The 61,090-nt window shown below is 27.0% G+C and overlaps 3 protein-coding genes across 3 annotated transcripts; 1 reads left to right on the top strand and 2 right to left on the bottom strand.

Annotated features, from left to right (window-relative positions):
- Window positions 1-4,526: 4,526 nt before the first annotated feature.
- On the bottom strand, window positions 4,527-14,908 carry LOC129980504 (M-phase inducer phosphatase-like). The gene is made up of 2 exons (XM_056090835.1): window positions 13,555-14,908; window positions 4,527-5,139 (listed from the first exon to the last, which is right to left on the bottom strand). The coding sequence occupies exons 1-2, from the start codon at window positions 14,673-14,675 to the stop codon at window positions 4,713-4,715; spliced, it is 1,548 nt and encodes a 515-aa protein (XP_055946810.1). The 5' UTR covers window positions 14,676-14,908; the 3' UTR covers window positions 4,527-4,712.
- A 277-nt stretch (window positions 14,909-15,185) lies between these two features.
- LOC129981747 (uncharacterized) lies at window positions 15,186-21,954 on the top strand. Its single transcript, XM_056092729.1, has 6 exons — window positions 15,186-15,326; window positions 15,755-16,726; window positions 17,916-18,091; window positions 20,677-20,760; window positions 20,863-20,939; window positions 21,133-21,954. Exons 2-6 carry the CDS (start codon window positions 15,808-15,810, stop codon window positions 21,188-21,190), a joined length of 1,314 nt encoding a protein of 437 aa, XP_055948704.1. The 5' UTR covers window positions 15,186-15,326; window positions 15,755-15,807; the 3' UTR covers window positions 21,191-21,954.
- Window positions 21,955-34,443: 12,489 nt separating this feature from the next.
- LOC129981712 (apoptosis inhibitor 5-like) lies at window positions 34,444-38,201 on the bottom strand. Its single transcript, XM_056092664.1, has one exon. It carries the CDS (start codon window positions 37,928-37,930, stop codon window positions 36,371-36,373), a length of 1,560 nt encoding a protein of 519 aa, XP_055948639.1. The 5' UTR covers window positions 37,931-38,201; the 3' UTR covers window positions 34,444-36,370.
- Between the last annotated feature and the right edge of the window lie 22,889 nt (window positions 38,202-61,090).

Here is a 61,090-nt window from a genome sequence, read left to right as displayed (position 1 = left end):
TTCCACATAACTCGTTGTTTTCAGATTTTCTAAAATTAAATGTAGAAGTGAAATGTGGTATTTGTCCCTAAGATGCAACATCTAATTTCAGGAATGTTTAAACAAAGATTTGATGGCAGCAAAAGCTGACAGATGGTATGTCAAGTTGCATCAAAAACTAAATTTTTTGGTAGTGCTATGTTGCTGCATTTAAATGATTTAATTTTTTATGTGTATGTAAATTAATGGATATATTAGGTATATTTCATGGATTCACTCAAAAGATGATACAATCAAAACTAATCTGTATAGTTAAAAAACATGTACAATTTTTTTTCAAAACTACGTAGGCAACAAATGTATATTTTAAAAAGTTTTAGATAACATTTCAATACATTTATTATTATTATTTATTAGATTCATTACTTATTTGAATACTTAAGGTATAAAAACAGAGTGGCTTCAATTAATTAATGATGTTTTTTTTTCGTAAATAATAATAATAATAAAAAATAATCATGTCTTTTTATTATTCAAAATATTTTTTAAAAAATATCTAGAATTAGAATACAATAATTTAGTTACAACACAAAAAAAATACAGTGCTTGTATCTCAGCATGGATTATATTTACAGTTTAGAGTATTCAAAAGTGTACAAGAATTCACTTAAGAAATAAATAATTTTCAATATTATATATCAAAATTCCCATTAAAGAAGCCAAATAACTAACATTAAAAAAAATTATATTGCAATAGTGTGAATTATTTGGGAAAACAACAACGAATTGGCCAACTAAGTTTTCTATCATTAAAATAATTCTAACATGAAAATTAGATCCAATTATTTCCATTTCAAAATATTTTACTATGCTTTCTAAGGCTGCAATTCCTTGAAAAATGGTCAGTAGCTCATTGTTCCTTTTGATTGTAAACATTAATTTAAAACAACAATCCTGTTTCTTTCCTTATAATCTTATCTTTAAACTTCTCATTCTTTTAAAATTGCAATATTTTAGCAAAATAATCAGGAATTCATTGTCCTTCATTCAGAATATTTATTCTGGAATTTATCTGTATACAATCCTAATTTTAATTGAGATTTAAAGATACAAGTCTTCTGCCAGATTATTCAGAACTAATTCTACCCATATATCCTTTAAATAAGAATTTCCAACTTTTTGAAGGGAATTTTTTGCTACTACATTGACCAAATCATTGTGTAGTTTACCAGCACTGATCTTTAACCAAGATGAGTTTGCATTAACAGTGATTAACAAATAAATATCTTTAGTAACCTATAAAAAAGAATTTTTCTCATTTGTTACTTTTATAAGTAGTATATAAATTTGAAAAGAATTGAGTAACATCACTCAAGTTTTATATACTGATGCAATCACTTTTTTTTTTCACATTTTTTTAAAAAATGATTTTAATATTGAAGAAGTACTGAAAGCAATCTATGTGCAGAAAATATGTCTACATTTCTTTTTAGTTTCTTGATATAAAGGAATTGCTCATTGAGCAATTATTTCTGGCTATCATTCAAATTATATAACAGGTACACTTTTTCTTTTATTTATTTACATACAGTGTCAATTTTATTTTCAGAAATGATACATCTATATAAAATTTTCTCTGCTTCTATCAATATGAATTCCTTTTTGTCATTTCCAATATTATAATCTATTAACCAGAATACATACATAGTCTTTTAATCTTTGGCTCATAATTATCATTTCATCTGATCTAGATACACTAGCTTTTCATTTATTCTCTCTTCCTTTGTAAACAATATAAGATACTTTTGAATTTCCATAAAAATATTAAATATTTTCTTTTTGTTTCTTTGCATGACATTTAAATTATGCATTCTCATTAGGCATATAATTTAACACTTAATCTGCTCATTTTATTTTTTCACATAACAATCAAAATTCTAATAAAAGTTTATTAGTACAGCCTTCTCAAAAACACACTATGTTATTAATATTAATACTACTTCACTTTTGACAAATGATTTTAGTTTTAATACAAACAGATTTTATTATGAAATAAGGTGGAAGTAAAGACACTTTTCAGAGGAATAATGAAGTCGAGTTTCTTATTAACTTTATAAAACAAAGATCCTGGAGTTTCTTAAACATAAACATTTTAAAATTAAAAAAAAAAATTAAAAATTAAAAATTTTGTTGAAAAATTTTCAATTCTTTCAAGAAAGCTCCAAAGGTTTTAATTTGATTACTGTCCTCATTTGGAAATAACTAAAACATTAAAAATAGAATTCTTTGCTAATATTACATTCTTTATTCCTGATATTTATGATATACTGAAAGGTTATTTCATTTTTCAATGATTATTATTCTATCAAAGAAGAAATATTGCATTTAGAAGCTACTGACAATTGTTAAGAGAAACTTTTCATAATAGGAGGTAAACAAACCACTTGATAAGAATACAAAAAGTAATTCACCAGGAAAAGGGGGGGGGTAATAATTTCATATTTTTAAACTATGGGCCTTACAATTTTTTAAATTTAAACAACTTCTTTAATCAAAAATGACTGCTCATACTTTAAAGTTTGATTACTCACATCATCCAAAAATAAATATTTTATTATAGTTCAATTTTCTTTGTTTGATACAAGTATTCAAACTATTAATAATACAACTCATTACATAATTACAATATAATATGAATATTTTGAATTTGCAAATTTGGAAGCTTTTGAAGATTTTCAAGGGAATTTTCCCAATTGTCAGCCAGTAAAACAAAATAACAATAAGAAAAAATAGTTAAAATAGAAAAAAAAAGTTCACAACCTTCTTCTATTTTTTTTTTTTTTTTAATAAAAAGATGTTTGAAGCATTACTTAAGCAATTAAAGATTTTAAAGCCACTGAATAAAATTCAAAATCAAAAGTTTCATTTCTTTAAAGCAATGAATCTTTGTTCAGCTATTTTCATTTTCAAATGGCTTTTATAAATTTGCTTACCGAAGTGTAAACATTTAAAGTTTTTGATTTATAGGAACTAATATATACAATAAAAAAGCTGTTTTTTATGTTAAAATAATCTAAAACAGCTATTCTTTCTAGATAATTTAGAAAATTTTGCTACTTAAATAATTATCATAACTAGATATTTCAATAAGACAAACATGATCATTCCAGAGCAGTCCCACAGAAAAACTTTTTACAGAAATGCATGAAAATGTATTTTATACAGAATGATGTTAGTTACACTTCAACACTTTTCTTACATCAAAACTGTTTAAGTGCTGTTCCATTCAAGTTTAAAATGTTATTATAGCCAATGTTTGTAACTAGTTTGAGGAGGAAAAACATTATACAACATCCCAAAACATTCTAAAACTATACAATAGAATTTGATTGTTTTTTTAAATATATTATTACAGCTAAGAATGGAATGCTCACATTATGCATTATAAACACAGAACAGTAATTTAATTTTGGAATCCATTATTCATTTTACAAAAAGACAAAAAACTTTATGACAAACCACACTATAAGACTACCTGTAGTTGGAAGTTGGATAACATGCACAATAAATCTTTTCTAAGTGATTGTGTTGTTACCCTAATTTAAACCATTTTTTTCAACAAAAGAAAGAAAAGCCTTGCTATTAATAATAAAAGGCTAGGTAATTTCTTTATCTATGTTAAACAAATTTTTATAATGGCATTATTATAAAAAATGTATTTGAAAATATCATAATATAGGAATATGACATGCTTCATGACAAGCAAATGATAATTAAATTAAAACACTTAGATATTTTACAGGAGATATATTGCCAAAGGAGGCCAAAAATTTTAAGCACTAAGATGTATATCAAATGCATAAATATTTTTAAAAAGAAAAATTAAATAAAATGAAACTAAAACAAAACTATATCAAAATAATAAATAAATTATAAAACATTTTGGTCTAAATCATAATTTTTTTCTACAAAAATATTCCAAACTACTTTACTATGAGATGAAGTATATATTATGAAAGTAAATTTCATGGGTATGTGCAAATTAAAGCAGATTATCTAGAGAATTTATTTTGTTCTCAATTAGTTTGATTCTTGGCAGCATGAAGTGATAATTTCAAAATTAACATTTCTATTAGTTTGACAGCAGTCATAGTATGCCCAAAAATAGATACCTTTCCAATGGTGAGAATTAATAAAATATTTTCCCTCTTAAAATATACCATGACTGCAGCATAAGGTTTTTCATTTTGTGTGTATGTCTATATTTTAGCAACTTATGTGTTTAAGGAAAAAATAACATTTATGCTTAGTAATAACTGCCAACAAGCTTACAAAAAAGTACCAAAAATTAAAATAGATACATAAAATCTTAAAGAAAAAGTAACATGAAATGTTGAATAGCTTTGAAAATTAAATAATAAATTCCATAAATTCTAGTAACAATTTTTAATAATTGAAATAAATTGCAATATTTTTTTTTCAAAATTAGTTAAATAAAATATAGTATTAAAAGCACAAAATTTTTTAAAGTATAATAAATTGTCAAAATAAAATGTGTCAAACAAATAAAATTTTTAAAAAAATAAATAACTTGCAAATAAATTTTAAACTAATACACCTATAATTAGTCTTGAAAATTTTCACATATCAATAAAATTAGCAGATATAAAGCAAATCACATTGAGGTAAATTTTCTGTGCATATTGAAATGCACCTAAAGAATTGAAGATTACCTAAAGAATTGAAGTTATTGAATTTGATCTGAGTTGCCCACGATTCTTTGAATCAGAGCCCCAGGATTTTGATTTAGCCCTGAAATGACGCATCTCGAATCCATGGTCTTTGTGATTCATAGGCTTATAATCTTGTGGTTCGCAAAACTCTTTATGATCTTTATAAAAGGCTTTATATCCTCCTTCCAAGATGTACAATTCTGGATACTCCAATCGGGGATAATTGCCTTGATTCATTTCACGATCTTTCTTTCTTAAAAATCGACACAAATTTGGTGCTCTTTCAGATGAAAATTCACAGTGGAAGATTACAATTGTATTTTTAGCACATTTACCAGAATTTTTTAATAAAGTCTCCAGAATATCCTCTTTAGTGTAAATATTTTTTGCACCTTGTATATGGCCACCTTCAAATTCGTATGGATACCTTTAAAAAGCAGAGAAGTAAAAAATTAAAAACCTCTTGGTTCAGTTTAAATTCTTAACGTAAATATTTGCACATTTTGATGAATTAAAAAAAAGTGATAATAAATAGCACAAGAATTTAAAGTAATTCAATGTTTCATTTTCACAAAGCACATCTTTACATTACAATAAGATTATGATAATTACTCATAAATTCAATATTATATGTGTTAATATATAAATCATATATGGCATTATATTTTTTATATATAAGGTATCAGAAGATTCTAAAACTTCAATCAAGGCTAATTTTTTCTCCCTTGAAAAAATCAAAAGTAAAATCAAGTGTGGAGAGGATAGTAAGAAACATAATTAAACAGTAATGAAATTATTAAATATAAATAAATAATTCATTTTATTCTTTTATAAATTTTTACATTAATATAACTTGCTTAGATTTTATTGAGCATTATAAAGCAAAAATAAGCAGTGACTTATTTGGCTTCATTATTATAATTCATACTACTATTTTAAAATAAAGTTCTTATTTAAATAATTCTAGGATAATGAAAATATTCTTTTCATAAGCAGTAAGAAAACAACATCAAAAAATTAATAAGTTACTTTACCATCAAAAGTCATTATTTAAAATATAAAAGTGGATTCATCATTGTACTCCCCCCCCCCATAAATCTGCTTTCTTTAAAACATCAAGCATATCAAAGCTTTGAAGTATTTACTGCCTATCAAAAATAGTACCAAGTTACTTCAGCAATACCTTTATTTCCATACCATTCCTTTATCAATAACATGTTTTAAATACAGTATAAATTTTTATATACAGTATAATTTTAATACATATAAATATATTTTAAATATATGTTTTAAATACAATAAATCATTTGATAGCAACAACACAGTTATTATTTAAATTATTCTTCAGTGCTCAGAAATAGGTGGTAAATAAAATGAATGAAATAAATTAAATTACATGACATAATTATGACTTTAAAAAACTGTCTCTATTAATTCAACAAATTAACTGAAATTATCAGCAGTTCACTAAAAATTACTTAATGTTCCCATATTTGCTATGTCTTGAAAGTATTCTCTCATTTTAAAGCTATAAAGAGGTATTTTTGTATAGATCTAATAATTTTCAGTCATGGTCAGATGATGAGATCATGGGTCTGCACCCACTTTCCAAAATCCCACAGTAATTCAGTAGACATATCTGAAGGAATAAGGCATTCTAGATACATTAGAATGAGATATATTTATTTTAAATGCTTCTAGATATGCAATCTGACAGGAACAAATTTTTTTCTGACTTATATTTGTTCTACAATAGAACATATTACTTAAGCTACTAAATTTATTAAAAATAGATATCATATAACATAGGCTGCCATAAAGTAGACACAATTTTTTTTTTCATGAATAATAAGTTTTTAAAAAAATGAAATTGAACTCTCACTTTTTCAACCTATATTAGGAAATAAAGTTTTCCTTTGAAGTGATAAAATCCTAACTAACAAAACAGTTCATATAAATTTAAAAAAATCAAACTATTTAATCTTATATTCCTTATTAATTCATTATTCTTCAATCTGCCTTATATAGAATACTAATACTTAAAAAAAATGGAAATACAACAAAATTAAGATGCCACAGAAACATCAAATAATCAGTCATACAAATAATCCTAAAAATTTGATCATGAAGCCAAAAACTCCAAATTATATTAAATGCGAACTCAAGAACGTTCCTTATGTAAAATCAATCTAAAGAAATTAAGAGAAAAGAATGTATTAATTTTAGAATTTTATATGTGATGGCTTGATTTTCTAATTATTATTATTTCTCATTAATTATAGTTTTCATAATATATTACATTTGAAGAGAATAAGATGCTGCACTTTTTTTTCTTTCTTATATGGACCATTTTCTGCTTTTTCAATTCCTACTATTAGTTCACACTCTCCCTTATATATTTATATATCTTGTTCAAATTTTTAATCGTTAATAAAATACTTTTTATTCATCCACACAAGTTCAAATACATTTTTTAAAACTTGTAGTGGATGACACTTGATGTTAATACAGTTTTTTCAAATATTAATTCATTAATTAAACTTAATTAATTTTGAATACTTTAAATAGTTTTAGCAGTTTGTAATGAAAATTGAAATCAACAGGCAGTAGCTCAATCGGTAAAACGCAAGGATTTCTGTATTTTCACATGAAAGTGAAGAATGCGAGCTCAATTCTAGCAAAAATCAATAATTTTTTGATACTTAATAATAAAAAAAAAAAAAAAAAAAAAAAAGAGAATTATTTAATAAAAAGTTGCTAAAATAAAATTCTTCTTTGTTGACCTAAATAGATATTGAATTAAAAAAAATTATATTACTTGTAACTAATTTAAATGATTAATGATTTTAAGTCTTAGAAAATTAGCATTATATAACTAATAGAATCATTAAGATGACAATCATTTTAAAATATCACATGCCATTTCATTAATCATTAGCAATCCAATTCACAAAATTAGAAAAAAGAAAATATGTTGTTTTGTCCATCAAATGAGTGATGATAAAAAATATTTCATTTCATTAAATAATTTTCAATTTCAGATTTTAAAAACTGTAATTTATAGAATACATGCACTTTTGATTGATCATATTTTAATAAACAGCCTTGATTAACAAAGGGACCACTTAATGTTTACATTAAAAACAGTTCGCATGAAAGTCTGTCAGCAAGTTGAAAAGTGCAAGTAGGTTGTATCCTATTGTTTGAAAACAGGAAAAAGAGCCACTTTAAATCATTTCCTCCTCTATATTCTTGAAGATTAAATCTATAAGGATAAAGGGAATGTGATTGATGCGAGTTTTCCATCAATTGTATTTTCTTTATCCTTATAGTAATTCTTATGAAATCCAACAAGATATTTACAAGTTTAGGTTGAAAAGGGGTAATTTAGAATTCTAGAGACTATGATTGAAGAAACTACAGATATTTGTCTAAAATTGTATCATGAGAATAATTGCAAAAGATAGTACCTATTCCCATACAGAATTTATTTAAAATTGCATCAATTAAGAGACCACAGCACATTTTGTAAAAGAAAAATCATAAATTACCATGCAGCTAGTTAGATTATATACAGAATTATTCCTGACAAGTGAATGACTTATTTCTATTTTTTTCTCTCAATTTTCTAAACATGAACTGTTTAGAGTTTAACCAATTGCTGAAATATCTCTGGTGAGATGTTTGTTTTTATCAAAATATGTCTCTTATAATATAACAAATCTAGAAGAATACAAGGTTATTTGAGACCAGAACATTCTAGATTTTAAGAAAGTAAACTGACTGATAATTGCACTAAAAGTTGCTAACATTTTTATGCATTTAAAATATTTTTCCCATTTGTAAATATTTTAAAATTAGGATCTTTAAAAAAACATTGTGCAACTATGCTTAATCTATTACTAATAATTTTTTCTCCCAATTTTACTAAGTACTAGGGAAAAAAATATATAACCCAAGAGAGAGTGTACTGGGCACAGAGTCACCTCATTCTTTGAAAAACATGTCTTAAGGAAAAAAATATTTGTTTGTAATCAATAATCCTTTAAATAATTTCTTATCTGATACTTGTCCTTGTCAGGTGTAGTATAATCTTTATTTCTTTCTTTGCAGATGACACATTGATTTTTGGAATCTTTGTGGTAACATGGTGATTCAATCTCGCCTTGAGATTTTCTTCTATGCAGCTTAGAACACCAGTTCTAGATGTTTATGTTATCTCTCTGTGAATTATTTAATAAATAACAATGTGGATGCAAAAATTGATAAACTATGCAAATGAAATGGAACATTCTATTAGATGAGGTGAAGAAGAAATTAATACTATTGGTGAGTATGTCATTATCGATAAAAAATTTAAGTTTCAAGGATGGTGTTTGTTTCATCAAAGTATAGAATCAAAATCTTTGCCTTTCTAGATTCTAAAGCCTTTTACAGCAACCTTAAGGTGATATATGAAGGACAACAAGTGAAGTCCTTCAGATTTAAAAGTTTCCCATTTGAAATTACAAAAAGTTTGTGAACTCTTAGAAATATGACAATGTATATTTGGTATAGGAGTTATCCTCCAGCTAAAGAATTTTTATCAAAGAGGCTAACCATTATAATAAATCTGTACACTTCACCATATATTGATTACTGAGTGTTAAAGTCAACACATAAATGCTTAAGTTACTCTAATGTTAACAAAGAATCCTTGTTGGCCCTTGAAGTATACAAGTAGGAGAAAAATTCCTGAAGCAGTTCTTTGTCTTTTATAAAGCTACAAAGATTAGGAAAAATGTACAAATGTTTCCTAATACCCTCCATGAAAGCATTTTGAAACCATTTCCAGTGCATCACAGAAGATCTCATCGAAATGACCAAAACAAGATAAAGACCAATGTTTTGTATGTCAAGAACTAAAGATAAGACTAAAATTTTTTGTATAATGATAATTTTGCCTGTTAAAATCATTTTTCTTACACTTGCCAGAGGTGTACATAAATTTAAAACCCCTGACAAAGATATGCAATTTTTTTGAATGGAAATTTTATTAAGTATTAAAAAAATTTCTTAACTAAAGAAATATGTCTTTTTAATGGAATAATATACTTATTGTTTATAATCAAATGATTTTTTTTCTAATTTAGAGTATATTTTTTCAATGAAACAGAATGGGATGATTTAGTTACCCTGCACAATTTCCAATGTTACTGCTAGTTGTGAACTAAACATTTGAAATTACTCAGTGAATGAATAAATTTGATAATTAAAAGTTTAGAAAATTAGAAAAGATATGATTTTCAAATTCAAAAAATAGAAGTAAAACTATCCACTAACATAAAAACATGTAATAATATAAGCAACCAAATCTTATGTATAAAAAAGGTTGGAATAGAAGTTTTAAAAAATTAAAAATGTTAATTTTTTGAAATACATTGAACAACAAAAATTAGTAGTGGCCAATAATTATTGTGACAATTGTTCCTGATGTTATTAACTGTTTTAGATACACCTTAAACCAGTGGTTCTAAACCTTTTTAAGCCACGACCCAAATTTGAGAAAAAGTCAAAATTTTTTCATTGCTTTATTTTAGATCGTATTTTTAAAAAATCTTCAATCCTACGATGATGATTTTTTTTAACTTACAAATTTTTTATTTATTTTTTTAATAATAAAGTTAAACAAAAGTACTTTTTGATCCAAGGAAAATTTAATTAATAATCAAGTGTTTTTAATAATTTTTATTGACCAAATTAAAATATATTTATAACTTTTTGAAAATAATTGACATTTTAACTTATTCCTAAAAAAAAAGAAATATCAATACATATGTTAAGTCTTTTAAATTTTAAATGCAAGTCATACAGTTTTAATGAGAAGCTTGTGCTTGAATACATTTTGAAAGATCTTCAAACCTTGGTTGAATGCTTGTCAAGGAGCACCTTATATCTATTTCAGGATTTAACTTGTTCCGGTTATTGTTTTTGATTACACACAGAGCCGAAAAACCAGCCTCACACATATATGTTGTTGAAAAGGGCAATAATACTTTTAGGGCTTCTTTAACAATTATTGGCTTTTCGGTTTTTAATTTTAACCAGAAAACACATAAAGATTCAGTGTTTTTGTAGAAATTGTATCGAAGTGCTTGGCCACTTTGTATTTCTATTAATTGTTCTTGAAATTGATTAATATTAACAAATTCCTTATGCAAATCACTTACATCAAAATTAAACGGCATTCGAACCCAATTATATTTGAAAACATCGCCTGCAGGGAAATATCAATCAAAGTCTGCTATTAGTTTTTCTAAATGATTAATAATAATTTTCTGTATTTCAAAATCTGTGATATCAATATTATTGTCTTTATTGTTATATTATTGTCTTGCCATTTTGACTTTAAAACAACTAAAATGTGCTGAAATTTATCAAATTATATCATAAATTACAGATATGGTTTTTTTTATCAGCATGTATTTAAAATTATTCTCAAGTTAGAAGTGCTTACCTGTTAAATATTTTGTAAATAAAGCGAACGAATAAAAAACCCCAAAAGATTGACATAATGAATTCCACTTTGTAGAACCGGTCTCCAAGGTCAAATATTGGGCGCGCTTCTCTTGTACGCCCTTGCCAGCTTTGCTCCATTTAGTTCTCACCGTTATTATCATCACACGTACATTTTTTGTTCTCGCTTTTTAATCAGTTGATATTTTTTGATCTTGTTAATCACATTCATTTTCGATTGTTGATATTTATTCAAGTCGTCATTTCTAAAATGTCTGAAATTTTGGTGTATTACTAACTTTTTTGGTTTGACTCAGCGCGACCCAAGAAATATGCTGGGTCGCGACCCATAGGTTAAGAACCGCTGCCTTAAACCATTAGTGCATAAAATTAATAACATACAGAATTTCTTATTTCAAAACATTTTATCATTAAAAAAGTTCATATATACTATCTAAATAATAACCAGTGAAATAGTTCATTGAAATTCAGAAATTACTTAAAATTGAAGCATTGCTTTCTTGCACTAAAATATGACACCCATATAAAAATTTGGTAACTGGTAAAATATTAAAATATACACTATTCAGAAATATTTAGCAATCAAAAGAAGCAATTTATTAGAATAATAAAGCAGAGCAAATAAATAGATGAAGATTTAAATATTCTACATGTTTTCTTTTCATATTAAAATATATAAATAGAAATACATTCGGTAAAATGAGATTTTTTTTTTTTTAATATCTTAACAATTTTTTCATTAATCTGAAAATTCCTTTCTTTTTTTTATAATTAATATCAATAAGTGTATCACTGATAAATAATATGTTCAGCTTGGAAAAAGACTTTTATAGCACTTTTAAAATTAAACGAGTGTGAAAGTTTATCTAAAATTAAATATTAAAAAGCAATTATTCCATCTAAATGAGCAAACCAAGAAATTTTTTGATATTATTTTTTAAGGAGGCTTCAAATAGTTTGAATGCCAGAGCTGTTTTGTTTGCACTAAAAAAAAGTTAAATGTTGCAGCTAAGATTTGATAGGTTTCTGTCTATAATCATGCTAAAAAACTGCATCAATTTTCCAATGTTTTAAAAAAAAATTAATATTTTATATAAGAAAATATTATGTACACATAATATAATATCCATGCATTTAAATGCATTAAAATATGACATCCATATAAAAATTTGGTAAGTGGTAAAATATTAAAATATATACTATTCAGAAATATTTAGCAATCAAAAGAAGCAATTTATTAGAATAATAAAGCAGAGCAAATAAATAGATGAAGATTTAAATAACAAATCTAGAATATTTTACATGAAGATGCATATTTTATGTTTTTAAAATAATATCATAAAAATAATTTAATTAATATTAAAAAAAATTATAACAATGGCTATAATTCAATCTTTTAAATTCTTGGAATAGTATAAAATTCTAATAATGTGAAATTGATACATCATATACTTTGAAAATATTAAATGGGTTTAACCTCTTATCTACTGATGGAATTTTATGCAGTTTAGTATTCATTATCACCTGATCCTAAGTGATATATTTTTATTACCATCTTTACAATTGCATTTCAATTCAAAAACCTTTATTCCAGGTCTATTTAATGCATTCTAATGCAGTGGGTATAATGATAGAGCTAGCAACAAATTATTTCATTCTGTTTTAATAATATAATGAGTTATATCATAAATATAATAGAGGTATGTTCAATTTGATAGCTTAAATATTTTTAATAAATTTCTAATCACAAGTAATAAAATAGCAACAACATCAGTTTCTCAGATCTGGTGTAATTATTGTTAAGGTTTGATAATCTTGCTCTAGGGGAGCTTTAGAGGGACAAGAAAAATAATTTGTTTCCTATAATCTGTTACAGAAATGCAAAATAATAATAACTTCTCTTTCAAGGAAGAAAGCCAGAGTTTTTATTTGAGGAATAAAAACAACTTAAAATAATCTAGAATAATTTTCAATAAAAACTTTCTACATATATAGAGTATAAAATTGAATAATTGAAAATTAGCATTACATTTAAAAATAGCAATATGAAATTGAAAAGCTCTTATCAGTTCATTATTAAATCAAAATTATTTTCAGTTCATTTTGTTTTAGCAATATAACTAACTATATAAAAAACATAATGCAAATATGTCAAACTAATGGTGAGCAGTAAGTAATCTTGCTAGTAGAGAAAATTTGATTATTATTTTTAATAAATTTCCTACTATAGATAATAAGATAACTATCATATTAGATGATCAATTATTATTTCTATCAAACTGAATATTATTTTTATAAACTAAACAATATATAATATTAAACTTACCGGCAATCAATAACAATGAAAGCATCAATTGCTTCCTTGAAATCTCCTTGTAAGAGACGAGCTAAGGTTTCAGGGGAAATACTTTTTAAATCTTGATGACGGCCTTTAACAAGAGGAAGAGCGTATATTCTACTACCATCTCCAATAAGTTCTGGCTGTAAGTCAGATTTAAGGATTGCATGCATAATTGTAGCAGCAGTTTCAGAATAAGATCTTTTGATTTTTGTATTTCTATTAGGTAAACCAAGAGGTAAATCAATACTTGGAGAGCTCTTTCTACGTTTGCATTCATTAAGATCTAAGTCATTTGGAGGCTCAGGTCTCTTAAAAGTAGACTTTCCATGTAAATCTGCATAAAAACAAGTATCATCAACTTTCAACGCAGTATCATTTGTGTCTTTATCTGTAAAAGGCTCAGACATATTCTCACAACCACAAACCAATTGATTAGCAACTGAATCCATTTCCACTGATAGGCAGCGTCGCATAGCAAGTTTTGATTTTTTATTTCCAGGTGTAAGTCGGCGAGATGCCTGGCTAACCAAAGGTTTTCGCAGTAAGCTTGACATATTATTAGGCAAAGGAAAATTTTGTTGAGAATTTTCACAGTTATCAAAGTCGAAAATAACATCCATGCTATCCTCGCCATCAACATCAAAGCTGCTGAAAAATGATTTTTCCCTCCACTGATGAGAAATGGAAGAACCTGAATAACCACTATCTTGCGAACATCTTTCCATAAAAGTTTCCGTTTCCACTTCATTTTTTTGAGAATTAGTGCTTTTCGATCCAGGGCATATATTTTCTTTTTCTTCAGCATATGAAAGTAATGCAATCTGGTTATTGATGACATCTTTATGTTTGGCTAATTTACTTTTTGGTAGGAGTTCAAGTGTTGGAGAATCTGTCATAGACGGAGAAATATCATCAAAATTTACACCAATTTTATCGCCACCTGGTACAGGATTGGACCACGAAATCCGTCGGATAGGTGTACCAGCTACAGATGTTGATAAGGTACTTAAATTAAGAGCTAAATTAGTTACTGGGGATAATTTATTTATATCGACTAAAACAGAGCTTTCTACAACTTCAGAGAAAGGACTCTGATTAAATTCCATTTTTGAAGCAAAAGCCAATATCAAGATAAAGAATACATAACTTACACAAGCACAAACATCGACATGAGATAAAGCAATCGTTTAAATGTATTTGTTCGTTAATTATTATTTACAATGAAAGAAGTATACAGATTTCACAATAATTTAACTTTCGGAATAATGCATAAATTTTTGTCTGATAAATATATTAGTTAAGATGTTATGTTGTTTAGATTTAAAATTACCGCCCCCACCCAAACACACAAAAAATTTTTTAAATAGCCTCGTTCAGCAAATCAAAAAGAGAAACAAGCGGTCAACTAAAATTGCCAGATTTAATTCATCACAAAACTGTTATGAAAAAAGATTTTAGGATATCATTCATGCAAAGAAAATTGAATGAAAGTAGATTTATTTTCATGCATTTCGATAATTAACTTATTCAAAAAATTATAAAATTAAAATATATCACTTTTATATTTTTAGCGCCCTCTGCTGAGAGGATGGCAACGACGCTATCGTGTTATTATCGTTTATCTTTGTTTTGAAAAAGTAAATGATATGCGGGCCCAGATATGTGGGTTGTGAATTTAAATGAAAGTGATACTAGTTATTAGATAATTATTTATTGAACGTAATCTGTGTTTCCGTATGCGGTAAAAAAGTTAAAGAGTAAAGATTTTTTATGTAGTCTTTTGCCAAGATGCATAATTTTTATTTTTTCGAACACAATTTATATAAATTGTGTTTTCTCATGAAAATCAAAAATTCATTTTTTTAAAAAGTTATATTTGCATTTTTTTGCAGTAACTAATATTTTAAAAACAATCACATATGCATTTGGTTAAGGAATTATGATTTGAACAGTTGCTGTATTGTAAAAATTGTTTTTTTGTACTGATGAATTGAACGTCGAGTCGATAATGATATGAATTAGAACAAATTTCATTTCAATTTTTAATACATATACCTGCAGAAATGCAATTAGTTTTCATTACTAAAAAATTGAAAATAAAATATCTTGTATTAAAGGGTTAAATTTGTTATTTACCTGCTTAGCATTTGTTTGTAAATTTTCTGACTCATATTTTCTTTTTCAGAAGCTGTTCATCAAAAAGAATTGCCTAGGGGATGGTGATAACTCAAATTCATCATGAGTGAGAAAGAATTATTGTGCACTGCATTAGATAACACATCAATAAAGAAAGATGAAGAAAATCTTGGGAATTCCAACCCAACATTTGGTGTATCAGAACAGTTTTGTGAGGCATATGATGTCAAAAATAGTGAAGAATCAACCATTGAAGGAGTTGACCAAGTTAATGCTGAAAAGGAAAGCTATCGAGTAAACAAAACACAAGGAACATATGGAGCTATATCACTAGATAGAGATCCTTTAAAAAATGATTCAAACAGTAGCAAAGATTGTGAATCAATTGGCTTAGTTGAAAGAGAGAATAAAGAAATCAATCCTATTAAAAGAATTGATTTACATTCATCTGAAGGAAGTCCAGAGAGGTTTGGCTCTGTAAAAAATGACTCTGAAAAAGTCGAGGTAAACCTTGAAGATTCTGAACAAGATGATTACGATGAAGATGTTATGACAGGCTCTTATGGAGAAATTTCCTTAGATAGAGAGTTGCTTAATTGTGATAAAAATAGTGATTCCCTTAGTAGTAGAGATGATGAGCACTGCTTTTTAGATGAAAATCGAGGTGATGCTTCTAATAGTGATATGAAGGAAAAAAAGAGACCTGACAGTTTAATTTTAATTCAGAATCCATCTTCTTCTAAAGGGGATGAATTAACTTGCTTGAGTCAAGAGCAGGTTCAGCAGGTCCATCAAAGTCAACAAACATCTGAGGGTCGAACAACCAGTGCTGAAGTTTCTCCTAGCTTTAGTTCTGAAGAATTTGCTATGTTTACACCAGATCGTGCAAGAACTGGAAGTGATACAAGTGGTCTCTCAGAGCTTCAGGGTACATTAACAGTGGATGGTGATCTTGTAACCTTTGTTGCAGAAGATTTACAAGAAAAAATAAAAATGAGTAGCCCAGTATCACGATGGACAGGTAAGACAAATTTTTATTTTTTAAATGTTAATATTTTTTTTAACATGAAAGCAGTCAAAATATGTAATAAATATGCCACTTTCCACTTCTACCATAATTTTCATTTAGAGAGAAATATTTCTAACATATTAACATATGTTAGAAATATTATTAACATAAGGTTTCAATTAAGGTAAAATTTAATTAACATAAGTATATTTTGTAACCAGCATGTTAACCGAAAAATGAGGTTTTTAGCCACTTCTATTCTTCTCTTAATTGATGCAAAAGTATTATTTTTGATCTGAAAAATTCAATTTTATTATGGCGTAATTTTCTGAAGTAATTTTATATTTTAGAGGGTTTATTTTTTTGTATGATGGGGTGCTTTAAAAGGATAAAACAGGAAATTAAATATTGCAGAAATTAAAAATTTTAGAAGTATTTTGTGTTTCTGAAAATAAATGTTTTTAAAAATAAAATTAGTACTTGCTTTTGTACATTACATGTTTTATAATATTTAATTTGAGTGAATAATCTGCCAACTTTTAGCATTTAATAAATTATATGTTGATGTAGCTGTGTTTATATATTTGTGAAATCCTTCTTAGTATTCAGTCTTTCTCCTGTATTTCAAATATATGTTACTATTATTTTTTTTGTTTAAGTTAGCATTGGAAATAGTTACTATAGAGCAGCAAATTGACTATACTTAGATTATTCGGACAAAAGCTGCTAATGTATTGCACTGTAACATAAAAAAAAATGTTTATATTAGTTATTCCTTTATATTATTTTATAAAATAACAAACTTGAGTTACTGTGATATAGTGTAGCTTTGACATGTTGACGATTGATCTGCAACCTCATGAGCATATTTGTTTAAAGAGAGGAAAGTATAAAGTGGGCGTAGAAAAATAATCGGATTGTAATAAAAAGAATTATATTGAATGCGATTATTTTTTGTCTTATTTTCTCTTTATAGATAAATGTTGAATCGAGTATTATGAAGGAGGTTAGTGTAACCATATCCGATAAAGTTTGATTCATGTTCATTTTTTTTTATTTAAATGTATTTATCTGAAATTGTGTAAATTTTAAGTCATGGCTATCAGAGTGTCACAACCAAGCTATTTAACAGCAATTTGTCTTTAATCATACATTAGGAAATTTAATTTTTCTGTATTTTATAACATTTATTTTTTTTCAGATTCCTCTTCATTTCCTGGCTCACGGTCTTCAACACCCAGTCTTTATAGACAAGCTTTACAACCTAATTTCCACATTATTGATCCAAATATTTTAACAGATTTAGAAAGTCATGCTAAAAAGGTTGCAACTTGTGTTGATACTATGTTAGAAAACTTAAGTGGGACTTTACAAAGTGTAAGCTTTTGATTTTCTCTTAATAACCTAATGAATACTTAATTAAAATTTTTCATTGTAATTTAATAGTACTTTAGACATTTTAAATAATAATTTACTCTACAAAGAAAATATAAGCACTGATAGTTTCCATTTAAGAATAAAATAAACCATCATTTAAAAATAAAGTTATTTGTTTTCCAGATAATCCTTTGGCTTCCAACAAATTGTTTTGTTTGTTAAATAATCCCTTCATTCTGCACTTTATATGTTACATTTATAAATTATGATGTTAAATCTTTTATATTTTCATTTTCTATAGTTTTAGTTCACTTTGCAAAAATAAGTGCATTATTTGAATTACTCATGTTTCAATTCAAGCTTATACATTAATCTTATGTATGAAACAGAGACAATTTTCTGATGACAATTTTTCCACTTTCAATTTTTCAAGTGATTTATTGACAACTGGCAATACTTGAAATTTTTAAATCTAAATTTTAAATTTTCCAGAATTCATGTTTTTAATGGTTTACTTATTGCTGTAATGATATATACATAAATCATGTATACAAAAACATATATATAATATGATAATATATTTTATACATGTTTTAATTGCATGATTGCATTTTAGTTTGTTAGAAAAGTAAGAAATCAGAGAGAATTGAGCTATACTACACAGCATATTTATTTGCATTTCAAGGCCATTGGCATATGAGCAGCAACTTATTCTTTTTGTTTGATAATAGATGTCTGAATTTTGAAGAGCCCTTATTTGGAGAACTTAATAAAAGTAGCAGCCAGTTTTATGAACTTATGATTGACATATGGGATCTATAGCTTTAAAAGTATAATTGCTTTATTTAAAATTCTTTCTGAATATTTATATGAGCATTGCATCAAATCTTTCAATAGCTTAAATAAAACATGCTGACATTGTCCCTTTTAAAACAGAAAATTTGACCAAAATGATAGCCTCTTAAAGAGTTTTTTTTGTAGATAATTACGTTAAATATCGATTCTTATTTCAGTTTAATGCATCAAAGGAAATCCTTAATTTCTAGTCATCTTTTAGACCTCTTCTCAACCAAAATATTAGCTAGTAACATATGCTGCATTAATAGCTGAGAGGTTATATTATTGTAAATGCTAAATTGTTAAAGCTCTAAATATAGTATTGAATTTTTGAGTTTATTCTATTTTTTGAATATTCTTTTAAATTATTTCAGACATAGTTATTTTTTTTTATAAAGTATGCTATATATATTTAATCCTTTTTGTATTATGAAGCATAGGGTGGACCCTTTAGTCATTTAAAGTGTGATGTCATAATTATGATCTGGGTTAATTTGCACTTTTGCAATAAAAATGACTCTCAGCTCTTTAAATGATCAATTTCATTTTATAAGTTAGTTTTTGGACATATAATCTAAATTTCAAAAAGACAGTGCCGTATTTGAGATGGATGTATTCAAGCAGTGGTTGAACATATATATTTCCATTGCGACTAGGATTTTGGTATCAGCAGATCCAAAATAAATTTTATTTTAAACAATGAAGGATTTGCTCATGTTCTGTTATCTTAGTTAAAGGAACTGATGTCAGATTAACCAGACTGACTATTGGTAACATATTTATTACCCACAAGCATTTTCTTTTTTGCTTGGTGAATGGGCAACAATGTGCTGTGTCATTTTTACACATTTTAATTGAATGCCTTGAATTTTGTTCTCAATGTATGTACTTTTTAAAAATCCATCATTATTACAGATGCATAAATTAGTGGAAGAATGCACTCAATGAAGTGAATATTTTAAATATAAATTTTAATCAGCTATTAATATTATCCATTGTGCATAAATATATTTATTTAAGTTTTGAAAATATTTATTTGCATTTTAAGTATTTGTAAGTCAAAATTTTGCTATTTTATCTTATTTTATTTTGTTTAATTGTTTATGCATACATAAATCCTTTTCAATATTTTTACTTTTAGGAAACCTTATGTAACATTTTAAAAAATATTAAGAAGAATATATTTTTAGGATTTATCTTGGAAGCACCAGGGGGGTGGCCAATCCAGTCAAAATTTGTTTGTTGAGGATGTAGGAGTAGAGTATCTAATCTGATTTCCTTTTTTCTGAATTTAAATGTTGACATATTTTTTTCAGTAAATAAATTAATTTGAATTTAGCACTCTCTCTTAAGTAATTTAAAAATTTGTTGTGTTGACTTTTGAAATTGTAAAGCTTAATTGTGTTTAAATATAACCTTTATAATAAATGTTTTTAAAAGGAAAAATATATTTAATGAATGAACAATTAAATACTGTAATTTTATATTTTACCAATTACTAATTTTTCATCCATAAATGGTGTAATTGCTTTATATTAACTTTCTCCCCATTCGTGATATATGTGATTTTCTGTGTAATGTTTCATTTCTTATATTTTGAATTTTCCTATATATTATTTTAAGAATTAAAATTACTATCTATGAACTTCTGAAATGTTTTAAAATTTTAACAGGAAATTATTTTTAATTAGGTTACTTCTTTCAAAAGGAAGAAATAATAAATTTTTGATTTTTTTTTTTTCTTTTAGATATCATCTTTAACTGTGGATTGTATGGAGACATATGAAAGTTCTGTATGCAAGACTTGTGATGCTGTTGATGTTAATATTAAGGTAATTTTCTATTTTTAAAAAAATCATTTTATTAATTCTGGTAGCATGAATCATTTTATTTTTTTATTCCTGTATTTTCTTTAATTGTAAATAATTTTGTAGGCTGTTTATCAGTTAATGGCTAAATGTGAGGAGTTGAGCAATTCAATGAGTCCTCTTTATAAAATGTCAGGAGAAGTGTATCCTTTTGTGATGTCTTTTGTTAGTCTAAAAAAAATATGTAATATTTTTATAGATATTTTTACTACTAATATTTTATTTATGCTTAAATAATGTATAATAATTTTGTAATTCCTGAAAGAATAGCTTTCTCTTTGTAATTTATATATTTCTTGTATAAAATTATGGTTTCATTCCTTAATGACTTTTTAGGAAAAACATTAAAAAAATGTTGGAACAACTGGAGCACATTGTTGAACACAAATCTTGATATTTGGATTCTTTTAAAGGAATCAGAACTATTATTAATACAAATTATTATATATTTAATTTAATACTTTATCCTTAATGTCTGTTATATTTCATGTTCAGTCTCTTTACATTTTCCTCACTATATAAATATTTATATATAATAAATATAAATTATTATATAAATAAGTTTTGTGTTTATGTATATATACATGTATGTATTTTAAAGAGCTTGGGATTATTTTTCGTGTTTCCTTACTAAATGTGTTTATGCCTTTTCCGAATAAAAGCATGGAATATGTTCTAGAATTTTAACATGGTTTTCCATAATTGTCAAATAGCTATATACTTATCTTTCTTAGTAATAAATATGATAGTATGTACAGATATAAAGTAATATTCCTCTATAAATTTAGTAATAAGTTAAAAAGGATTTTAAAATGTAAGTATTAATACATTGTAAACCTAGGAGTGATTTTGTTTAAGATGCTAAATATTTCAATTTCTTAATTTTCAAACATCTATATAGTGATATATTATTTAATTTCATAAGATAATTTTTAATTTATTATATAAATTAAAAGATAATTCTGCAAGTTAAATATTGTCACTGCTCGTAATAATAATAAAAGTGTCACTCATATGGTTATGATTTTACTAAATTTAATTCTCTCTCTCTCTCTTTTTTTTGTTTATAAAATTGCTTTGCATTTGTAATAGGAAGTTAAGACAGATTGAGCACTGTTTAATCAAAATTCATCATTTCCAACTATATTTTAAAAAAATATATTTATGAAATAATTTTAGCATATAAAATATGTTTAAAAATTCTCATTACATGAATGATGATTACATGATCAAATTATTGAAACATTTGAAATACATTTATGTAAAAATTATATTCAAAATAAAACCTGTAATAAAAAATGAGTGATTTTTTTATATGTGTATGTGAAATTAGAGTTAATTATTTCTGTTACTCTGTCTTATCCTTAAATATATCTACTAACATTGATGACTCATAAATAAAATATTTAAATATATTTACACTCTTCATAATATTTACATTAAACTAGCAAATATATTTCTCATTATAAATAAATTTTGGAAAGTTTTCAAATATAATTTCACTTCATGAATTGATATTGCCCCATTGCAATTGTAAGATTTTGTAATTTATTAAATTATGCTAAAAGGTATTCAAAAATTATCTTTATACAATAAATCTAGTATCAAAGTTTTAAAAATGTATTGAAGTTTACTTAAATGATAAATCACTTCTCAATGACATTGCATTTGTAAATTTGTTTCATGCATAAAATATTTTTTAATTTACATTTGGTAATCCTTCAGTGCTCACACTTATTTTATGAACATTAGCAAACACACAGAGGGTCATTATTGACTCATAATTTTTCAGGTACTTACCCCTTCAACTTATGGGCTATTTACGTATAAAAATGAAATATGGTCAGAGTGCATAAATGTTTTTCCATGCAAATATATTCTTATTTAAGATACAAATGTAATTTTTAATAAGAAAAACCGAAATAGAACTTAGCTTCTTTTTTTTCTTACCTTTTTTGTGTTCATTTCCTTTTTTCCTGTTCTATTCCAATAAAACTTATTATTTTTAATATAAATAGGTTTTTTTTTGTATAAAAATATTGCAAGAATAAGAAAATCTATATTTTACTTATAGTTTACTTTTGAAATTTTTTGGAAAAATAGAAGCTTAAATATACTACTTTGAAAATTCATAACTTTTGTCTCTCAGTTTTATATACATACTCAAAAATTACTTTTATCATTCCTCTTTAAAGTTAATTGTTAATATAAATTTCAAGACCATATAATAAATGAATGCATATTATATAAAGATTTCGTGCTTTTTTCACAAACAAGGGAGGTCTCAGATTTTTTAGAGTATTCAGAATCAGCGTTTTGTTCCGATTCTGTATCTGTTCCAAAATTTCATTATTGTATCATGAATTTGAGGTATCATCATTTTGTCTATTTGTAGACAGACTTGTGAAAAGATTTGTGAATTTGTGCTTCTCATTGTCACAGCCATAATGTTAAAAGAATCTGAAATGTTAGCAAATGCCAAAGTGATTCCCAATGACTCCAAACCTCCTGTAAAAAATAAGACACATTGTTTTCTCTTAATCTAATCTTCTTTTTCTAGCTCTCCCATGAAGGTGTAGGAAGTAACAGGTGTAAACTTTTACAAATTCCTAGAATGTCTAAGCAGAAGAAAAATGATGGGGTCAAGAGTTTCTTATTAACATAGTAATTTTTTAATATTAAGGTATTTTAAGAATGAGGGTTTGTGAAAATATGCTTTCAATTATAAACCAGTTATTTTTGAAAGTAATATAATAACAATTTGTCATTGACTTATTCATTTTAATTTCATTTGAACTTATGACCACATACAGACACACATACAAAAAATGTTTTATTTTGAAATTTGAATATCAGTTTTAGGTTGTATTATTATTTGTAAAATGTGCAATTGAGCACATATAATGTACAATAATTATGCATGCACAGATTATTTAAAAAAATATATTATTTAAAATTTCTATAACCTTTTTAAATGAAAAAAAAAAATATTGAACTCTATAAATGGAAAATAGTTATTATCAAGAATATCTTGTAAACAAAAAAGGCTTCAAATGAAATGTTTTTTTTTTGTATCTATATTAATTTAATATATATATTTTTCTGTTAAATAAATTTATACTTGAAAATTTACAGATACTTTCAAACTCTTATCATATTTTTTAATTAGTATAATTTGTTAATAATTTTTCTATTTATAATTGTAAATGCTAATGTACTGAAATTATTAGAGTTTTTGTTTATTTTTAGTTTTATTTAAAAATAATTATGGATATTTCTATAATCAAATCTTACTTTATTTTGCTTAATTTTTTTAAAATGAATTTTAATTTTTAAAAAATAATATGCAATGGACATATTCAAAATGATTTGCTATTAATAAGAATGACTTTTTATTGAGTCTTGATTTAAAATGCATTTGAAATACTTCAAAACAAAACAGCCAACTAAATAAGTAGCATGCTCTGGTTTCTTAGAAATCACAAATCAGTGGATGTGAAGAATGTTTATTTAGTCAACATACAAATGCGGTGATAAAATGAACATACTTTCAGATTTCCCTTTCTTTTTCATTTTCATATTAAATTTTCATTTAACTTCTATACCTATTATTAATAACAAAAATTCATGTCACTAAATTGAATATACAGGGTGTTTATAAAGTCCCGGACCCATTTTGATGTTTAATAACTCATAAAATAATAAAGATAGATTTAAATTAATAACATAAATGGTTAAATAGACTCAAAAAGTTTCATGACCCTTGTCAATGAACTTCCACGTGTGCCCCCTTCGTCGCATGGAGAATATCAAGTCGATAGTCAATTTCACACCAGGTAGCGACAAGCATGTCGGCATCCACAGAGCCATTTGCGCACTTTATGGCGATTAACAATGCCAGAAACATGAAAGGATGCTTCATCGGAGAACATTATGCTCTTCAGAAAATCAGCAGCATCTTCTATCCTCCTTAGCATATCTGTTGCAAAGGCCATCCTCCTAGGTCTATCGTTCGGTTCCAAAACTTGAACAATTTGAACTTTGTATGCATGCAGTCTTAATTTTTTCTTAATAACCTTGTACACCGTCGAAATTGGCATATCCAATTCTGTTGCCGCTGATCTCACAGATATTCTAGGATTGTGTAAAAATGTCTCTCTGACACGCTCAACATCAAAATCACTTGTGCAAGGACGTCTGGAACGTTTCTTATCTTCGATACTTCCAATTTCTAGAAAATTCTTTTTCCACCGCAAGGTGCTGTTTTTGAATGGAGGATCTTTTTGGTAAATTCTTCTGAAATTTCTCTGTGCTTGCACTATCGATTTCATTTCTATGAACCACCATAAAATCTGTGCTTTCTCTTGTGGTGTATGCATTCTCCTTAATATCCGCTCGAATAAAACATCACATACAAAAGTACTACATAGAACAAACACATCAAAAGTAAACATAACATTGCAATAGTTGACAAAAACAAAAGAGAGAAAAATGCAATTAATAAGCAGACAATATTTAGAAAAGTACAGATATTTAGACTGGAAAATGAAATTATCTGAAATTAACCACACGCGCAGACGATATTTACAAAAGTAAAAATATTCAAACCTGAAAAGGAAAATATATGAGTTATTCCATCAATAAATGTCATAAGTGTGTTTATATCTTTATTATTTTATGAGTTATTAAACATCAAAATGGGTCCGGGACTTTATAAACACCCTGTATATATATATATATATATATCCAGATTTATTAAGTAATTGTATTTGCAATGCTACTTTTTCCCTCTAATAATATCCAATTAAGACTTTTCAAGTTCAAAAATCTGTCAACTCACTACACATCAATATCATCAGTTCAAAATCTAATAAACTACTTAGTTAAACTACAAATTATAATGATATGAGTGTATTTTTTAATGAAATTTCATAATCTTTTTAATAAAATTCCAACTATTAATTTAAAAACATTTTCAGATAATTACATTACGTTCATTGAAATAATGAACGTAATGTAATTACGTTCATTATTTCAATTACTTGAATAACCATATATATATTTTCTTTCTTGAATTTTTATCACGACATCTATTAATAAAATAACATTCTTTAGATAGTATAATATTTTAGAACATTTTATTAAAAAAAATTAATTATGTTGATTCAATAGAAAAAAAATGTTCCAACTTTTTTTTTTTTTTTTAATCTGATTGTTGCTCTGTTAGATTTAGGTTTATAATTAAATCCCTGCTAAAATGATTTTTCTTAAAAAAAACTTATGGAATGATTTAATTTCTAATATTATTCCTTCTATTTTTTTCAGCCAAGATAGCAACTTCAATAAAATCTTCTAATATGCATAGTTAGATATAATTAAGTAAACTTTCTGTTAATAAAGTAACAGTATTCCCTTTAATAGAAGGTCAGGAAGAAACATATCTATTTCATGTTATAAATTTCCTTCACCTTATTTATCATTTGTTTAACTTTTATATATAAGAATAAGCTGAATTTCATTATATCAAAAATTGTTTTGTGGCTAGCTTCGTTGTGCAGGAAAAAGAACTAAAGACATTTTTTTTTTTTTTTTTTTTTTTAAATTTAAGCTTTCAAAGAAAATGGCAGTGTATTAGAATCTCAAATCAAGTACTTATAACACTATAAATTAAAAAAAAATATTAGAATGAACTGGGACTAAGGCTAAATGATGTACTAAAAAGATTTTACAGTATTTAGCTAGCCAAAAAGTGAGAAAAAAAAATCATATTTTGGAAATAGTTTTAATTAAACTGAATATTGAAAATCTTTATTATTCTTTTCAGTTCCTTCCAATAGTATTCATTTAAGGCTGTTTCCACTTTTTAATTACAATAAAATGCAGTTATATTATTGAATAAATTTATCTTTGTAGGAATGAATTTTAGAAATGAGTTAATTGTACTTTTGTTGGTTAAATTATTTGAGACCATATTCTTTTTGTATATTTTATGTTTTGATAGTTGTTTAGAAAATTAATAAATAATAATGACTGACATTCATTTATATTTTGATGTCATGAAAATATAATTAATTTTCTGTAAAGTATAATAATTAAAATCAGTAACAACTCAAAGTTAAATTTTCATTATGCTTTTAAATGTTGTCTGATCAAAGATTAAAAATTATTATTACAAATATTTTGTAAAAATTTTATGAATTTTAGAACTGCAATAAACTGAAAAGCTAAATCACTTCAAAAATTAATAATTACTGAAATCTCTAATTAGATATATTTTTTATTCTGTTTTAGTAAAATTTGTTATATTGTCAAATTATTTAGAATTTATAAATTTTTTAATATACATTCTAGAAAGTTAAATGTGTAATCTATTATAATTTTTTGATAATCTTTTTTTGTTATTCTGAGAATATATTTGTAAATTTTATTTCTTTTGGGATTAGTATTTCACTACTAATTTGTGAATTTAAATGCATTACTTAAAATCTTTGTTCTTTGTAATGAGGTTTTGTAAGTAATTTCAAGTGTTTTCAATAATTTATATAACTTGCACTTAAAACATATTTAAGCATACAAAGCATTGATTTAAAATCATGGAATTTACATAAAAAATTTTAATTTATGGAAAAATATTGTAAGATCTTATATTAATTTTTAGATTAAGATATTCTATTAAAATATTCAGCAGGAGTAAATTGTTCAAAATTATTTACTTTAAAACCGTTATACAGTAGAGTACTATTAGTATGATTTCATTTTGTTTGAATAAATAGTAATTTGAAGCATTAGTTAAGCTGTTCAGGGATGAAAAAATGATTAAAGCAAAAATATCTGAAAATACAAGTATAATGTTTTCAGAGTTTGAAATTGAAACAGATTTTTCACGATATGCTATTTTGTTATAGACTTGATCAGTAGTTATCAGTCTATTTGATATCTATATGCGACCTGAAGTGATTTGGAAATAAGCAGCAAAAAAATATAAATGGATATTTTGAATCTAAACTTCAAGACCAAGCAAGCTATTTAGTCATTTAGATCAAATCAGCACAATTTTAAAATAAAATTAAACATGATTTAATTGTTTTAGACATTGAATTCTTAAAAGCTATATAAACATCAAAAGTTTTGAAACTGAAACATAGCAATGATTCAAAAACAAATTGATGTATCAGTATGAAATTTAGTATTTTTCCATGTCCATATGAATAATATCTGTGCAATTTTAATGGAAATCTGATATATATATATATATATATATATATATATATATATATATATATATATATATATATATATATATATATATATATATATATATATGTGGCTTATAGTGTGTTAATATGGCATGACTTTGATTAATTTGCTTGATAGCTTTGTTATCATTTTAAGTTATCAGTTAAAAGTGTATTTTAGCATAGTATACTAGAGTGACTTAAACAAGTAATAATGTATAAGGAATTGCACTTAGTTTGCAAATAATTGAAAAAAAAATTACTAAATATAATATTATATATATTTAAAATGAAATAATATGTAGTCTGAAAACTTGTTATTGTGCATTTATTATTTATTAACCAGAAACATTTCTAACATAAATGATAATATCATCATCTCAATATTTATGGTTCAGAGATCTGTATGAAAAAAAAAAAATTACTTGTAATTAGATAAAATTAATGAAATTTCTATTAAAATCTTTTGAATTTTATTAAACATAAAAACGAACTTAATATTTGTTTATTGTTTCTTTTCAGAAAGTTGTACTAAGAATAACTACATTTTTGTATTACAGTTTTCTTAACATGTTCATATATTATTTATTATCAATTTTATATTGGTTATTAAAATCAGTCAGTAGGTAGATTAAGACTGAATTCAGCAAATATATTTTCCTTTAAACAGTAAAATTTTAACCATTTATTTGGCATGGTAGCTCAGAAATAATGTGTTTTCATTGGCTCTTACAGGAGACCTATAACTCCAAATGCTTTACATGGGCAGTGGAAGCATGCATTTTAATACAAGTTTCTTGTAATAAATTTCTAAGAATGAATGAAATTCATTTTTTAAGAATATATAAATATATTATACATATCCTACTAGTTTAATATATATATCATTTTTATTACACCTTCTTTATTTGCCAATTAAAGAAATTAAGTTGAAATTAAATGCAAACAGAATATATAATGTTCAGTAAAAATAAATAAATAAATAATAATAAGCCAAAAAGTGAAAATTGATTCTCTCTCTCTCTTTTGTTGTCTAAGTTAGGAAAATGGTTGCAATTCGTATATCAAGGCAATTAAATATTACAGTATGTTAAATGAGTTAAGAAAAATAAAATTTGTGAAAACTTTAGAACTACTTATTATAAAGTTACATATCAAAAATCATTTTATAGATTGTTTTGGAATTGTCACCTTTCTGTTGTTCATTTAAATTTCATCTTCATGTTTCTTTTTAGATTATTTTATATTTAAATATATTCTGAACTAATAATAAAGGAGAATGTGTATTTGTTAATATTCTATAAACCACACTGCTTGAATCTATTTGGAACAAATAAATTTTGATGAATAAAAACATTCTTTGTAGCATTTTTTTTAAAATTTTTAATTAAAGGCAGTTAGTATATAATACAAAAAGGCAAAATAAAAAAGAAAATGCAGGATTTGCAGTTTAAGTAATAATCCATTTAAACACATAAAATGGTAGTTAGATTAAAGATGATTTGTTCAACATAAAAGTGGAAAAAAATTATGCCTTATTATGAGGGATGATTGTAACTCCATACAAAAAATAGCTTGAAGTAAAATCTGTCTTAATATTAAATAATTCAGAATGTTAATGTGATATGCATATATGCTTATTAAAAATCATTAGTAAAAAAATTATGAAAAAAACAACAGCAGAAACAAATGAGCACATAACTTAATAATTTTGAGTGTAATAATTTTCAAACAATTTCATTCAGCAAAGAAAAAGTATAATTCTGAAAATAATGACTACATGATTTCATAATATTGCTCAACATTTTTTCTCAATAAATTTAAAATAATTATTCAGATTACTTTTTAGGTGGGTAGGCAGTTATGGAAATTGCAAAGTTTCAACTTTTCTCAATGAATAAATGAAAGTTCAATTTGACCATGGTTTTTCATTTAACTTTTCTATTAGAAACTAAAATATCCATATTAACAGGCATTGAACATTAATTTAAATTTGAAAGAGAAAGAATCACAGGAAGTGAGGAATTTTAGTAAAATATCCTGGATGGAAGATTTTGGTATGGTTTTTATTGATGCAAGAGTAATCTTTGTCTAAATTGCAGGGTAAAAGATTCAATAAAATTTACATAGAAGACTGAACAATGCAATTTTATAGAATTTCCCCCACCAAAAATATAAGTATAAGTAATAATAATATTTTATAAAACATTAGTAAAAGTAATAATTGCAGACTATTAATACTATTGCATGTTAATAGTTTACATAATGTTTTATAATCTGCACCACATACAGACTGTCCATCTTGAAGCTGTTCATCATTTATCATAATATCTAAATAATTAAACAGATTTTCAAAAATTAGTTCATGAAGAAAAATAAACAGATTTAATTACTTTTTTCAATACTGATTAATTCGTTTTCATATCTTTTTTTAGTTTGAATTCCTCAATTCAAAAATTATTTTTCAATTCCTTTTTGAAATAATTGAACTACTATTTGATAGTTTTTGATTTCTTGGTTTAGCATTTTTCACTATCTGAAATTACATTCAACAAATTATGTATTTTCATCAAAACAATGAAAGGTTCACCATGTAGAGCAGGATTAAAGTTATAAAACCTGAAGATATTTCTTTAAGATACTTTTTTTACAGCACAAAATCGATTTATTTAATGTAGTCTCTTTGGGAATGCAATTAATTTTGGGAATAATTTTCCCCCCAATTAAAATGACTTTGTCAAAATTCCTAATAAACCTAATGAATATATTCATCACAAATGTATTTTTTTAATAAATTTAAATGAAGTATGTAATGTTTATTTAAAATATGCTTTAATAATGTTACAATGATATATTTATTTCAGATCATTTAACATTATCATCATCAAGACCTTGTCACTAAATTCACAAAACATTCGTTAAACAATTGACATCTTTGTTAGTGACAAAAAAAAAAAAGTTTCACTAAACATTCAATTGTTATTTTAGGATTGCAATTGAATTGTCACATTTGGTTAGTTATAACTTGAAACAAATTCTAATGAAATCTTAAGTCTAAGCAGATAAAATTAAAGAAAGTTAATGAATAAAATAAAAAAACAATCAATCAATTCAGTATTCTGAAAAGTAAAAAATCTGAATACATGCACCCCATACTGTTGTTCTGTAGTGAATATCTTTAGGGAATGAATAAGATATATGCCAGTTATTAAGTTCTTAATGCTATGAATTTTGCTACTGGAACAGCAGCACAGATCCATAAGTGATGAAACATTTTAAATAGAAAATTAAAAAATGCAGTCCCTAGTTTAAAAAATGGATAATTTTAAAATTAGGTATAAGATGGTTGGCTTTTAAATACTTATTAAAACCTTTATTTGCAGTACAAAGGCAAATTTATAAAAGATAAACAAAAGCCAGTAAGAAGATGCAAGCTGTTAAATTATTACATCTTCCTTTATACATCTTAATATATATAAATTACGTGTCACGTTGTTTGTCCGCGATGGACTCCTAAACTACTTAACCGATTTTAATCAAGTTTGAACACCGTGTGCAGTTTTATCTAACTTAAAAGATAGGATAGCCTTTTTTTGAATTTTTAATTAGAATTTTAATTATTAATTAAAAACTAACTTTCCCGCCAAAAAAATCTTTTCATTTTCCCCACCGCCAAATGAGTACGGCTTCAATTTTTTTTTTTTTTTTTCCCCAACAGTCATGAGGCTAGGCTTAAGATTTTTCAGCTGATTATTTGAAACGATTCTATTTATTTTCTTAATGTTTGATGCATTTAAAATTAAACATTGTTAATGAATCGATCTTTCAGATTCATTCTTAAGTACTTTTGAATTAAAATAAAACAGAATAAAGAAAATTAAAAATTTCTAATCTGCATAGCGTTACCCCAACTGGCTTAGAAAAACTCGCGCATTTGCGTTACCGTAACTGGCGTTGAAATTTTACGCATGCGCATTGTGTTCTGATTGTTGACATGACAACCATTATCAACGGATGATTTAAATTATTTTTAGGTTAGTTGCATGTTTTTGTAATTAAATTGTATTTTTGTTAGTTATATATTTTTTGTATACGCTTACAGTTTTAAGTACATCATTTTTTTAGTTATTTGTAACCTGTTTTCAACGGATTATTTTAAACGATTCGTTTTACTTTCTTAGTGTTTGATGCATTTAAAATTAAACATTGTTAATGAATCGTTCTGGTCATAATGAATCTGAGAATATTTTGTTGACAAATTCTTGAAATATTACATAAATTAGGAAAGATATTCTTTAGTGCCCATAAAGTTTAAACGCTCAGTGACTGTTTTCAGTAATCATACTACAAAAAATTACTTTGTTTCAGTAAAAAATATTATTATATTAATTGCAGATTAATCCTTTTCACTTTAATTTATAGTACAAATTCTACGAAACTAACAGAAAATTACAGAGATACATATTACGTTATGACTGAAGGCGTTCATAATATTATGAGAGAATTATATGACTATCAAAATTTGAAGTTTTAAAATATTTTGATGAAGAAGCTATTAAAATAGGAATTGCATAAAATATTTAATTATTAAAATTTAAACGAACATTCAGATTGGCGAACCGGCTGGTCGCCAAAGGCGGCTAGTAGTCGTAATAGAATCAATATCAAAAACTGTTATAGTAATTAGAATGAAATCTTGAGTCTTAATTAATATATGTACAAAATAACTTACTAACAAGGAAAAAAAATTAGTTTCAGTAGAAAAAGGCATTGATTTTTAGTACTTCTATTAGCCATCATTTTCAGTTAAACACATTTGAAAATAATCTCAGAATTGATTTCAATAAAAAAGTTAGCAATTTATCAAAGACCTACTCTAAATTAAAGTCAATAACTAAAAGAATTAATAGTACCTACAGTTGAAATAGGCTATTTTTTTGTATGACTTGGATGTTGTAAATTAAACAAGTAAATTCTAACTATGTTTATTTATAAATAAAAACATTTCTAACCACCAATTTTTTTTTTTTATTTATAATAAATAAAAGTTATTACAAAGGAGTGCAATTAAGTCTTAAAAACATGAAAATTATTTTAAGAAAAAAAATGTGTCCTTTCTTAGTTGAATATGTTTTATGTTGAAAATGTTAGGTGAAATTTTATGCTAGATTTAAGTAAGAAATTTAGTATCTAAGAAAATATTTTAAATAAAATAAATTAGCTGGCTTAACTAATAAGAACTTTAAATGTTTCCTGAACACAGAAAATGATTTTGTTCTCTATATTTTTTGTGGTTATAAAGAAGTATTTTATAAATATTCTAAAATATGATTTATATAAGATTAAGAATGAGGTGATCCAATATATATGTATATATATAAGAGCAATAAATAATGAATGGTTATAATTGTTAGGATAAAAAATAATTACAATTCTGAAATTCCAATATACATAAATTACAAAAGCAGTTAAGCATTAGTTCTTTGTGTGAATTCAAACATTACAATTACACAGCTAATACAAGTCAAAAAAGAAATTACAGCATTTTGTATACTCTAAAATAAAACTGAAATTAGTGTTATAACTTTCTTTAGATTAAACAATTTTTAAATTCTTCATGAAAATTTCTCATTAATTACTAATTACATTTGATAAACAGCTGGTTTTCTGAAGATATTATTTATTTATAGTTAATTTATTTAGATAAAACTTCACTATCCTATTAAATTGACAGACATTTCAGTCACTAAGTCTACACTAACGAATTTTACAGCAACTAAATTAACATAATTTAAACTATAATCTTTTTTGACTGTAAACAGTGTAAAAATCATTTTTGTGTGAGAACATTTTCAGAAGCTACTGCATAAAAACATTAAAGTCCAAGTTTTTTTTTTGAAATTTTAATTAAAAATATCATTTTAAACTGCATATTTTTAGCTTCCAAAATATATCTGAGCCAAATTTGATAGTTCTAGGTCAAATAGCCTGACTTATAGAATGCCAACTGACACACAAACATATTCATCTTTATTATAAGCAGATATTAAATAGTGAAAATAATGAATGTGGCCATATTTCTTTTGTAAATATACAGTGTTTATTTTTTTAGCAATGGATAGTATCATTCCAAAATTAGTATTTCTTATGTTTACTTATTTGATAATTTTCTTCACACTTATGCATATATTTATATTCTTCGAAAATAATTTATTCCATTATTTTCAGATTGTATACATTTCGTTTTTCACTTATATTCATTGGGGTAAAACGGCTTGAATATGGTAAGATAACAATAATTTCTGATAATGCAATTATTACAACTGGTAAAAAAAAAAAAAAAAAAAGAGAAAGAAAATAGTATATATTTTTTTTTATTTATATATTTTGATACAAATGCTGTTATGGTGAAATATTTGTACATGAAGTTCATGAAAAAGGAATATTGGAAAATACAAGATGTTAATGTTACTATTTCTATTAAACATTACATAAATCGAAACCTGAATAGTTTCCTGTTATGATACAAAATTAAAATTTACTGAATACTAATATCAAATAAAATACACAACTTTTTAAAAACAAAATTTACCTTTAAATATAATTAATGAATCTACATTAAAATTCAAGTGTTCTGTCTAACATACCAAATCTCAAGCTCATTCTAGTGGGTTTTGAAAGCTATTTTCATTCTAAACACTCAGAGATTTAAGTATTGCTAGTCTTTATATAGAAATAAATAATTTCATATAACAATATGAGAAGATTGTTGAAAAAATTAAAAATTGAGGCAACTCAAATGGAATTATTGAATTCTTTTTTGCTGACTGCAATTTCCTCCCTTTATTAATGCAAACCATAAAAAAATCAATTAATGTCACAGAGAGAAATTCAATTAGCAATTTTAAAATAGATATTAAGGTAATTAATTTATGAGCTAAAATTATTTGTGATTAACACGAAGTGTATATAATTTCTAGTTTTTTTCTCAGAATGAGAGAGGATCTAATAATTTCATCTCTCCCCCTTTCAAATACTTTTATGAAGTTTTACTTTTTTCCAATATTTCACATTTTGTAATACAATTCTTCCATTTTCAGAGAAAAAATTCTTCTATGGATTATTTTTACATCTAATTAAAATAATAATAATAAAAGCTAATTTCATTTAAATTATTCTATGTTTATTAAGTTACAATGAAAAAAAAAGTTTACAAAAAAATTGTATGGATGTTATTATTACACATTTATGAAATGGTTTAAACAGTTTTAAAAGATACATTTTCAATATTGAAATTATAGAAGTCTGTAAATTAGAACATTTAGATAACTTCTTTTTTTCTCAAACTAATTATCTGTATAAAAGATACAGAAATTATTATTATTCACATTGCATTCTTTCACCTTTTAAAAATTATTGTAAAACTTGCATCTTTTAGTTTTTTTAAATATGATTACTATACATTTATTCAGTTTATTGTCAAGTTACACCATTGGACACAAGATTTAGTAGATAGTTTTAACATAAAAGCAACTAATAAAATAAACAAATCAAATTTTGAAATAATTATCTTAGCAAATAGAATGTCCCATATCCAAATTGTTGACATCTTCAATAATTCTACTGATAAGATGCGCATAAAAAAAACTGGTAAATAAATTTCTCAAAATGAGGAAGGGAAATGTCTGGCTCAGGGAATTAATGAACTGCTTTTAAAAATATTATACAAGAGCTATAATTTATCAGAAGCCAGCAAAAAGTATATATATCTTTACCCCTTCAAGAAATGAAAATTATGCATATTGTATATATAAAAAAAGTAATGATAATTTTTTTTTTCAACTACACCACAGTCAAATTATTCCAAACAGCAAGTATAATAACAAATAGGTACCATATGACAAAAACTTGAAGGTCACTACGATCTTGCAATTCATACAGTAAAACAGGATACCTATGTAATAATCAAATTACATCAACTAAATAATAAAATACCAAACTTCCTTAAAAAATATTTAAATAGACAATCAAAGAAATATTTAGTTTAATCTTTAACAGAAAAAATTATATTTAACCAAAGCAGAAATTTTATTTATAAATACCAGAACTTATTTCTCAAATTTTAGCTTTTTGTTAAACATACATTAAGTCCAAATTGTTCTTCTGGGAAAAAAAAAAAAATTCTTAGATGAAATACAAAATTGAATATCCTTGATCAAAGGTAGTATATATGAATGAATGATATAAATGCAGTTTATCAAGAGAAAATGATATATTGCTTGCTGAATGGGTGCAGATTAAAGAAAAAAGATGTTTGAAAATATTTCTTTTTTACAATATCAATAAAATCGTTTACCACCCCTTCCTCGTGAATAATAGTTTGAACCTCTTGAACGAGAGAAATTAACATTGGTACTGTATTTACCACCTGGTGGTTGATACAATTCTCGTACAGACTTTGGATCTCTCTTGGACACTTTCTTTTCATCAGAAGTAACTCCATCAGATTCACGTTTAATGCCAGCCGAAGTCATTGGAGTTTTGTTAGACAAAGTAGACACTGGTTTCCAAGAAAGAGTAACTGCAGTCTTGAAAGTTGGAGGCGTGCGGAAGAGATCTTTAATCAAAGAATTGATATTATTCATAGTACGTAATATAATTGCTTTCATCTTTGTTTCTTCTGCTTTAGTTTCTTTAGATTTATTGCTTACCAAAGATTCACGAAATGTTTTAATACCATTCTGAACTCCTCGAGCTAAAAACTGTAACCGAGTCTTAAGATCCTTAAACCGGTGAGAATTATCAGCAGCTGTTAGAAATTCTGGGCAATGCTTTAGGTAATGAGTAAAAATATATAATAAGCACTCTATGTGAGTAAATTTCAAATTAGGTTCATCTGACTGAGAACCATTTTCCAGATCAGTTGCTGGAGGTAAAGGAATATATTCCAAAAGGATTTTATGAATAACTTCAGCACATTCTTTATTTTGGTCATCTTCTGTAAGAAATGGAGATAGCTCAGCCAATAATTTAATAACATCAAGACTCAACTCAGGCCCACTTTCTAATTCTTCAATTTCATCCAGCTTTGTAACAACATACAAACAAATGTAGTTAGCAAAAGGAGTTGAGCTAATGAAAGCTGAGAAATATGGAAGAGCCAAACGGACACATTGCAAAAAACCAGCTACATTATCAGGAGACGGTTGAAATTCTGCATCCAATTCAGCTTGTTCTGCAATCAAGTTAACTAAAGTTTGCTGGACTGGTACAGTTTTAGCTATCTTTAGATTTGAAAGTAAAGGCATAAGGGTTAAAAAGTCATCACCTCCTATTTCTGGGAAAGATGCTTTGCATTTTTCTAGCACAAATTCTTCTACATCTTTTGTAGTAAGTTCTGGTGGGAGGAATTTGAATTTTGTACATAGAAACTGTATAGCACGTTTACGGATAGTATCTTCTTCAGTAGAAGCAATTTGAAGGAATACACCATCGAGAGTCGATTTGATATCAATTTTCAGTATGGTCATCAAAGCAGTATGGATAGTCGCAACTTCGCTTGTATCTTCAGACTGTAACATTTGGGTCAATATATCAGAAATCTTGGTGATAAATTCCTTCGATTCCTTACAAAAACTTGGTAAATATTTCACGGCATTTTTACGAATCGCAACATCTTCATCTTCTACTAAATCCAGCTGAGCATCTAGTGCAGTTTCTGCCAAGCTTGGGAAATCTTTCAAGAAGCGAGGAATAAACTGGCATGCTAACATTTTTTCACTCGTATCGCCTTTTACAGCTTGTATAATTTCTAGATACAGCATCTCATGCTCAGAGGTTTTATCCTTAGCCTCAGCTAAGATGTCATAGTTTTGATATAATTTGTCCACTTTATCCATTTTATTTTAAATTCGTATGCTTCAGTAATCAGATAAAAAGACTAAGCTTACAATCCAATTTTGAAAACAGTTATGGGTAGATAGAAGCAAAAGCAGAGATATAATAAATGTTAATTACCCTATTACGTTAGAAACAAAATACAGCCAAAGGCACCATTATAACAACAAGAATTCAAAAATTACCATCAAGTTAACCAAAATTCCATTCCTTGATTCGAAATTTATTTATGGAATTTAAACTCACAAATCGTGTTTGGTCGGCAAGGCGATAAACATGAATACGGCTACAGTTAAAAGAACATAAGCAGACGTTATTAAATATTTTAATCTCAATAATTATTATTTGAATTATATATTTAATTTTTAAAAGTTTTATAAAATATAGGTAAATAATTTTAAAGGAAAATTTAAAATAAAATATATTTTAATTCCTTTTATTGTACTTTCTTTACAATTATAGTTTTAGTTTAATACATTGTCAACAGTTGGCGCTATATTGAAGAATTACAAGAAATAGAAATAGAATAAAAGCGTCGTGAATCGAGATCGTGAAAAAGCGATAGATTGGAAGTGAAGGCAAAAGAAATTTCTCTTTTCTTTCGGAGAACATTCTGAAAGCACGTCCTGTCTTTTCGCCATGAACGGTTTATTGCCATGAAGCAAGCTCATCGGGTGTTTTTTTTCATAGTGTTAGAAAAGATTGTCTGTTATTTCTATAACTCTGCGAAGGAGAAAATGAGTTTCTTTTATGTAGATATTCTGTGGCCCACCCTTATTATACTATTAAAATGTGCAAAATATCAGTATTACTCATTATAGTCCTTACATTGAATTACAAATTTACCTTGTATTCTACAAATTAGTTTATTTTATCATAATTTAACCTCAACAGTCGATGAGAGTATGACATAAATTCTTTAACATCCTATAACTTTTTTTGATTACTTTGTCCTTACTTTTTTCCACTTATCTTAAGATTCGAACTTGGGACCTTCCGTTTAATGAACAACGTTCTATCCAGCAATACCTGAAATGCAAGTGTAACTTCTAATGATTACGAATTTGGTTTAATCAGAAATCGACATTTTCTGTATATAATTTTCGATTGCTCTTTTAATTAATGATATTTTTTTACAGTTTCGAGTTAAGAATGTAGTTTGAAATCGATGCGATTAATTCATAATTAGGATTTGCTCTTGCATAAATTATGGGATTTAAGTTCAAAATCAATAAACAAAAGGATAATACATCAAAGCTTTTAATACTTTATCTAAACACGATAATTTTATCATGTCTTATCCAAGATGGGGTATTTTTTAAAAGCAATTCTTTAAAAATATATCAGTACTTAGATTTCATTTTATTTATTCTACAATTCTTTTATCTGTAAACTTTAATTTATTTTACTTTAAATAAACAAAGGGTTCTCTTAAAAGCAAGTCGCTTTAGGAGACCAGCTAGTTTTCAGGGAATATTGGTGAGATTTGATTTCAGAATAAACGCTTTAATATAACTTAATTTCCATTTTCCCATCAAATTGCCTGACATTATTTTAATTGACTTACTCAAGTTCCGTTTAGTATACGCATGAACTTTTTAAATAGAAACCAGCCCCAAAACATTATAGCAGTATTAAAAATGCAAATGTCCGGTTCATTTATCTTCTGAATTTCGCGATATTGTAAATCCACTTTTTTATTTACCTTGTAAAGTAAATAGATAATGAACAGAATCTTTCTTCTTCTGATTTCAATGGTGGAAAAATAAAAAAGAACGCAGGAATGAATATTTGATGAAACAATAAAAGTGGTTTGAATTTCAGTTAAATAGCGTAATATATTGTTGGAAACTAGGTGAAAATGTATTTAAAAAATTGCTTAAATGTAGAAAAAAATATTATACAATGACTAAAAAGGTATTTAAAAAAATTATACGGTATGAAATTTATTTTTTACAATGACATTTTCTTAAGTTACAGCTGAAAAATGCCACAAGTGCGCTTTTTTTTGTTTAATTGAAATTCTAATTAAAATAAGAAATCGCTCTGAGGTAGAAATTCTGGACAGGGATTCAGAAAACAAGATATATGCAAAGATACCCGGATTGTCTTTTCAGATAAAACAAATAAAAAGAATTATAAATTATTACTACATATATTGTTAATTGCAGAATTTACAATACTGTCATCATAATATTGATAACGTAGAGTTTACAATATGATTTTCACAATATTGTTTAGTGCTTGTTTGTTTATTATAGAATTTTCATTATTGCTTCATAATAGGGCAGATCCTTCAAATTTTTTTTTCATATCTGGGGCAAGTTGCAACTTCCGGCAAGTTTTGAAAAAAAAAAAACATTCTTCTGCTAAAATTAACAAAATTGTTTTGATGTATATAATGAATGAATTGTTATTTTATAAAAATTGTTATAATCAAGGAATCGCAAATACTTAAAAAAAATATAAGCATTTTTCCAAAAACTCTTATAATTAGCCCTAGTGTCTTTTAGAATATTATTCAACATTTAGCGTTTAATGAAAAATTGATCATGTGAATGTTCGGCATAAAATCTGTCGTTTCTAATGGCATTTGTCACAGACCAGCCCGCTGGCGAAGTCAGCCATTTTAAGCCATGCGAGTGTCTCTTGTTTTTCAGTAGCGCCATCTAGGACCAAGAGTACGTCTCAGCTATTCACGCATCGCAACCCTTTTTAAGGGGCGGTCTTCATTCATCCACAGATCGTAATTTAGACCTGAATCAGTGAACGATCCCCTCTGCCATTGAGCCTGTACCCTCAATGGCATTACTCTCGCATGGAGGATTTTGTGACCACGACAGATTCATTCGTGCTCCAGCCACCACAAACACAGACAGTCTTCGGCCGGTGTTGTTTGAATTCACAACCGAAGGGATGCGAATCCAACGCCCTAACAACCAGGCTATCCCTGTGTAGAATCTCAAATAAACTAATTATTAAGCTAAAACTAATATTTTTATTTCAGAAGATAGTTTAAAAAATTTTGTACCTTTCGAATATATACGCATACTTTACGATATTGTTTAAACATCATTAGGTATTCTTTGGCATATACAATATTGTTAAAAATATTTTTCCATATTATAGTGGTATTGGGATAGTTATGCTGGAAATAATTTAGAAAAAATAATGTCTTTTAGATGCTTTTTAGGCTATTTCTTGTATTCTTATATCTTCTTGGCCTATTTTTTGTATTTTTTATAATTAAAAGTACTTTTTATCATTAAAAGCATTCAGCTTCCTCTCCTTAACAAGCATTTGCTATTTTATGGAGCAAATACTTGAGAAATTATTTATGTAGCAAATTTGTAACAGCATTTTATACAATGCTGTTACGAAAAATTAACGACTTAAATAAGAGAAAACTTTATACAAAATAAACATTTCATTACTCTAAAAAATGCTCAAATTTCATGCATTACTGACAATATATGCAAGCAAATATCGCCTTAAAGATTTTTTTTTTTTGAGTTTAAGTAGTAAACAAAACAAAAACAACTATGAAAATTTATGAATAAAGGTACGAATATTTAATAATTTTTAATTAATATTTTAATATACTTTAATATTTCTTAACTGTTTTTCTTTCTTTCAGAGAAATTTTTTTAAATAAAAGTTACATCGTCACCGATAAACAAAACCAGAATTGCGAAAATTTTGTTGTGTCTGATATAGAATGTTTGTGTGTGTTCGCACTGTGTTTGTGCGTGAGTATTGAGGCTCTTTAGACCAGACCACTTGACTTAGGACTATGAAAATAAACATTAACCCTCTGAGCGTTTTCATTCTACGTCTGAAACCTCTAAAAAGGGAATGAAACTTGACTAGTATTCTCTCTCACAATCGTTTCGGTTTTCCTAAAGAAATGTACAGCAAGCGCGAGCACTTTTTTCTTTCCCCTCTTCTTCTTCACGGGTGGTCTACAAACCCTGGGGTATGCGCAAATTACCGCTCATTCATGTCAGATCTTATAGCTTTCGTTTATGGCTAGAAAAGTCAGATGGTTTCTAGGAATAGTGTATGGGGATCCAGTTTTGTTGCTTTTTAACCCCGATAGTAGATAATATCGCTCTGTAAAAAGTTGTACAGAGCAAATATAAACAGAAGGGTTTTCTCTTAATTTTTGCTAGGTATTTTAAGCACAGAAACTCTCATCGGTCTCACTATATATATATAAAATAAGTAATTAATGAGGATTCAAATTCCATTCATATTCCTTTATTATTCTTTCAAATAAATCATTGTAATATTTTTTACTGAGTAATCAATATTTGAATAGCATTTGTCTAAAATTAGGACTAATCACAAATAGTTATGTCAATCAGATGTGTATAAATAACAATATAAAACCGATTTATCATTAAAATAGCATTATCTTCTATTATAATAAAATATGCAAATCAGCAAATTGATTGAGTAGCTTAAAAAATATACAAATCTAGAGCCATATGATTTGCTATTTATGTATTAATGACCCAGGCTCTAAAATATATCACATCAATTTTTTTAAAGTTCAATACTTTTTTTAAACATTTTTTTATTGAAAAATAATGGCATATTCGCTTTTAAATGTTTCAAAATAATGAAAATTTCAATTAAAACCTCATCAAATATATCAGGGTAAATGCAGATTAAATGACCTTATTTAAAATTTATTTTTGAAATTATAGACTGTTCTATTGATTTTAAAATGTTTTAGAAATTTATTAAAATTATCGACTTTTTTTTGCTATTTTTTTCCCACCTTTTTTCACTATTTTGTGTGCATATTCAAAGAAATTGCTATCTTCAAAAATATTCAAAGGAACAAACAAATGATTCTTTTAAAATATTATACAGGAGTATTTCATTCCTCGTAAATTTCGATACATTTATGATGTTCTTTAAAAAAATACAATGGACGTAATAATTTTCTAATTTTCGTGCATTCTAAAAAAGAAAACACTATTTATTCATTGCTATTTCTGCTAGTTTTATCAAAAAAAAATTTAAATGACAAAAGTTTCAATTGTGCTTACATATTTTTATAAAATTTACTGTGGAAAAGTAATTGATGATTTAAATATGTAAAATTAAACTTGTAAAGCATATGTTGCCTTAACGTATCTTTGCAACATTCCATTTTCTTTCTCTTTCTAATGATCGCTAGGAGTGAAGATAACAATCACCGAAAACATTTTTTTTAACAATAATTCATGACGATGGATTCAATAAAAGAATAAGCGTCTTGCTTTGGTAGGAACCGCAACAATTCCACAATTGAATTAAGAAATTTTATGTCTTAGAACTGTATTTGAAACAAAGTTTGGAAGTTTTAATTGCTTACTAGAAAAGTTGATTTTACTTTTGTTGATTACCTCCATAGACATTGTAAAAATATCAAACTATATAAGTAAATGGATTTAGTGAAGAAATAGTGATATTCGTATTTCAGTGAAATTGGGATGTATAAATTTTACAAATATTTGACAGCATAGTGTGAAAACTCTCGAAAACCAGCGTAAGAGGTAACTGGTTCCTTATTTAGAAGTAATTACCGGTGTAAGCAATTACTTTCATTTATGAAAGTAGCCTTGTATCCAAAATCATTGACATTAGCCTTGAATCGGTTTTGAAATACACAAAAATAAAGTTTTTTTCTTTTCTTTCTTTTTTTTTTTAATTAGTAAAAAAAGGTTTAGTAGTTACGCGTAGGACGTAAACACTTCTTATTTTGATTATAACTTAATAAACCGTATTCTAAATTATATTACAACAATTAACATACCTGGAAATCATAAATAACATTTACATCTCCTGTTATTTCCTCTAAATAAATCAATATTATGATGTTTGTTTTGAAATCTGTTTTATGATGATTTATGTCATGAGTGCTATGGTGATTTATGATATAATTATTCAGAGCAATTCAAAATAAATCTGAAGATCGCATTTAGTAAATAAACACATTCAATATTAGAAGGAATATATTAATCGCATACCTTAGTTCATTAAGTATGAAGCTATCTTTTACCATAACTAAATAATCACTCTTTGTATTTCGTTATTGAAAAGAATAATTCACAGATTCTCGAAATTTGATACTTACAAAATATGCCCAGTCTTAGAACATCACGTCATATTATTATCAAAAGTTGATTTTAGTTTTTAATCATATTTTTTGTCGAAAATTAATAATAGTGTTTAAACGATTACATCTACTGACTTAATTTCACAAACTTATCAAATTAAATCTTGATAAAAAAAAGCCTTTATAAAGCAGTTACTTTCTAATTTGTAAGCTATTCCATTGATTTATGGATCCCCCCCCCCTTTAAATCAGAAAGACCATCTCGCGATTAACCATCCGTGTGGCCCTAAGGCTAGTATCACACTATACGGATTCAAATGCCACCCGTGTCGCTATGAGTTTGGGCCGCCGTTTTTCTACAGACCGAACATTTTACTCAACTCAACATTTTACTCAACAGAACATTTTACTTACTGTACTTCTTGATAACTTCCAAAAGAACTAACCAAAAATTGAAATCTTTTTCACAATTGTGTAGGATGTTGGATTTAATACAGGAAAACGCATTTTACTTTATAAAAACTTTATATAATTAAATAACAGCCATTTCAATAAAAAAAAGTTCATATACTTTTTAAATGTTTTCAATGTGTTGCTTATTCTTGCGTTGTTTCTATATCCTCACAATAAGGACAATTATGAACAGAATTCAACAGCAAAATCCATTAAAAAAAGTAATAGAATGAAAATATTTTAAAAGGAAATACTTCACGTGACAACAAGAATAATAAACGCATTACTAAAATACACAAATTCAGTAATTTTAATTTTTTAAAGAGGAAATACATATATAGAAACCAATACTAAAAAGGAGCCAAGCAAAAGGAACAAAAGTATAAATTCATGGCCGCAGTATAAGCTCATAGAGGAATCATGAAGAGAAATCCATTTCAACCTCAAAACTCAACCTCAAATTCCTGTCGCTTTCTTTTGTCACTTTATAATATATATTATATAAAGAACAGAAAATTTTTAATATATAAATTATTAGAATAATTAAAATATTATGCAGTATAGTTATACCGAATTATAATATTCATTTAACTAGTTTTAAGCATTACAATACATATCTGCTTCAGTAAAATATTTATAAACTTCAAGTATCACAGAACTGATTTTCGTAAAATTTATTATACAAAGTTATTCGCATGTTTCGCAGAAATTCTGTATTCACGTTCCCCAGCGCGCAGAGAAACATGGTTACAAAAAAAAAAAAAAAAAAAAAAATGTTTGAAACAAATTGTACCCATCCACAACGCTTGATACTTTATTTTTATAATTTATCAAATATATCTCCAAGCGGTAGAAAAAATTAATAAACTTGATTGAATTGTTGATGAATCATGCAGCCAAATAGTGGAAAGAAAGAATTTATTTATTTCAAAATGAAAATACATTAAAAAAAGGCTTTTTTTTCTTCTTTCGAAATTGAAAAATTATATAGAGCAGACGATCATTGATGATATATCTAATGGCCAATGGTTTTATTATGAAATATAAATTGACAGATTTGGTCGAATGACTGGGGCAAGTAGAATACCAAAAAGTTTTGGAAGTAATTCCGCCATAGACGTATCAACTGAATATACTGAGAAGATATTATATATATATATATATATATATATATATATATATGATAGGTGATCATTGATGATATATAAATAGTCATTAGCCCTCATATAAAAGGAAAATTAATATATGATTGACAATATTATTTATATAATTGGTTTAAAAAATAAACAATTGTTTCTTAAATTTCAGTTTAATATAGCATACTGGATATGGCTTAATCCCTTTTTTCAACCCTTTAAAATCCTTTATTAACTTTTTTTTAACCTCCCCATTCAATAGCTTAGGTTAAAAAGGCTGAACATTCACTAGGAATCATTCCAGTCAAAGAATTTGAGAAACGATTTCTTTCTTTATCGTAAATCAACATATAGCAACCTTTCTATAATTAATTGTAATTAATTTATATGTAATCTTATCTTCAAATATTAGATAAACTGACTGATGAGAAATCTGTATGTAAAAGTCATGTATGCATGTACATGATATCCCAAAACGGAAGCATCGAGATAAATTAAATGTATCATGCAATTTTATCAAAATGTAGATTTGTATTAATTTTTTTAAATGTATTCTGACAAAGGATTTATTACACATGAGTGTTTAAATAATTATTTGAAATCACACGCACACATACAATATAGATAAATGAAGTTTGGTGAGTTGGTTTGATATCGTTATTGCGAATGTGTCGAATTTTTGCTCCAGTCTGAAAGGATAGGAAGACGCACCAAATTCATACTTGATTCTATTCAAAATGTGCTAAGAAATATGGATAGCGCTACACTGCATAAGCAGATGAATAGGAAAAAGTAAGAATGCTGATGCTACCATTGATCTTTACCTTGATTGTAAACCTTGGATTGCTTTTAATAATAATAATTGTTTTCCTGTTTGGGCCCAACAACCTTTAAGGTCGATCCTGCATTAGTGTGCAGTTTATGAAGTTTTCTTCCATAAGTAACACCAGCATCAGTAACAAAATCTGAATAAAGTAATGCAAAGTCATTTATTTGATAGGAGAAAATAGCAGGTTGTGATTTCAAGGCATAACTATGAATGCTAAGCTTTTGAATATTCAAAAATAATTTATTATCCATGCACCATTCAGGAATTTATCTGCACCATTTTGTATTAGAACATCCTTAAAAACGTATAGTTAAAACTCATTCTGTACTTAGCACAAGATTCCCCAAAAGTTATCTCATTTATCCACTCAGATTTTATTCTATATTGAAGAATGCTCATTAACTTATCTACAAAAAAAAAAAAAAAAAAAAAAAAAAAAATACTGCTTTAAAAATTTGTAAAATAAGAACAGAATTTTTGAACTACCTACTTATTTTTTTAGAAGTGTTTTAGAGATCTATAATTTTATCTAAGAAATATATCTTCTTTGATAAACTGTTGAAAAAATATCTTCAGATAGTTTACAATGTTAAGACTTTTACAATGCGATTCGTTTCTTAATATTCCTAACAAAATAAATCAAACCCTGAATTAAATTTATTTTACTATTTGCTTTCATCTACATCAAGGTATATTAAGACTAAATATTAATAATTTTCTGAATAGACATAATTCTTAAAAAAATGTTTTTGTTTCTTTTATGAATTTGAATGAAATTTTTCTATTCAGTTCTTTAAAAAAAACTTTGAAAAGGAGTCGCATTATAAAAAATGACACATTATTCCAAATTTTTACAAGATAAGAGAAACAATATAATAATATATTTTATTATATTCTGTGAAATTTAGACTGCTTAAAAACGTAAAATTCATTTGCATCTGTTTACTTCGTGAAAAATAATTGGAGGTATAGATTAGCATAAAAATATAAATTTGAATCATAATAACAGTTGAACTAAGAATGCAAAATATATTTAATATTTTAACTATATATTGATGGCAATTTTTCAAATATATCCCTTTCGAGTTGCTAGTACTTCAATGTGATGTTTAATCACAAGTAAGCATAAAACTGCATTAAGAAAAAAATAACTCAATGGAACTTTGAGGCAACGCTTAGATCAAAGAAATCCTATCCCTATCGATATCAAACAAAACCTATTGAGACAAAATGCAATTTAAATTTAAGTTCACATAGAGCCATTATGGGAGACACAATTGGGGAAAAATTCCTGTTCCTCTTTTCTTGGGCGAGCCCTTTCCTTTTTCACCCCTCATTCCTCCATAACCCCGGCACCATCACAATGCCCCATGCCTAAAGGAATCTTCGGGCTCTCAGATCCTGTGACTTCCTTAAATGGCCGTAAAACTTCATTGTGTTGTCTCCCCTCCAATTCATCAAGATGTCGAAACTGGTAGGGGGAAAGAAATACGTTAAAATACGTCGACACCATCTGCGGTGCAGTAACACCCCTACGTGATTTTCAGTGCAAAACGAATCTGCATCGTTCGTTACCCTACGTTAAAATCCGTGCGGTTCACTTTAAAGACATCTATGGGGCTACGTCGAAATACGTGTGGAACCCTCAGAGGGTTAAAGGTTGGGAATGCCCACCTCCGAATAATTTTTTTTGAAATTTTAATTACAACTTAAGAAAGATTTTGAAATTTTAATTGTCAACTTCAAGAATGTTAATATGCAAAATTAATTCTTGCATTACTTTAAAATTAAAGACAACTCTCTTTTTTTTCAGATACAAATGAAGAAATACTTCAAATTTTAATTTTTGATTTTGACTTTCTGCAATTTTTTACAATACTTTTTTGTACAATTTTCTGGAATGCGTTTTCGTCGTTTTGTCAAAAATTTAACAATAGAAGTTTTTTTTTTTATTGTTGGAAGCCAAAGAACGATTCTGTCTATAATCTATGTAGTTTATGTGAATAATGAAAAAGCAGTAAAGATAATGTAGACATGCAATTAGATAATTAAGTTGTGGTAAATTCCAAAGACAACCACGGTTTTTTTGGGAGTTATTATATTAAGGGACTTGATTCTAGCAGAAGTTCAGTTTAGTTCAGTTTGACGTCCTGTTTTAAAGAAATACTATATCTAGTTTGTAACGGGCTTTATGATATTGAGACGCGGTCAGATGTCGAGGATGATATCGGAACTGGCGTCCCTTCTCTGTATTTATACACTACGACAATGGAAGAGTATTTGGTCATGATGGATTTACCGTACACCAGACCATTTAGATGGTGGCTCTTCGCTGGGTTACGAACCTAGACCCGTCCAGTTCTGAAGGCAGGACCTTATCACCAGGCTACCGCGGTCAGCAGAATGGTTAAAACATCATCAACCATTGGAAGCTTCTGATTCTAAAAGAAATATTAATTTATGTTATGAATACATCAATTATAAGGTATTCAATATTGCAAGTCTCATACGTCATTCACAATTTAAGGGTTAAAATTATTTTTTCTAGAGGATAAGGAGCATCAAATCTATGTATAAAGGAATGAAAGAAAATTAAGTACAACCAATATTCTCTTTAAACCAAATGGTTGCCAAAAGCAGCAAGTACGATATCAAGTTACATATATATTTCTTTTTAAAATTTTAAAATAGCTCTAATGTAACTATGTTTTTACCTTTTCGATACAAAGTAAATAAAGAGAAAGTATTATAATTATCGAAGAATTTGAACTTGAGGTCCATTTGGAGCTAGATGAATGAAATTTGGCATAAGATGTTTATATCAAAATTCTACATTTCGATAAATTTCTCCCTAAATCCACTCAGAGGATGTATGTCCGGCACTTATAACACATTTGAACTCTATAACCCAAAACGTAAAGAGATAAAATGATAAAGTTTGGTTCGCAGCTTTAGCATTTAAAATGTACATCTGTATCAAATTTTGTGCTAAATTTGACAAACGATTGACCGTCTGTCAGCCTGTACTTTCGCATGCCCAATAACTCCAAAATTCAAAGTCTTAAATAAATAAGATTAGGTACTTCATCTAGTGTCTATAATGTAGTCTGATGCCAAATTTTGATTTCAATTAGTTGAAAAAGAAAGGACGTCGAAAATGCAAATTCACTTTCCTGGCCTTTGTATTAATTTCATGCTAGTGATTAATCATTTAAATGCGTTCACTAAATTCTATGAAAATTCTAGATTAATGCCAAAGATCGATATGATATATTAACGTCATTGGCGTAAATATTATTTGTCGGTCCATGTAATTATTATACAAGTACTAGCAAACTTTATTATGCTAAGAAGTACACAACACAAATGAAAATAAAAATCTGATCACTCATGACATGCCCAACTTTTCGCAAGGCTCGGAATTTTATGAGAGGACAGGGGGATAGAAACTTTATTAGAAAGTACTCGAGAAAGATTCGGGGAGATCAATCCTATTGACGTTATAGAATCTTTCACAGTTTGAGACAATGGTCTATTTCCGTTTTATATAACATCGATGGTATTTACATTTAACTAATAACTAACGACTGAGATGTTAACTAATAACTAACGACTGTGGTTTATTTGCGGACTAAATGCTTCTATTTTTGCGTACCATCCCTTAGGGAGGTATAATCGTGTAAAAGTGCTAGCGTGGATCCAGGAATCCCTTTAGTCCCAAAATATAAATAAAAACACATTTTCTCTAAGTTGGTAAAATAAAATTTATTTATCTAAAATAAACCATTAACATGTTAAAAATACTCTGAAATTTTAAACTTAATTGACTACCTGAGTAAAAGAGAGGTCTGATAATGTTCATTCCCTATTGCCGCAAAATACTTAAATATGCATTTTGCATTTTGTACACGTTATAAGAAGGATGGTGATGCAATGGGTGATAATAAATGTTTTTTTAACACTTTAGCTACTGTGTGACTCGCCTGTTCCCACCTGCTATCTAATTAGGTCACACCTACTATCTAATTAGATGACTCCTTTTTCACTGCAGTTAAAAGATGGCAAATACTGAAAATTGAAGAATTAGACATCATCTCATTAGATTTATGATCCGAATCACAAGTGAAAATCTTGGTAACAAAAATGTTAAATGTAAAATGTGTTTTTTTTTTTTTTTTTTGGCCAATGAAGAGATTCGTTTCAATTCCCATATACGAAGCATCAGGAAAGTATGGAGGTCGTCTAAAAATTCGAACTTGAGATTTCGACGAATATCCAAGTTTCAGACCTCCCTAAGTTCGAAAAACACATTTTTGGAAAATGTCTGCCTGTGACAAAGATAACTCAAAAACACATTCAGTTAGATGAATGAAATTTTATGTACGGTCTTTGCACCAAATTTGTAGATTTTTTTAAATCAAAATTTGAGCAAAATCCGTTCAGAGGAAGTCCAGCTGCCCGGATATATGTTAACACTATCACTTAAAAACAAAGAGAGCTCAATAGATAAATTTCGGTACACAGATTTAACATCTATAGTGTAGACATCTATCAAATTTTGAGCCAAATCCAACAAGGGGTTGACTGTCTGTCGGTCTGTATTTTCAAAAATATATAAATGCGATAGCTCGAAGTTGCAATGATTTTAATATATCAAATATGGCATGTGATTTTGTGACTACAATTGTAATTTTGCGTCAATTTTTTTTCTTGATCAGTTGTGAAAAACGAGTCTAAAATACAAATTCGATTGTCGATTACTATTAACCGCATGCCAGGGCTTAATCCTCAAAAAAACTCGCCAAGGGTCACACGATAGATTCAGTAAAAATGTTAAATTCACGCCAAAGGTTAATATTTCGTGTTCATCAATATCATGCAAGGTGTTCTTTGGAATAGCACCGTTGTTAGAGAGTACGCAAGAAAGTTTTCGGTAGATAACCCTTGCTGGTTTTAGACGTCGTATCTCACTGATCTGGTTGATGTGAGAACATTGGTACAAGCGTATAATGTGCAAGTTCGGCGTATTAGATAGCAAAATGAAATCGTCAGTATTTCGTCATTTTATCGTTCATTCAATCGTTCATTTTATCGTCATTTTATCAATCATTCAAAAGAATGATTAACTCATGAGAGTTAATCATTCTTTTTATTTTAGAGCATAGAACATGTATACAATATAATTACGGAGCACTAAAAATTTCTCCAATTGGTGCTTTCGATAAAGTTAATTTCTTTCCGTCGTACAGATAGCCCTAGTATGGCAGACGAATCAGTAATAATCCATAAATATAACTCAACTTTTTAAAGTTTTACTGCTGAATTTGAAATAATGCGTCTGTATTTGTTTAGAATTTTAAAAAACGATATTAATTTTTGATTTCAATAATATTTCAAATTTTATATAACCTAAATGTCATAACTACCTAAGTTTTATTAAAAAAATACTTTTTTTTTTTTGAAGAGTGAACCATATTTATTTTACGTTATTATATGATAAGCATAAAAAATGCCGTCAATCTTAACCCTAGAATGCATGACTTTTCATTTTTTCACGAGAAAAATACACGTGCTTTGAATAGCTGCATATAATTTAGGAAATTTTTTAAAAAAAAGTTTAGTTTATTTTTTTGGAGAAATTTTAACAAAACCATTGAAATGTGTCAACTGTGTGCATTGGGAATTTAACAATATTCCAGGGACATAAATCACATTATAACAATTCTGAAATGAAAATAAAAGTTCCTTTTTATCAATATATATATATTTTTTACAATGAACATAAAATATTTTGATAGCATTTTTGATGATAGAATTATTCATACAACAGACACCTTGGTATTTTTCTAATTGTCCTGTTTAATTCTAGCCCCGTTGTTCTCATATATCGGTATTTTCTGCAAATGTTTATCAAAATGCATTTTGATGGACTCATTGTTGCCCTTTGAAACAGATATGTGAAGCTTATAAAAGGAAATAAAAATATGTAGCCAAATGCATTGCGTGTTCACATCTCGTCCGGATCACCAATGTGGGGGGGATTGGGCTGAGTGAGAATAGAACCTGGGACTTTATGGTTCGCAGTCCAGTAACATGACCACGATACAAAAGCAACTGCTCGTGTAGCTTAGGTGTTAACTGGCTTATAAGCTTTCACCACAGGTTAATTTATTGCTTTCTAAACATTTTGATCCAGAATTAGAAAATATGTTTTTTTTGGGCAAGGAAGTTTCCTGTAATTAGATAAAAATTTTACTGAAAATGTAATCAGAAATAAATGAATTTTGAAATAATATTTAAAAATCCACAAACTACCAAATAAATATTGTTTCGAGTACTCGCTAACTAACTGAGCAGAATGAAAATTCGTGCCCGATTTATTGTTTCCGTTATTAAAATCTATGTAATCTCATTTGATAAAACAGAGTCTACTTTCCATGAATTATCTCAGCTATCTCATCGTATAAATGTACATTTGTGCCATCATCATATGCACTAATAATTGTTTTAATAAAGTTAATCGAGTATTAAATAACTAATGCTTTCACCAAATCTGAAACTGCTGAATTAATACAAATTGCTATTGACATGAGTTTCTAGCTTATTAATATTATTCTGTTTCTAAAGAGCATTTCCAGAAGTAATTACGATTAAGTGCTTTCTCGAAACTATGCAAATTAAACCACTTTCGTTTTACTTTAGAATTCATTGAATTGCTTCTCTAACCAATCTGTTAATGTAGGTAGCTAAATGAATTTGTACATGAAATATGCAATGGCTGACATTTCTGTGACTTATTGGAATAGTTACGAATTTATACTGAGATATTTACAAAACTTTCATGGTTAAGGTAATATTCTCATGCATATATATAAATGTTTTATAACGAATTTTCACTTTGATGACCAACTAGTTCGCTATGGATATTGGTTATATTTGATTTCAATTAGATATAGCTTCATGTCCATGTTCATGTCATATAGTAAAAAAGCTGAATTATTTTAAAAGATTAAAGCTGAATTATTTTAACTGTCTTATCTATGTTCTAATTCATTGTGTACATAAACTTTTATAATAGAGATCAGTCCTATGGCATAGGCATAACAGCACTATTTAAAATATACATGTTAGGTTAATTTAACTTTTAGGGTATTGCAACTACACTTTTTTTTTTACTGGTCTTGTAACTTACATATATATTAAACAGAATCCTTCTTCGTCAACAATGAAAGAAAATTTTTTTAAATGGAACTTCGAGGGGTACTTTTCACCGTCTCTCTCTCTCTCTCTCACACACACACACACACACACAATGGAACGTCAAAGATGTTATGTTAAATTTGACGGTAAACTTTCTTATCATGAATAATTATAGTTTCCGGGCCATAGATTCCATCATAAAATTCCTGAAAACATTCTATTTTTAAATCCCGGCAATGGTACAATGGAATTATTTTGATTTCTCTTCCTAATCGAAATAAGATTCTAAGAACGGGGTTTCTCTTATTGCAACTTTTCTATCTGCAAATCTTGAGATAACCAAAGACAAGGCATATCGTATTTATGATGCCGTTTCAAGTTCAGTTGGTAATTTTCCAAACTTTATTTGTAAAATCGTTTTCTCGTTGGTATTAAAAAACATAGGTATATTTTCACAGTGGTGGTCGGTTTCGGTCTCGATATTGCTTCCAGTTTCGAAGCCCGATTCCGTTTATAATCACCGTTCAAATGGGTATGGCTCATGCTACATCTGCTGGGCCCAAATGCCCTCCTATTGATGTGGCGTAATTTGGAGTGAGAGATGTTGCTTTGATGTCCTCTTCTTTATCTGACCATGGTTCAGCCCTATGGTTGCTTCAAAATGGGACGTAAATCTATCTAAATCTAAACTCTCTATACTTTTTGAGCTTTGATTGTCATTTCGGTCAGAGTTATATAATTTGCTTATTACTTATGTTAGCAAAATAGTGTAATGGATATATTGAAAGTATATAAATTCTCTAACAAAACAAAATAATGAAAATGTAAAATCATTATAATGAGAATTATTATTATTATTCAGTTGAAAAAGACAACAGTTTGACGATTCACAGGATATTAAGTGTTGTGTGTGTGTGTGTGTGTGTGTGCATTGTGAGTTATGGCATTTTACAAGCCCGCTGACAGTTATCGGTCGGTGATTTAAGCCGAGTGAGCGTCTCTTATTTTTTCAGTAGCGCCAACTAGGGTCAAGAGTACGACTTAGCTACCTCATGTGTCATATTCGCTTGCACAACCCCTTTTTAAATGGGTGTACATTCACACGCCTCACAGATAGAACACAGATGAAGAACAATCATACCCGAACCGGGACGCTCAGAGCTTGGGGAAGATGCATTACCCCTATGCCAGGACGCCGGCAGATAATTGCTAAACTCAGGAAATGAATTTACTTATATTTTATTAAGATTGATTTTCAGCAACAAATTTTAATCGATAAAAATTTATATAAATACTTAGATATATACTTAAATACTTAATATTTAATATTCACAACTTTTTTCTTCTTAAACCTGTACTTTTAAAAAGCAGTAAAAAAGACTAAACATTTTGACTTTATCATTCTTATTACAAATTTACAAGTTTTTTGTAAAAATAAATATTAGGAATTCACTTATTTATTTAATTCCTACTTTGGCGATAATTTATTTTTTGCCACTTCATTGTCATGATAACATTTTAGTGTTTTTGCATACTACCATAATATTATGCTTTATTGCTTTTACTCAGTATTTTCTCTTTAATCATTATGAAGATATTCTATCAATGAATATAGGATAAAATAATTTTTTTTTGAATTTACACTTTGAAAATAATATTAGCGAATTTAGTTATAAATAATACTTACTATATATTTGCTTTTGTTTTAACAAAACCTATATTTTGTTGAAAGGCATTTTATGCATTTGACAATGATCATTTCATATTTATTGCATCTTTTTTACTATTTTATAAATAAAAAAAATATTTTTAAAAATATTTATCTTTTTTTAAAAATTACCTTATATAGAGAGATTTAAATTTTTATGTGAAACATGAATTACACACATTTGTTTGCATTTTAATAAATGAGACCGAATCGTTTAATTAAATGCCTCCAAAATTCCTTTAGTTTAATTAACTTAATTTTATTAATTAAATTTAACATTTACATAATTCCGAGGTTCCAGTCAAGTAGAACAACAATGACGTTACCATTTCAGAATTAAAACAAGTCGAAGATTATAAATAAAACTGTTGTCGGCTAAATGGGCTATTTAACTCACAGCGACCATTAATAATATGATCCACAGCAGATATTTAAAATTGCCACGCATCAAACTTCTGTGATAAATTAATGAAAATGGATGTTATTATTTTAAATTGAATGTATCAGTAATTAATATGTCGTAGATGGAAAAATGTTTGACATTTTTATTAAAAAGGCACGGTTTCAGACCGGACATCATCGAAGTCCCCATAGATCCTGCTTTTGTGCAAGTTGAATCTGTGGAGGTCAAAATGTTTCTATGGAGTGTTGTGGAAATTTGGATGAGATAATGGAGCAAGCGTGATTTTTATCATTTCACAACGGTCCAAAACTACAAAAAAAAAAAAAAAAAAAAGTTTTAAAAAAGCTTTCGAGTAATTGATAATTGATATTAATAAAACTAATAATAAATTTTTATCCATATATTTAAAACAATTGACTTAAAACACACAAGCGGCTCCAGAGCCTCACCAATTGGTCCGATCTCGCTAATTTTTATTTTATATGAAACTGACATTCAAATATACGTCATGAATAGTTAATGATACTTTTCATCTTTTAACTTTGAGAAATATTACAAGAAGGTTTAATACAACTCCAAGCTTCAACAACTTGGTCGATATCGCTAATTATATTTGCCAATGAATTTCGTGACTTTATGAGTATAGCTAATCAATCAAAATATTCTATGATTATTTTATAGTAATAATTTTAAATAGAACTTTCAGTTGGTGAAATAAGAAGTAGTTCATTAAAGTTGTTAACATTATTAAATTAGCACTAATAATACGTAGGTATATAACAAGCCATTGAAGATGGTTAGCTCCTTTATGTATTTAAAATAACTAACAATCCTAAAAAGTCAGTCTCTCAGCTTCGGGTTCTGATCAAATTGAGCCAATTTTTATTCTTTATGAAAGTCTCTGACTACACAGAATTTATGACCATATATGTCATAAATTGTTGCCAGCTTTCCACAAAACTCCTTTATTGATATATATCTCAAAAACCCTATTTCATAGTATATTATCTAAAAAGAAGAAATTTGAAAGAATTCCGAAGTCACAACTTCTGAACATATTTTGTCAATTTTTGTTTCACATTAAAGTTGATGATACTAAAGAATATATTCAATGGTGAAATGCTTTAATTTTTTTTCCATTTTTGAGACACATTTCAAAATATAATTTTGATAGAGCTCTCCCAACCTCAACAACTGAACGATTTTGAAAATTTGATTAATTTTGCCTCTTTACATATATAATTCACCCCCCCCGGGGGCACCTCGAAATGAGGATGAGAGGCTTCCGGCATGGTGGTTGGATCTTGCCACCCTGGAGGATACACTAATAGGTGGGAGATCTGACTCCTCCCATCGATGATGGGACGTACTTCCTTCGGGGAGGGTTGTACCGTGGCCGGTGACGGCCCTTAGGACTCAACCACAGTTCCCGCCAATGTTGCTGTTGCGACGGTCTGGTCATTCAGTTTTTATGGTTTAAATCCGTGTGCCTTCGTGGCGGGTCGGAGAGTTAGATGGCTGACTTAAATATATAATTTATAAAGCAGATGCTGCTTTACAATTTTACTAATTTTATATGTTAATTAATTTTGCCCTTTTCCATGCATAACTTACTAAGCAGATGTTATTCTATGTTTATTTACAAGCATAATTCAAAACAATATATATTTTTTCTTTTTGATAAAATTTAATTTATTGAAGTTGGTTGGCATGGCTAAATTAATATTTTTTAATAACAGAAAATCTATTTTTTTAAATATCAAAATAGCATTGCATTAAAAATGAATAATTAATTACCTATTTCTGGCTTTTGTAATACTATAACATAACACTATGGATATTTGAGATAAATTCTACGAAAATTGAATTTAAACTACATTGCATAATTTTGTCCAAAATAACAACTGATTTCTTGAATAATTTCTTTACGGCATTTTAACATCGCTTTTTCTTGAAACTTTTTTGGCGAGATTCATTTATATTGGTAATGGGCCTCTTTGGATATAATTAGCTACAGTATGCTCAAGCTGTGCATCATTATTCACAAGTAACGGAAAAAAATCGTTTTTACACGGTTATTATTAGCTTATAATAAACCAATATCTCTTTTATTCGTAATTTTAAAAATAATTAAGAATAAAAAAAAAAAAACTTGGTTTGAAATAAAAAGATTTTTATTCTCCAAAGCTTAATATTATCTGACTTTTAAAATGATCCTGTGACACTTAATCAAAATAAATGGAAATACTTTACTCCGTCAAAGAAAAGAAATACTTTAAATCTCATAATTACTGCTCATCAAAAGAGAAATAACTGCCAGAAAATAACATAAGTCTAGCAATTTATCTGACTTGAAGGAATCTGTGAATCATTAGTAAAAAAAATTAAGAGTAAATTGTGTAGATTATTGGAAAATTAAGTACTGTAATGTCATATGTCACAAGTTAAACTACTGAAATAATCGGATATAATAAATTTATTTTTCAAAGAAAATAACTGTCATTCCACACTAAATTTATTAATACATTTTCTTTTTAAACTTGAAGTATTTTATCGAATGATTTGAAAGTTGTGTTTTCTGAATGTTGTTTTTTGAAATAGAAGCTTTGGAACAGTTCAGTAAAAGAAGCAATTTTTATGTGCAGTTAAGAAAGCTAAATATAAAGTATGGAATTGTAGGAAACACATACAAAAATAAATAAGTTAAAATTGTCTTTAATTTTCTAGCTCATTTTAGAATATTAAGATGCAATTGTAAATAAGAAATCAATCACCATTATATGGATTTCTGGTTCCTAATTGTATATATATTGTGATAGATGTAACACATTATGTTTTATATATAAAACGTTTACAAAATGATATGTATATCAGGCATACATAGTGTCGCAAATGCTATTAGGAGCTGCTAGAAGACTTTTAAAATGATACGAAATATAAAGACAAGAAACAAAACCATTCTAGATAATTTTGTTTATATTAGTATACATGCTATAAATGTATGACCTTCAATACTATAGAAGATGCTTAAAGTTTTTGCCAGATGCATTGAGACACATCTGACATCGAATATGCATTGAAATGCGCACCTTCTCAAAGATACCAGGTGTATCGAGCGTATCTTGCCACAACAATTTTTCCTAGCAAGTTTTCCGGCGATGAAAGAGGAATTTTTCATACACAAGTTCTTTAAAATAATCCCATAAAAATCATTTGGAAGTAGGTCTGATGACCGTAGGAGTTATACGATTGACCCACTGTGACCAATCCAGATGTGTTCTAACTTGTTTAATGCGTCGGCGAATAAGCATAAGAACATTATTTAGCATTTCTGCAAGAACCTCTTGCAAAAGTACAAGATAAATGCAACCATCAAGTCTTTCTGGGACAATATACAGCAGTGGTTCTTAACCTTTTTAAGCCGCTACCCAAATTTGAGAAATATGTTCATGTCGCGACCCAAAAAAAAGTCAAAATTTTGTCATTGCTTTATTTTAAATCGTATTTTTAAAAAATCTTCAATCCTACGATGATGATTTTTTTTAACTTACAAATTTTTTTATTTATTTTTTTAATAAGAAAGATAAACAAAAGTACTTTTCTATCCAAGGAAAATTTAATTAATAATCAAGTGTTTTTAATAATTTTTATTGACCAAATTAAAATATATTTATAACTTTTTGAAAATAATTGACATTTTAACTTATTCCTAAAAAAAAAGAAATATCAATACATATGTTAAGTCTTTTAAATTTTAAATGCAAGTCATACAGTTTTAATGAGAAGCTTGTGCTTGAATACATTTTGAAAGATCTTCAAACCTCGGTTGAATGCTTGTCAAGGAACACCTTATATCTATTTCAGGATTTCTCCATTTAGTTCTCACCGTTATTATCATCACACGTACTTTTTTTGCTCTCGCTTTTTAATCAGCTGATATTTTTTGATCTTGTTAATCGCATTCATTTTCGATTGTTGATATTTATTCAAGTCGTCATTTCTAAAATGTCTGAAATTTGGTGTATTACTAACTTTTTTGGTTCGACTCAGAGCGACCCAAGAAATATGCTTCGCTACCCAATTTTGGGTCGCGACCCATAGGTTAAGAACCGCTGATATACAGGATCAAGTAAACTGTCTTCTACAATGCCAACCCACACATCTTTGTACTAGTGGTGTTTCGACCCCATGTTCCTATGTGATTTTTGATCCTTGTTATATACTTGATTTTCTATGCTATTTCGTAATACATGTTTTTGAATCACCCTGTTTAAAATACTGTAGTGATTATGTATATAAGCGTCCGTTATTTGCTATTAAAAATAAGCTTATTCCAGTCCATTACATAATAAATAACTCACAATGCAATATTTAATCCTGAAAAAATAATTAGAATGTAAAGAAGTGATTATGAATTGTTTCGTATTATTTCAAAATGCTGGTTTTGAAGTTATAAAGGTTTTCAATCACGATGTTAAATTTATAAAAATTATTTTAAATAATTTTTTTTTTGTATTCGAGAAAGAAACTTCCTGATTTTCCGAATATTTTTTATAGTATAGTTACAGAGATTTTACAGATTCTTTTTGTTATTGTCGTCAATGGAATTTTTTTTATAAACTTTAAAAGCGAAATATAAATCCAAAATTCATAATACTCTAAAAAAATTCGCACTTACTGATTTTGAAATTCACAAGTAGACATCCTAAAATCCATCGAACCTTAATTTCATTTAGATAATGCACTTTTTTGAAAATAGAAATACAATAATTAATATTTAATATTTTCCGAGACCTTTTATCTCAAGATTTTCTTACCTATTGATTTTTACAAGAATATATTTTTACTATCTGTTAGAAATGTGTCATAATGGGATAGGAAACATTTCATAGAACGCATGTTCTTTTAAACCTTCTTCTAATGGAATTTCACACTGCATATTTTGCACTATATGACATACTGGGAAAATGCATATAAAGAATTAAAGCTGTAATTTAGTTGGATGAGGTTCATACATTTGTACTACGAGATAGTTCTTATAAAAGTAAATCAGATGCTATTGAGAGGATTTTCTACGCTGCTAGTAGAAACAATTGTTTGTAATTCGAAAATCAGCTACGTGGGCTTCTAGAACTATAGCTGATGGAGAATAATATATCGACAATCGATGCCTGATGACAACCAATATCTAATTTTTAACGCTTGTCGTGACGTTAACACATTTAGAAATGGCAAACAAACAAGATAAAGTGTTATGTCTTCTTTTCTTAGCAATCATCAGAGCGATTTCCCGAAAAAGGTCACTTTTCATGCTCAATCGA

Source organism: Argiope bruennichi, chromosome 8 (genome assembly GCF_947563725.1).
Source record: "Argiope bruennichi chromosome 8, qqArgBrue1.1, whole genome shotgun sequence".
Classification (NCBI taxonomy): Eukaryota; Metazoa; Arthropoda; class Arachnida; order Araneae; family Araneidae; genus Argiope; species Argiope bruennichi.
The sequence above is the reverse complement of the archived record's forward strand: the minus strand, read 5'-3'. Positions and strand labels throughout refer to the sequence as shown.

Excerpts from the sequence above, each read along its gene's own strand:
- LOC129980504 (XM_056090835.1), bottom strand. The coding sequence starts at position 14,675 with ATGGAATTTAATCAGAGTCCTTTCTCTGAAGTTGTAGAAAGCTCTGTT. Across the intron at positions 5,140-13,554 it reads TTCATTGTTATTGATTGCCG|GTATCCATACGAATTTGAAG; the intron begins GTAAGTTTAATA and ends TGCTTTTTAAAG.
- LOC129981747 (XM_056092729.1), top strand. The coding sequence starts at position 15,808 with ATGAGTGAGAAAGAATTATTGTGCACTGCATTAGATAACACATCAATA. Across the intron at positions 20,761-20,862 it reads CTGTTGATGTTAATATTAAG|GCTGTTTATCAGTTAATGGC; the intron begins GTAATTTTCTAT and ends ATAATTTTGTAG. Across the intron at positions 20,940-21,132 it reads TATAAAATGTCAGGAGAAGT|GAAAAACATTAAAAAAATGT; the intron begins GTATCCTTTTGT and ends ATGACTTTTTAG.
- LOC129981712 (XM_056092664.1), bottom strand. The coding sequence starts at position 37,930 with ATGGATAAAGTGGACAAATTATATCAAAACTATGACATCTTAGCTGAG.